Here is a 64,413-nt window from a genome sequence, read left to right as displayed (position 1 = left end):
CCCCACCCAACACTGTAAACAATACTTGTCCACCTTGAAAAATCAATCGATAATTTATCCTTCTCTAAAAATACTCTTTATCCATTTATTGGCCTAAAAATATCACCAATTTATTTATTTTTGTCCCAAAACTACCTTTCTAACTAGTACATTTTTCCTACTTTGAAAAAATCACATGACTTATTATACTTTATCCGTTCATTTTTCCTATTTTGAAAAAATCACGTCACTTATTATACTTTATCCGTTCGATTCTACTCATCGTTTTTGGATATGATACACTCATTAAGAAAACAATGATTGTACAGTGACTTTACCATATCCCCTATTAATGGTTTGGAGAATAAGTGGGCGTTTGACTATGAAAACTAGAATTTTTGAAGTTGAAGTTAGAGTTTGAGTTGAAGTTGAAGTCAAAATTGAAGTTAGAGTTGCGTTTCTCTTGAATATAATTGGAGTTATTTTTGAATTTTTGTTACAAAAGAAAGGTGAAAAAAGTGAAAATAACTTTTTCTTGTTTTTTCACTTTTTCAAAACAACTCCAAATTGTACTTGAAATTCTAATGGCCAAACATCAACTTGAAGTTATATTTGACATAAAGTGAAAAGTTTTTTTGAAAATTTGAGAAAAATCTCATAGGCAAACGGGGCCCAAGTAATTAATACGAAAGATAAAATATGATATTTTTTTTGGCTAAACAACATATATACCGCAAAAGTGAAACTATTTACATAATTTTCCATTGAGGTTTTCTCTCTCTCTTGTATCCAAAATATTGTCATACATTCGGTTGATTGTTATACATTCGCTGAATGTATGATAAATCTGATTTACCTAAAATTAAGGGATAAGGAATCACTAAATGTATCCCTATTCCTTAAATTACGTTATTTAATTACCTGATGTTAATTATTGTATGAGTTAAAATAGTAACTGAAATTTGAATTTCAAAAACAAAATCTTAAACATTACATTTAATTGTCTTCTTTTCTGATTTACTTTTCTGTGTAAAAATTTTTTTACTCGTACGTTCTTGTGAGAAAAAATATGAACATCCCAATATTGTTGCGTCATTCAGGTGTATGGGAGACAGAAATAAGTTTTAAAGCATACAAAAGTGATGTTATTGTTGTTTCTGAAAGTATTAACTTTGCGAAATTGGTTGCGACAATCACGATGGAATTGGGTATTGATGATGTTCGAAAAAAATTGAAGTAAAATATATTGTTGATGGTAATTCTTCACCAATTATCATAAGAAATGATAATGGAGTCAAGGTTTATATTGAGTTGAAGAAACAATGTCCTGGGCTTATAAGTTTTCCACTATGTATAACTGTAACGGCCCGATTTTCTGAACCGAAATGCTACACGGTGCTCATGACCCCGAAGGACCACAAGCTAACTCATGACTGATATCTGTACCTGTAAACTGCATAATATCTTATAAAATATGTGGAAACATGAACTGTAAGGCCATAAGGTTCAATACTAATATATATCTGAAAAACATGGTATAACAATACCAAAAAGAAACATAAATACTGAAGTCTGAACATCTAATCTGACATCTAGTCTGAAAGCCTCTAACTGAACTGAATAAGGAGTTGAAGGAACATGTCTCCAACTAACTCCATGAACTGAAAAACTAATCTGAAATACTGTAATAAAGTAATAATAATATTGTCCTCGAATGAAGAGGAGCACTGACTGCTGAAATCTGCAATGCTACTGCTGCTCTAAAACTCGTGCCTCTGTACCTATGGTGTCAAATAAAACACCATAGCGCGAATGCATCAGTACGACTGAATGTACTGAGTATACGAGTGAGGTAGGCTAAATGCAAAGGGTTTTATATGCATGAACAATGCTGATTGATATGAACGTGAGAATACATACATACACACATACATACATACATACATACATACATACATACATACATACATACGTAACTGCAACTAAACTCATGGTGATACTGACTACTAAGTCTGAATACTGACAACATGAGTTTACTGATGCTGAGATACTGAATGACTGAGTTGACTGATATTGAGATACTGAATGACTGAGTTTACTGATATTGAAATGTAATTCACTAATAAGTGAGGAACTGATACTGTATTACTAAATACTGCGAGACTGATACTATATTACTGATAAATGAATGATTGTTTCTGATAGTTCTGATTATGAAGAACTGATTTGATTAACCGTATATAACAGTCTTGAAACTGAGCTCGTGATAACATAATTACTGAGTATGAATACTGATGACATGTATTTACTGATAACATATCATGAATGATAACTGAATTCTGATAACTGATATATCTGATAATATGAGTTCTGATAACTGATAGCATGAATAACTATATCTGACAGTCCTAAATCTGATGGAACTAGCTGAGTTCCGTACTGTATCTGAGTTGACTGTACTAACAGTCCTGATATCCTGAAGAACTATCTGAGTTCTTTTACTGAGACTGAAACTGAAACTGTGGGAAATAGTTATCTAACCGACATGCCTCAAATACGCTATAATAGCTAAGTTGGGGTCCAATCTCTGCCCTGATTGGAAGGGTGTCAATACCGCGCCACTGGTAAGGACAAGCAGTGAGTGACCCTCATCTGGCAGGTACTCTAATGAGAACAGTGGGAACCCTCATCTGACAGGTTAAGCCACCTCATCTACCCTCAACTGACAGGTATTGATGTCTCAACCTATGCTGGCTACATAGTTTTGGAACACAAGGACTGCTTCTAAGAATCACTCCCTCTACTGGCAGGTGAGTTCCCATCCTTGGGTTCGCTCGGTGCTGAATCCTACTCCCAATTGAATGACACTGAACTGACTATACTGAACTGATTTCCTAGTTCATATTAGAATTAACTAGACTGTTACTGATTGTTCTGTTTAACTGAACTGAACATGGACTGAGTTTATTGAGTTCCGATGACTAGCGGAACACTACTGAATTCTGTTAACTGACTAAATGCTACTGAGTTCTGTTAGCTAACTGAGTTTACTGATGTATGAACTGAATACTGAACTAAATTGTACTGATACTGAGATTTACTGAATTCCATAGACTGACGGAATATTACTGAGATTACGTAGATTACTGAGTATTGAGTAAAACTGAACTGATACTACCTTTGCATAAGTTTTCCTGAGTCATGAGACTGACTGAAGTCTACTGAACATGGCTTGACTGAGAGTATCGTGAAAACATGACATGACTCTAGGCACACAACTATATTTTTCGGGTACAAGTACCCCCAGGACTCGATAAAAGTAAACTGACACTTCTTGACATTCTCGAATACATGATCAATATCAACCATTCATAATAAAATAAGTTCGGGATTTCATGAAATACATGGTTAACATAATTTTGTTCATGGTAGGAATGTATATAATCAAGATCATAATTTCATACTCTAACATCATGACATTCCAACAACATATTCGTTGTACAACAATAGCATGTAAGCCATTCAAGCATGAGGTCAATGGCATGAACTCACCTTTTAGGCCATATTAATCCATACTACATGTTTCTTGTTTCTCTTAAACATTTAATCAAACACCTTTCATGCACAATTTAGGCATAGGTGAAATCATAAATTTTTCACAAAGTATAAATCACCAAATTCATGGACTTCAACTTATCTTTCAACATAGTTTCATGATTTCACATAAAGATCCCAACTTGGGAATCATTCAACACCAACAACAAAATCATAAACGTCCAACTTATAATTTCAGGAACTCAACATAAAGTTCATATGAATAATATTATAAAATAAATTATTTTTCATGATTCTTGAGATAACTCATGGAATTAAAAACTCAATTTAACATCATCAACATGAACATAATCATCCCACCACAAAATATGCATGATACATAACTTAAAACTTGATTCTTGAGCTCCATGGATGAAAGGAATCCATTGATGAACACTATGCATACCTTAGTTCTTCATTTTACGAAGATCGACGGAGAGAATTTCTTGAAATTAAATCCCCAATTACAAACCCTCTTCTTGTTCTTGATGAATTTTGAGAGAAATCAAGCATATGTTGCTAAATTATGTTGAATCTCGTGTTTGTATATATATATATATAGAGAGAGAGAGAGGTAGGAAAGACTAAAATACCCTTGGAAGAAGAGAGAAAGACGCAGCTGTCCTCTGTTGTTTTCAGGCTGATAGGCTAAAGTAAATTGATCATAACTTCTTACTCTAATGTTCAAATTAGATGAAACCAATTGCATTGGAAAGAAGACTCAAAGATATTTCTATTGATATATAGCATCTCTCACAGTTCATTATATGTAGGAAGTTATGATAGTTTGAAGTTGACTAAAATTTTTGACCTGAAATGCGCCCGAAATGCGGGAGCATTTCAAACCAGTGAGTTAGCCACTGAAATGCACCCAAAATGCGCCCGGAATGTGTCCAATACGTACTAGGGACTTTCCCCATCGCAATGCTACTTGAAAATCTAAAAACGGAGGTCGGAAAGGTCATCAAATAAATCCCTGAAGTTAGGAGGTCTAAAATGAGAGTAAGTGTTGAACTTGAACACTTAGCAAAAAATTTTCTAAATGTTGGAATCTCTCATGGAGCTTTACGAGCTGAATTTGACATGCGATTTTTACGGGGTCTTACAATAACAACTTCCAATGAATCGATTAAGGATATCGAGTTTGATAGCAAAACTGGGGCTGTAATGTGTATTGAAGGTAGTGAATCTGATTTGGTTGCGTTAACTGTTGTTGAAACGCAGACTCAGTATTCATTATACGTTCCAAAATTTGAAGTTAATAATTTCATTACTGATTGCAAGAACACTGAAATAAAAGTGAATCAACTTTATAAGGATAAGCAAATTTTGATATCGGTTATGGCGAAATATGCGATATCGAATGGATTTAACACATTTACTAAACAATCTGATAAACAAAGGTATGAAATAAATTACTAATTTTTATTTGTAAATATTGTGAAGGATGTTGTTGTGTTGTAATAGCATTTGTTAAACGAGTTTTATTATTGACTGTAATTTCTGGCTTTGCTGTTTGCATAAAAAAGAGTTACATTTATTATGTATAATATTCCATCATACATGCATGCGAATGTATAATAAAACTGTAACAATTTAGTTATGATTTTCTTATTTAAATTAAAGATTTTATATGTATGTGATTAAATGGATAACATGTTTTAAAATGTATTTACAGCTATGTGTTACATTGTCGTGTCAAAGATTGTAAATTGGTCCTGAATGCGTATTCGATGAATCATTTGGAAATCTTTGTTATAAAGACATTTGATTTGGAACATAGTTGCAGCTTGAGTGATAGAGTTCTGAATAATTTGGTTGCGACAACTACTTTTGTCAGTGAGTTTACTGCACCAAAGTTAATTAATTACAAGATAATAAACACACCGGCGGACATAATTGAAGAGATGAAGGCCGTATACGGTGTTGATATCAACTACATAATGGCTTGGCGGGCAAAAGAAAAGGCAATTGCGATGCTTAGAGGTGGACCAGCTGATGGATATCAAAAAATGCCCCGTTATATATATATATATTGAACCAGATATATCCTGGATCATACATTCGGATGCATAAGGCATTAGATAACGAGTTTAAATACTTGTTTATTGCCTTACATCCCATGATAAGGGAGTTCAAAGTTTGTCGTCCAGTAGTAGTTGTAGATGGTGCACATTTAAGCGGGTCATATCAAGGAACGTTTGTATCGGCGAGCACTCTTGATGGTGCAGGTATTATACTTTGATGTATTTACATTTGGTATTTCAGAATTATGCATGCGTCCTAGCAGATTATATGTTGCTCTAGTATGTATAATAAAAATTGGACTTGCTTAATGAGTATATAAAATACCAATATTTACCTTTTATTTTGTGTTTTTGATGTTTTCTATAAAGTAGATGCTAGTTTCTGTTTAAACAACGTTAGAAATTTCATTTTCATTTTAAAATTGAACGAGTAAAATGTAAGTAGATTTTATTTTTTGTGCTATGTGTATGATTATCTATTATACTCAATGGTGTATGTATGATGTTGTAAAATATTCATACTTTGTTATATATTTTACATTTAGTATATAATTCCCTAACAGTATGTTTACGATGTATGACGTACTGTTATACGTTATTAAAATGTGTGGAGTTATATATTTTATTTGATTTCAACATAGTGATACTGGTGGGACAACATGTATGATGTCATGTAATAGCTAAGTGTAAAATAATTACAGACCTGTGCAATGGTGTACATATATTATAGAACTGTTTTTTTATTAGGATGTATTCTTTCATTAGCTTATGGTATAGTGGATTCCGAAAATGACAATTCGTGGACTTGATTTTTTCATCAATTTAGAGAAGCATTCGGAGAACGGGACAACTTGTGTTTTGTATCGAATCGTAACGAAAGTATCATTAAAAGTGTGAGCATTGTTTATCCTAATGTCCACCATCTTGCTTGTATTTGGCATTTATGAAAAAATATTTGTAAATATTTTAGAAAAAGCAAAGACAGACTTAGTGACCTTTATTATTCCATGGCTAAAGCGTATAGAAAAGAAGATTTTGATTACATTATGTCAAAGATTGGAAAGGTTGATCCAAGGGTTAAGGAATATTTGGAAGAAGCTGGCTATGAGAAATGGTCTCGATGTCACGCCCCTGTTAATAGAGGTAGAATGATGACCTCTAATATAGCTGAATGTATTAACGGTTGTTTGGCAGAGGCTAGAGTACTTCCTATTTTAGGTTTCCTTGAAGAAGTGAGGATTCTATTTGCTGCATGGAATTGTAAGAACAGTGAAATTGCATCTTATACAAACACAACGCTTGGGAGAAGATTTCAAGAAATACTAACTAATAATGGGGTTAAATCGTTGCGGATGACGGTATGTATTCTGATAGTTGAATCTATTTTTTATTTGTTATTAATTTTTATATTGTTAAATGTATAAAATTAATCATTGATGACAGGTTAAGGCAGCTGGTAGTTATTTGTACCGTGTGTATGAATCAGGAAGGAGGTACATTATTGATATTGAACGTGGCGCGTGTAGCTGTTGTCGGTATCAAATTGATGAAATTTCATGTGCACACGCAATTGCAGTTTTGAAGAGTATAAATATAGATGTAAAAGAGTATGGGCATTACTGTTCAGAACTGTACCATCCAAACACCATTGTCAAGACGTATGAACTCCCCATAATTCCTATTCCAGATATAAAAGATTGGATTGTACTAGATTTTGTTGATGCAGATGAAGTCTTGCCACCCAAATACAAAAGACCTTCCTGGAGGCCAAAAATAGGAAGACATTTGAAAGCTAGTGAATCACTTACAAGTTCAAACCATTGCGGTAAATGCGGGCGTACAGGCCACAACCGTAGGACGTGCGGTTTCTTCCCAAAAGAAAGTTGAAGATTTTAGTTTGTTGTTCTAAATGCTAAGTGATTGTTTGGATACAACTACAGAACATCAATTGTTTTTTATTTTTTGTTTATTTGCTTGCTGAAGTTTATTTTATATTTTTATTTGTTATGTACTTTTTAATTATGACTGAATGTTTGATATTTTGGAAACAATATCACACAGTTTTGAATTATTACAGTTTATGACTTTACTGCTTATTATTGCAGCGTAGTAATATGTAATCTTAATGTATAATATATTTAATATGTATGATATTATACGTTGACAACATGTATGACTTTTAAGTACATGTTTTTTAAAAGCATAACAACTAATAATAATATGAATCAAACGAATTTGTGTGAGGATTATGGATTATACATTAAGATCTATGTATGAGAGTAAAAAATATTTTTGTTTTGTTATTAGTATTATGTATTAAATGTTGATACATTAAGTTTGTTTACAATTTACGATGTATTGTTATTTTTCTTAAAAAAATTTGAATACGAAGCTGTTTTCAATTAAGCAATGAGACGTTTCAACATGTATGATGTTGTCTACTGAATTTCTTAAAAATAAATTGATACATGTTCAATGTATAATTAACTCATAATATAATATTTACTTCTTTAATGTCGGGAAAAAAATAATGTTTTACATATATTTAATTTATTATACGTATGTGACATTTTACATATGTAAAATGTTGTTATACAGTCTTTTTAATATGTAAGACTATATACAGTCTTTTTAATGTTGTTATATAGTCTTTTTAATATTAAGTTAGGTTAAATGAGTAATTAACAAACAAGATAAAATAAGTAGAAAAGAGTTTATGTAAATGTAAATGTATTAGAACCAACAACTGTCATCCATATAATGTTTCCTAAAAAACAACATTCCAAAAAACATTACTGTATATAACTATTTAGCAGAAACAACAAAAAAAGCAATTAGAATATTTTTTAGAATGAGCTACTCCAAAGTAACAAATGCACTTTCATCAGGTAATTGGAGAAAAGTATTCTTTGGACGAGGAGGATCATCATTATCACTCGTATAACCTTTTTCTGCCTTCTTCACTCCGTAGTGCCATAGTAACGAAGCATAACGTGTACATTGACTAGCAGCTTCAAACTCACAGGAAGGAACTTGCTGCCCTTCACTCAATATTTCTGCATATGCAGCCACAAATACCCCGCAGTCCTTGAATTTTTAATAAAATAAAAGATCGATAAGTATAGTAATTTACCATGATTATACATGTGAAAATTTTAAAAGTAAGAGACACTTACAAACTATCAGACGCTTGCTGTGGAATGTTTTGGACGTATTCAACATCAAATGAGTTGTGACTTATCTCACCAGTTTGCAGATCAAGCTTCCCTTCATACTCTTTAAGTGTTGACTAGTCAAATCTTTTAGTCTTTTCAAAAAAACCACTGTCCGACAAGTAAGTAGGCAGCATGGCTGCTAACTTTCTTATTTCAATTGGTGGTTCACTTTTCTTTCGCTTGACAATGAGTCATACATGTTTTGCAGAAATTTTTGACTTTGGAAAGAGAGTCGCCACTTAAGTTTGAAAAGGAATTAAGAAACCTTTATAAAGGTTACTTCAAATGATTCAAAATAGGAAAATCATTTTAAGTTAGAAATTCTAGATAAGCGGTTCCTATTAATGTTTTAGGAAGGTGTTAGGCACCTAAAACGTCCGCTAACTTGCGGTTATCTGGACTGTTTGAAAATCGTCTTTTGATTAACTTCGAAAAGATTAATTTGTTGAAATAGTGATTTGATTTTTCAAAAAAAAACTTGTGTAAAATAGATTTAGGCGACTTAGTAGGGATTTTAACTAAGTCTAAACAAAACTAATAAACAAATAAACACATAAAAGGGGAAGGAAGGAGAAAGTAAAGGATTTAGGCCATTAGGCCCAAATCAACGAGCCCTGTCCTAGTCTAGTTGGGCTTCCGACCCATTTCACCTGTCCTAAACTATTTTTTGAGCCTTTGGCTCGAGTCTTGCTCCACCTGTATTAAATACAACTTTGGCTTCGAGGCCGAAATGAATGAATGAATAAATGACTAAATGAATAAATTTAAAGAAGACAATAATAAAAATTGAGACTTTTCAAGTCTCTTAGTGACCTCATCAATAGGTTTTGACCCATTTTCCTTCTTCGTCTATCTTCTAGCACCCGTACGCCATGTAGTGGACCTTGGGTTTAAACTTCGAACTTGACTCGAAGGGGTGAGCCTCATTTACCCATTATGAAATGCAAGAGGAGAGAAATCCATTTGAACTCGAGATATTTTTTGCATGCAAAGAAAAGATAAAGAAATTAATATACGTTCAAGGCATAAAAGTGACATATTTCAAAGCAAAAGAAAATATCAAGAACCAATTTTTGAATGACAATGATAAGCACACTTGCACAAAAATGAGAGTCAACAAATAAAATGCAAAGCAAAGACACCCACTTACATGCCTCATGATTTATGTTCATACAAGAATGAATAAAGGTAAAAGAAAGAAGGTCATATTCAATGAATTAATACAAGAAACAAACAACGTAAGCTTGCGAAAGTAAAGAGATGAGGCAACAAGGAAAATACTCATGACTTTTAAAATTGAACAAACATAGATACTAATGCATATAACAAAAGAAAATAAAGCTTAACTTTTCAAGCAAGAGAATCCTAAATCTCAATTAAGGCGACATTAACGAAAATTCATACATCTAGATCACAATCAACATTTTATGGAAAAACGCGTTATGACCTATGATTTATATTTTTAAGATATCGTTGATTCTCTTTTGAAATTATGAATAAAAGAGAGACATGAATCAAGTTTTTACACACACAAAGAGCACATATAACAATCCGGAGTAAGAAAATAAGAATAAAAGTTTAGCATTTCTAAAAGTGAAATATCGTTTCACAATCATACTATGCATGAGTCAAAAATATCCAAATAATTTTATTTAGCCGCGAAAGTTTAAACTTTCTTATCATTTTGAAAAGACAACATGCGAACAAAAAGGAATAAAATCTTGGATGAAAAATAAAGCTAACACTTCATATCTTATATGAGGATTTTGAAATCCATTAAAATAATTAGTAAGCAAATGACAAATTCTTGACTTAACTAATTACTATTTTTATTAAGGCGCAACAAATAATAATAATTATTCTTCCAACATAAAATAAATAACTTTACATGCTAAAAAAAACATATCTACCAACAATAAGTTTAAACAAGACATGGGTATTGTTTTTCAAGTAAAGATCTAAACTTTATCCAAAATAATCAAAGAATAAAGTAAAAAAAAAAAAGAAACAATCAACATTATCTATTCTTTTCAACATAAAGGAAACAACTTTACATGTTAAAAACAAATATATCTACCAACAATGAGTTTAAACAAGACATGAGTATATTTTTTCAAGTAAGCATCTAAACTTTATCCAAAATAATCAAAGAATAAGGCGAAAAGACAAAACATTCAACATTAACTATTCTTTTAAACATAAAGAAAATAAATTTACATACTAAAAACAAATATATCCAACAACAATGAGTTTAAACAAAGCATAAATACATCTTTTAAGCAAAGATTGAAACTTTATCCAAAATAATTAAAGAATAAAGTCAAAAAAGGCACATACAACTATTGCTAGCTCATTTTTATATCATGAACATAAAAATAATTAGAATATCGATACCACAACGTCCTAGGACCTTCAAGGCCATCTACAACATACAATCCCAGCAAACAAAATTATATCTACGAACTACGAAGAAGAAAAAAAGATGAAGAAGAAAACAATAATAAAAACTAAAATAAAAAAAAGGTGTGTTTACCTTTTGGGGGGCAGCAAACGAAACTACGAGCTTCGTTGGAATCAACCACCTCCAAAAAACGTCGCCGGCAACTCAAAAATTTTGATTAGCCGATCAACTTTATGAAATAAAAATTTTTACTAAATAAACATAACTATTTTTGCCCAAAGAATTTTTTCCCCTTTCTAGCCTTTTTTTTTTCTTCCTTCTCCCTCCTCTCTCTACCAAAGTAGTGGTACTATTTATAGGAGAGAATGAGTATTTTTTTTTCCACCAATGTGGAAGAAAAGTATTTATAGGAAAGGATAGAGATTTATTTCTAGTCATCTACCAATGTGGGAGAAAAAGCATTTAGGGGGGTTTTTGGAATGTAAAAATTAAAGTAAGGTGAGGTGAAAAATAATGTGGGGGAAATAGTACAATGTAGTACAATCTTTGAATTTCAAAATTGGAAAAGGACAAAGTTGGGGGGAATAGTACAATTTGAATTTATTTTTTGGTGGGAATTGGGTAAAAGTTATGAGAGTTCTTGAGAATTTTGTGGTTATTTAAAATATAACCCCAATTGAAATTTAAAAGTTAGCCATATTTATTTATTTTGATCAAATTAAAAATTAATTGACGAATTACATTGCAATTATGACCAATTTTTAGTTATGATCAAATCTAATAGATTGGCTAAATTAAATTAAAATTCGATACGAATTAATACCTTTTTTTTAATCCCGAGCTTCTTGATTTAATAAAATGAATGCATATTTATCCAAATAAATTATTTTTGAGAATAAATTATATTTAAATTAAGATTTTAATCATTTAAATTTATTTTCAAGATAAGCCTTACTTAAATCCGATATTTTGTAAAATAAATAGTTAAGTAACAAATTATATAATCTCGTATAACTGAATACGATAGTATATAATCGCTACTTAAAATGACAAAATCACGTACAAAAAATACTTTAAGTTTTTTTTTCATTTGAATAAAATAATTATTTTGGTTTATTAAAAACTGAAGAAACTCAAGATTAAATTTGGTCGTGGAGGGCAAAAATTAGGTGTCAATAATACACGCGTATTGTTCTCTCCTTTAACACAATTACAGCCAATACTCAGTGATATTCGTTTCCACAGTTAACAGGAACATATACCTTATCAACCAAATGCCATGGTAAACCTGCAGGAATACAAAATCCATTAATTATATTTGTTATAGCGATTTCGTTAGAAGCACAAGCAATAGATTCTGCATAGTCTTCTTGCGTGAATATGTGATCTGTTTTAACTTCTGGAAAATAACGTTCGTATATTTTTTCCATATATGTTTTGAAGAAGCAGCTGGTTGTTGTATATCTATATGGATCACACTGCTGCAACTTTGATTTTTTCTCAAATGGTAGAATATCACATCTAAGTGTTGCATGTAGAAATGGTTAGGTTATATTAAGCACCGAAAGAAAACTGCATATTAAAACGTTATTACTATGTATTGCGTAAGAAGTTGAATGAATGACATGTTTCCATTACATCTATAATGTGATTATACAGTCCATAACATGTATGATATTTACTCATACAACTGATGCTAATGTATATGTTTTAGTTATTAGTATGTATTGGGAATGTAAATTAGTGTATGATATATTAACAAAACATGTATAAAATCTGATTATATGTAATACTACATGTATAATCAGTAGTCATAAAATTAAATCGTAGTAAAATATTTTAGTTATTATTATTTTGCAACAAAGAACAGGAATGTATGATATGTTACAAGTCATTATTTTAAATGTGATTATACATTACACCACATGTATGATATGTAACTATACAATAGATTATATGTATTATGTATTTTAATTGTACAACAGATACTAATGCATAATTTTTAGTTGTTATTATGTATTGATAAATGACAATAATGTATGATGTATTAACATAACATGTACTAAATGTGATTATATGTCTTACCACATGTATTAAATTGTGTCATAAAACAAATTTAAAGTCATATAATTTCGTTATTATTATGTTTTCAACAAAGTACATCAATGTATGAGCTATTATAATTAAACGTATAATAATTGATTGTACATAACACCATATGTATGATATGTAATAATACAATAGATTTTATGTATTTTGTAACAATTAGAATATTTTTAGTAAAAGTTTAAAGAATCATGATATAGTTGAGTTTAATTTACCTCATCATTCCAACACATTTTGGGTTGCGTCATCAAGTAGAACCAATTCTTTGAGAGTGCTTGTGCAACAATAAAGTTCAATAGAGGATAACCTAATCCTGGAGCATTTTTTAGATAGTGATTGTTTGTTTGTTTTCTGTAACATAAACAAGCATTAGACTTCACTAAGGTTTATTCTTATGTACTAAATTCAGTAATTTAGAAAGCTTTCTCAATAACTTACTTTGATGCATCATATTTCAGTAACCCAAGTTCAAGCCACTGTGAATAATTGCTGATCAATTGATTAGGCATGTCTTCGTAAATGGTACAACCATCAAAAGCATACCTCCGCTTCTCTTCATTATCAGAACTACCCTCATCTTTAGAGCTCGATCCAAATTTTATGATGTATGGTGACCTGAAAATCTTTGACTTTTTTCTGTCTCTTTTAACAGGTGATTTATGTTTTACTTCACGAGCTTTTGCTGCTTCAAGCTCCCTTACTTGTGTATCAGGAAAGTATGGTGGAAACTGACTATCTGGAAGTGACCACTAGCTTTCCGTCACTAAATTTGGTGTAACAACATCGATTTTTTTGTATTCGAAGGTGTTGACAACCCAAATATTAGTGTGTCTAAAGCATCTTGATCAGACTCCATTAGTGTGGCATTCATATCATCCTACAGATTAAAGATTGATGTGTTATGTGTAAAATCAAACATATTAATGTTTAAATTTAGTGATACCTAAACAACAACGACATTTATGTGGATTTTTTTGTTTGTTTAAAAATAAAATTTGAACTGTAAAAAAAATACCTGCAAATCTGTCACATCAGTACTATGATGTTTGTTCAATTCGTTAGCACAAAATGATTCTTTTGTGGCAATATGCTCATCCTATTTTAAGTAAAATCATTATGTAATAAAATAAATATGTCATATATCTATATGTATCACAAATGTATAAAGGACTGTACTATGTCATAAGTTTATGTTTTTAGACTTGAAGTGTTAAATCAGCAGTATTAAAACAAACAAAAAAATTAAAAAGTACCATCACAGAGTATGCTGTTTTCCCAAATCTTTGATAGTAGCTTCCTCTTTATCGTAAATAAGTGAATCCTAAATTAAGAGGTAAGTCGCATGCCGGAACAAATTTATTAAAAGTAAGACATAGTTCTAAAGGATAAAAATTTGTAAAAGTTATTTTAAAAGCCATACAATGATGAACGAAAAGATGTTTACATAATTTGATATGTATTAGGGATGGATGTGAATGTATAAGATGTAAGTTTTGAGTTGATAAATGTAATACCCCACAAAATCGCATGTCAAATTCAGCTCGTAAAGCTCCATGAAAGATTCCGATACTTATAAAATTTTTGCTAAATGTTCAAGTTCAACACTTAATCTCATTTTAGACCTCTTAACTTCGGAAATTTATTTGACAACCTTCTCGACCTCCGTTTTTAGATTTTCAAGTTGCGTTGCAATGGGGAAAGCCCCTAGTACGCATTGGACACATTCCGGGTGCATTTTGGGCGCATTTCAATGGCTAAATCACTGGTTTGAAATGCTCCCGCATTCAGGGCGTATTTCAGGTCAAAATTTCAGTCAAATTTAAATGATCATAACTTCCTGTATATAATTAACTGTGAGAGGTGCTATATATAAATGGAAAGATCTTTGAGTCTTCTTTCCAATGCAATTGGTTTCATCCAATTTGAACATCGAAGTAAAAAAGTTATGATCAATTTACTTCATCCTGTCATACAGTCAACAGAGGGACAACTGCGTCTTTCTCTCTTTCTTTAGGGGCATTTTGGTCATCTTCCACCCTATATATACTCAATAACACGAGATTAATGACATTTGAGACCAGAATATACTCCTTTTGCTCAATTTCTCTCCAAGATTATCAAGAACAAGTAAGGGTTCAATTGGGGATTTCAAGATTCAAGCCAATTTCACCGTAAACTTTCACGGAGTCTTAATCTAAGGTATGCGTAGTATTCATCCATGGATCCCTTTCATTCATGGAGCTCAAGAATCAAGTTTCAAATTATATATTGTGAATATTTTGTTGTGGTATGATTATGTTCATGTTGATGGTTGTTGTATGGTTTCAAGTTGGGATCTTTATGTATTTTCATGAAGTTATGTTAGTATGTAAGTTGAAATCTATGAACTTAGTTGTTTATGATGTCTATATTTTTGAATGTTGATAATCAAGTTGTTGATGATGAATGATTCCCAAGTTGGAATGATAATCAAGTTGTTGATGATGAATGATTCCCAAGTTGGAATCTTTATGTGTTTATATGAATCTATGATATTATATGAGTTGGAAACATGTAAACTTGGTTGTTCATGATGTAAAATTTTATGATTTCACCTATGCCTAAATTGTGCATGTAAGGTGTTTGATTAAATGTTTAAGAGAAACAAGAAACAAGTATTATGTATTATTATGGTCTAAAATATGAATTTATGCCATTAACCTTATGCTTGAATGGTTTCCATGCTATTATTGTACAATGAATATGTTGTTGGAATGCCATGATGTTAGAGTATGAAATCACGATCTTGATTATATGTATTCCTACCATGTGCAAGTTTATGATATCCATGCACTTCATGAAATTCCCCCCTACTTATTTTATTATGAATGGTTGATATTGATCATGTATTCAAGATTGTCAAGAAGTGTCAGTTTCCTTCTATCGAGTCTTCGGGGTACTTGTACCCAAAAAATATAGCTGTGTGCCTAGGGCCATGTCATATTTTTACGATATCCACAGTCAAGCCATGTTCCATAGAACTCAGTCAGTTATGTGACTCAGGAAAAATGCAGTAACTCAGTATTCTCAGAAATCTCATGAACTCAGTCAGTCGTAAGTAGTATTTCGTCAGTCAACGGAACTCAGCAACTCAGCTCAGTATTCATGTTCAGTGTCTATTCAAATGGGAGTAGGATTCAGCACCGAGCGAACCCAAGGATGGGAATCCACACTGCCAGATTGAGGATGAGATTCCTAAAAGTAATCTTTGCGTTCCAGAACTATGTAGCCAGCATAGGTTGAGACATCAACACTACTAACTTTAGAGTTGATGTGGCGGATACCCACCGTTCTCTTATGGGGACACTGCCAGATTTGAGGGTCATTCACAGCTTGTCTTTACCCGTGGCACGGTATTGGCACCCTTCCAATCAGGGTACAGATTGGACCCCGATTTAGCTATTGAAGCACATTCGGGGCATGTTGGTTAGATGAATTCTCCCATAGTTTTAGTTACAGAATCAGGACTGTCAGATACAGTCAACGCAGATACAGTACGAAACTCAAATAGTTCTATCAAATTCAGGACTGTCAGATATAGTCATTCATATTATCAGTTATATCAGTTATCAGAACTCACTTATCAGTCATGTTAGATATTGGTAAATCATGTTATTAGTATTCAGTTTCAAGACTATCAGATAAAGTCAATCAGACCAGTTTTTCATAATCAGAACTGTCAGAAACAATCATTCACTTATCAGTAATATAATATCAGTCTCTTAGTATTCCATAATACAGTATCAGTTCCTCACTTATTAGTGACCCAGATATCAATATCAATAACCTTAATCATTCAATATCTCAGTATCAGTAAACTCATGTGTCAGCATTCAAACTCAGTAGTCAGTATCACTACGAGTTCAGTTACAGTTATCTGTGCATGTATGTATTTTCACGTTCATATCAGTCAGCATTGTTCATGCATATAAACCCTTTGCATATGGCCTACCTCACTCGTATACTCAGTACATTCAGTCGTACTGACGCATTTGCGCTATGGTGCTTTCTTTTAATGTTACACCATAGGTTCAGAGGCACGAGTTTTAGAACAACAGTAGTATTGTAGATTTCAGCAGTGAGTGTCAGCAGTGAGTCCTCTTCATTCGAGGATGATATGATTATTACTTTATTTATCATTTCAGTTTAGTTTTCAATTGATGGAGTTAGTTGGAGACATGTTCTTTCAACTCCTTTTTCAGTGCAGGTAGAGGTTTTCAGACAACAGCATGTCATACAGTTATTTCAGATTTGTGTTGATATTTTTATACTATTTTCAGATATTATTTTATCAGATGTTTATTTAGATTTGAACCTTATGGCCTTACAGTATTATGTTTCCGCATATTTTACAGTATGGTTATTCAGTGCTCAGGTACAGATATCAGTCATGGGTTAGCTTGTGGTCCTTCGGGGTCATGGGCACCGTGTAGCGTTCTAGTTCAGAAAATTGGGGTGTTACAATAAACAATATGAAAAACTAATAATGTACCTCTAAATGTTTCATATGAGCGTTATGCTCTCTGCTCAGTTTTTCATTACAATCTATTTTTTTTTTTGCATCATTATGCTCATCCTACATTCAGTCACAATCATCATGTATAAAAGTCATGTTAATGTATAACGTAATGTTATACATTCAGCTGAATATATAATGAATCTGAGACAGTATCTCAATATGATAGTATTACAATGCAAATTATTCAAAGTAAGACAGTGCTAGAGAAAATAAATTTGTAATACTAATTTGAAAAGTTATATAATAGTGAATGAAAACTTCTTTATAGAGTTTGTTATCTAGTTGGCATGGATGTGAATGTAGAAGCATGTAAGTTTTGAGTTAATAAACAATATGAACAACCAAAAAATACCTCTAAATGCTTCATGTGAGGGCTTTGATGTATGGTCAGATCTTCAGTACAACTTGCTTCTATTGCGTCATTATGCTCATCCTACATTCAGTAACAAGTTTCATTTATAAAAAATTTAGTCAAAGTGATATGTTGTTGAACGGAAAAAATATGGATTAGTGATTTTGAATTGATATGTATAACAAATGCATATGTATTTGTTATATGAGGATTTAATGTATAACATAATTTTATACATTTAAATGAATGTATAACAAAGCTCACACATTATTTAAATAAAAACATTCATTTTATGTAATGTACTACTAGTATTAATAATGTATAACACATCAATATACATTTAAATGTATGTGTAGTAATACTGTAACATCCTATAAGAAAATCAATTTAAAATATTGTTATGGATCCAAAAACAAAACAACATGATAGACAAAAAATGTACCAATATATCTTCCATTTCAGCAATGTGCATGTTTTTCGATTCTTCTTCATGTCCCTCTTCTTGATCATTCATATGCTCATTCTACAAAAAATCTACAAGTAGATGTCTGTACATTTAATCAAATTTATATAATGACGAATGAAAATTTTTTAATGGTTTCATATCTATACATATCATATAAATAACTTCTGATCGAATTGAACCTCAGCTATTGTTGGACATTCAGTATGAATGTGGACACAATCTTGGATCTCTGTTTCCAAAGGTTCAAGTATTGTTGGTTCATCATTTGTTATGTGAATGACTGGTCCCGTGTACTCATCTTCATGCTGTATAAGAACCCAACAAAAATAGGTTAAGATGTTGGAGATATTCAGATTTATCGTAACATGCCAATTTAATTTAGATTAACATTACCGGCAAATCAGTCTTATGAACACTGTCATTTATTTTTGATCCTTCTTCTGCACCTTCTTGTTGATGAACAATTTTCTCATCCTATATTTTATGAATAATACTAATGTATGAGTATTTATTCAAAGTATTAAAAATTTGAAGGAAAAATTATTTTATACTAGAGATTCTTTATTCTCTTCTTTCTTCAATGCTTTAACAACCTCAGTAGGTATATTGGAGATTAGTGTTTTCAGCTAAGCAATTTGTTCATTCACCTTATAACGTACAGATAAATAATAAGATATTAGAAAAAAATAATATTTTTCTTAAAATTAAAATTTCTGAATAAGAAAATTAACTTACATATGTTTTGATGTAACTCTTTATCTGCTCCATATCTAAATTAGACTTAGAAGTCCCTTCAGGCGTTGAAGAAGACGAAGGAACAGACTTGAGTTGTTCGCGCCCAGGAAAAACACCAATTTCTACTTGATAACAATGATCAAAACCCGACACACGAATTTGTAGTTTATCTATTAATTGTTATTATTTTTTAGAAAACATACCCGACACACGACATACTGAATGAGAACTTGTTGATTTCTGTCCATCTGTCGCAACTGGACTAACTTCCTGAAACATAACTATTTTTCTTCTTTTGGATGGTTGTTCAGTTGATACAGGTTTAGCCAAATGAGCCTTTCTTAGAAATTCCTGAGTAGGTCCAGTGGTGAAATCATCATAGTCGTCATCTCCAGTGACCACATGCGATTGATCTTCATCGCCTGCCATTTGCATTTTTACAGCAACAGAAGTAGAAGCAACAGATATTGGATCAAAAACCACAAAATCCTCAGAGAAAGACAAATCTAAAGTACGAACTTCTTCGTGTGTAGGCTGTAAATTCTTGAAAGAACACTGAAAAAAATTATTTTAAAATAAAATATTAGAACTTCAAAAAAGTGAGTATAAAATAAAAATATTTAACATGTTATACAATTACCTTACTGGACATGCCAGACATAAAAGATTCGTACTTAGGCCTTGTACACTCAACAGACCAGTTAAGTATTCTTGGGATGATGTTTCCATGTCGCAAAGCAGTTTTTTTATCTAACGCAGAGCAACATTCAAAAATCCAGACATTTAAAGCGTGGGGAATTCCACCCAAATAATATAACTGCTTTGCGACTCTGAAATCCTGCCGCCATAAGTTGATTAACTTTTTAAAAGTTATCTTTCCCCATGGAAAGTGTATGTAGCGACCATCCTCGACCATTTGGAAGTAAGTTACACTGTTTGGTGCTTCTTTATGCTAAGATAACATGAATGTATGAATAAAATATAATATCGCAAGGTTCAAAGCATCTTCAAAGTTCTCGAAATTTTCCATCTTCACACATGTTATCAGTTTTGACCTAATTATACCACCTCCAGATTCAGGAAAATACTTCGACATCAAAGGAGATTTTGATGATGAAGTATACATAAACTTATCAATATCACTAGTGCATTTCGGGGCGGTGATAATGGTAAATTCAAGCATGGTAAATTTCAAAATCTTCCCCTGCACACACACATGTATCTCGTCCTTAATATCTTGTTGGATTTCTAGCATAAGGAGACATTTTGAAATCTGCCCAATCCAGTTGCACTGCGAAAGGTCAAGAAAAAATTTAAATAACGTATTTCTAAATGCCCCCAAAACATCTTCTCCAAAATAAGACTTTATGTCTCCAGCAAAACCACGGTTGCATAAGCTCAAAATATGCAAAGAGTGCTCCGAGACTTTATCTATACGATATTTCATGCCCTGAAAAAAAATACAATAATTGCATAAAAATTTACACATTTTTTAGATGCAATAATGTATAATGTTGCATACTAAAAATAGTTCACATTAAAAACATGTATCACATATCAGTTATTCAGATGTATAATGTCACTTTATACATTATGAAAACCTCACTAAATTCAATCTCACTTCATAAATTCAATGTCATCAGCAGATGTATGTTGTCACTTTATACATTATGAAACCTCAATAAATGTATAACATTAACTAAACCATAAAATGCCTGATATGTATAACAAGAGTATGGAAAGTAATGTATAATGGAATGTATAATCAATGTATAATACTATAATAGTTCACATTATATACATGAATGACATATCAGTTATTCAGGTGTATAATGTCACTTTATACATTATGAAAACCTCACTAAATTCAATGTCACTTCATAAATTCAATGTCATTAGCAGATGTATAATGTCACTTTATACATTAAGAAAACCTCACTAAACATATATGTATAATGTACAATGTATAATGTCAGATTAAACATGCATTCACCTTAAACAATGTATAATGTCAGATTATACATTGTATACATTAATAATCAAGTATATAAAATGTATAATGTCAGATTAAACAATTCACCTTAAACATATATGACATGAAATATTGTCAGAATGTATAATGCAGAATAATACATAACAAAAACTTCATAAATGTATAATAACACACCCAGATTCAAATGCCTCTTATACGTAATAAAAACATCCAATGTATAAGTAAAGTATAATGTTTTATCAATATCTTCAGAAGACGTGGTCTACCGGAATCATCAAACTTCTTCTTACTTGCCGTTTTTGAAGTTGATTTCTTTGATTTGGAAGTGTCCGCTTCCTTCAATTTCTTCATTGTTGTGGGATTGTTTCGATACTTTGAACGATTCTTTGCGAAATCGGATTCTTCAAAATCAAATGTACCAGGAACAAACCCAACAAGTATATCTAACTGACTAAGTCCTAAACTAAAAATAGGACAAGAATCCATTAGCAAATTTTTTCAGTAATTTGATTAACCCGAATCAACTACGAAACTTGAAAAAACTTGCCAAAATGTGGTAAATCCTTAAAAATAAACATGCATTCATAAAATAAACTGGAAAAAACAAAAAAAAGTAATTTTAAAAAAAAAAAAAAAAAAAAAAAAAACAAGAATCGAAAATGTATTAAATGAAGAAAACATAAAAATCGAACTACTAAACTTGAAAATACTTGAAAAATATAGTAAAAACAAACATGCAACCACAACAAATATACGGTCAATTTCAAAAATTGAAAAAGTTGAAAAAAAAAAAGAGAAAAAAAACTCTTCAAACTTACAAATTGTAACCCCCAGAAACACAATTCTTCAATTTTGCCGAGAATAAGGGGATTCAATTATGGAGTAATTATTGAGTGTTGTGGGAGGATATGGGGGAGTAAAATACGGAAGAGAAAACCTCTTTAGATATGTATAATGTTTTAAGAGAGAGAAAATTGAAAATAAAGAAATTTTTGTAAATATTTTGGTATATGTGTAAATATTTTGTCAAATTGGTATATTATGTAATAAGGAAATTTTAATTGGTGCATATATGTAAATTTTAGATTTTTTTTTTTTTCTTGATTTGTTAAGGAGGCGCAAAAATGAAAATGAAATTAGAAAAATAATTACATATAAAACCGGACAAATAGTTGCTAATTGATTGCATGCATACCTTGAATTTTAAAAGTGTTGTATCCACTTTAAAACGACACCGTACCATCTGACGTGCGAAAATTGGCGCAAATTTCTAAAGTTTGGAGCCACTCCTTTCAAACTTCCCGCTAAACTAAAAGTCTTAAAACTACAAAAGTTCAAAATCAATTCAACAAATCCACAAATTCCCAAAAACTCAAACAAAATTCAGCTAAATTCTTCCCGGCATTTTCCTCCCCAAAATTTCCCTACTTTAATCTTCCCTTCTCCCCCTCTTCTTCCTCATCCCATTCACACATACAAAAAACCCGCACCTTCTGGTACGACTATCTTGTTACGACTTCACTCCGGTCACAAAATCAATGGGTGGCAAACTTCAGTTCTTACCTCCAGCCAAAAGATTCATGTTGATGCAACAACAACAATATCATCGCAATGATAACGAAAACTTGTCAATTTCGTCATCAAATCTCCCTGCTAAGAAGCGAAAATTTTCACCAGAATCTGTTACTACTCTTTGCTTACCTGCGAAAAAGCGCGTTTGTGCTTTTCCTTTTCATCCATTTGATCTCAACGAGGAGTATAATCCAATCAAGGAGGAAAAATTACTTGACGATAATGAACAAACTGATGTAGCTGATGATGATGATGATGATGGGATTGTCTGTGCTATTTGTAACAGCACAGACGGAGAACCATCAGATCCAATCGTCTTATGTGACGGTTGTGATTTAATGGTTCATACATCTTGCTACGGTCATCCATTAGCAAACGAAATCCCAGAAGGCGATTGGTTTTGCTCCGTCTGTTCAACAGAGACCGCAAAGTCTTGTTGTCTTTGTCCTGAATCAGGCGGAGCGATGAAATCAACGGTGAATGATGAATGGGCACATATTGTTTGTTCACTCTTCGTGCCTGAAGTGTTCTTCGTTGATCCAGAAGGCCGCGAAGGTGTTGATTTAAGCAAAGTTCCTAAAAGGAGATGGGAAACAAAGTGTTACATTTGTAAATCAAAGAATGGATGTGCTATTGATTGTTCTGAACCCAAATGTCCTTTGTCTTTCCATGTTACTTGTGGGTTGAAAGATGAACTTTGTATTGAGTATACTGAAGGAAGGAGAAATGGTGGTGTGGTTGCTGGATTTTGCAGTAGGCATACTGAACTATGGAAAAAGGTTCAATCTTTTTACCCTTTTTTCAAGTTTTTTATATGATCAGATTTAACTTATATACGTTGATTTGCATATTGTTGTTGTTCGGATTCAACTTATATATGTCGATTTGCATATTGTTAGGATTCAACTTATTTACCTTGATTTGCATATTGTTAGTTGTTATCTTAGGCAGTGGCGGAGCCACATTGAATTTGGGGGTTTCATCTGGACCTCCTTCAAAAATTATTCTATTTTTACATGTCAAAAATATTTTTATGTGTATATAGTAGATGTTGAACTCCTTTTGACTAGTCCGTATATTTACTTCTGAATCTTCTCAATGAAAATTTTAGTTCTGCTACTGATCTTAGGTATAAGGTGAATTCAAAATGTATACTTCATAGGTTCAATCTTCAACGTCCTATTTTGTCAAGTTGTAGGTTTAGATGTACTACTAGTTGCAATTTTAGTGTTTTTTTCCACATAGATTTGTGCTACATGTCGAAAATATTGGGTTCGGATGAATCCATTGCTACAATGTTGCATTTGCTTGTGCTGTCTAGTAGTAGTATAATTATGAGTTGATCTGAACTTATAGTTTTTATTTGTATAACTTTTAGCCTGCGATTTGAATTTATGTGTGACATCCACTGAAACTATTAAGTTATGAATCCATAATTCAAACACTGTGATGAGTTTAGTTGTATCTCTATTGTTATATTGTTTTGTTGTAGTTCCCGTATATGCTTTTTTCGTTAATGTTGGCTGTTTCGTGTACTTAGGTAGGGGTAAGGTGTGCTTTCACTCTACCTTTTCCACACACTACTTCATCGACTACACGGAATATGTTACAATTATTGTTGATTTGGTTTCTGTACATGACCTTATATTGACTGTCATTGTTTATAAGTTAAATTTTGCCGTATCTACTTTTGTGTTAACGATAATTTTTTGGGTCTGTGACTACTGCAGCAACAACAAACTGGGAAGTTCAAGATTGTGCCAAGAGAGGAAATTGACAAATAGATAAACATCTATTATTATGACTCAGCAGGGTTTCAAATATACAAGGGCAACATCAAAATTCAATAATTTTCACTTTCTCATGGCCAAACAGCCTCGTTGTAATGAGTATATTAGTTTAGTTAGTAGTTGATGGATAATAGTAGTACTCGCTGATTATTAAATCTTGTACTATTATTATTATTATTGTTATCTTTCTTCGTAGTTATCATGATTTGAAATCTTACTAATCTTCTTTGTTTCACAAAATTATCAAATATTTTCACTTATGTAATATAGGAGTATGTTTAAGAAAAAGTAGTTGTGTTATTAGCAATTTATAATGCCATTAAAAATTTAAAGCGAAAATAAAAGAAAGCTGAAAATTAGTGTGGTAAATTTTTTATGGAAGTTTTTTGTCAAGTCTAATGGATAGAGTTAGATAAATATTTTACCTGATCTTGCTAGTAAAAATACCTGATTATATAAAAATAAAACTATATCCGTTAATGTATATTAATTTCCTTAATTAGACGGTGAAATTCTGATTTCTCACTATTACAATGTGAATCTATAAAGGACTCTTTAACATTTATAAAATCTAATTTGGATAAAACACCTAAAGTTTTGTTCATATCCTAACACACTAACAATCTTATATAAAGGGGTTAGAATTTTTTATTTTAACAATTGTAAGTGTCATGAAGATGTTAAACAACAACATGACTTCTTCATATTTGAGATTTAGGGTGTTTTTTCAAATAATTTTAGTAATATATTTAGGTTCATTATTATCATGTAATAGTGAGAAATCAGCAATTGGAGATCCAGGAATGAAAAGGGATAATTTAAGAGTAGCAATAGAGGCATGGAATCAATGCAATGAAGTTTATGAAGAAGCTCCTAATATGGGAAGTCCTAGACATGCTGATTGTTTTGATCTCCAAAAATCTAATCATAGGAGTAAGTTAAATATATACTTTTTAACTCTTTTTTTTTAAATTCTCATTGTGGTTTGATTAAATTTAATGTGGAGAAGTCATACTTGAATCTGAGACGACTCTAGTTAAGGATGCCGCAACCCTTGTTGAATCAGATGAGCACGCGTCGCTTATAGAAACCTCTTATCTTTTGTTGTCTGTTGCAAGTGTTTTATGCTTTTGGTTTTCTGACAGTAAAACTAATGTTGTTGCAGCAAAGCTGGTTCACTTGGTGAATGAGCTTGATAACAAGCTGAGCATAAATGATGCCAAAAGCTTAGGACAAGAGAACCTGAATGTGGATACATATGCAGCCTGGAAAGAGTTGTTCTTAGGATACAAATGCCAAGTTCAAGATGAACCAAATCCATGGAACTTTTGGATGATCATGCTCAAGAGTGGCAACATGGACAGTACAGCTGCTATTTGTCCCAAAAATGGCAAACCATCTCAACCATTCCCGCAAGATTCGCGATTTCCATGTTTTGGAAAAGGTTGCATGAACATGCCTAGAATATACCATGATTATAGCACATTACATAGCCACAAAGAACATCCAAAGATGAGTAAATTGAAGGGTGGTTTTCATGGGACTTGGGATTTGGATGCTGATATGAGTAAGGCAAAGACTCAGAATGATACCTCATTTTTCTCTGTCACTTGGCATAAGACTCTTGGAAAAGGAAGTTGGAAATTTCATCATGTGTTGAAGACTTCAACAAAGTACCCTTGGTTGATGCTTTACTTGAGGTCTGATGCAACTACTGGAGTTTCTGGTGGATATCATTATGAAACAAGAGGCATGTCAAAAATGGTAAGATTCTCTTCCAAATCTTTCATGTCTGTTATTATTCTTGAGAATTTCGTTACCGTATTCTTGTTATACAATGTCTTCAGAGACCTACAGTCTCTTGGAATCCATTGCAGACCTAGGGAAAAATCGAACATAATGGTAGGAAAAGATGTATATATGCCAATATTGAACTTAGTTGGAGTGACATGTATAATGAGATTCATATAGCCGATCTCAGCGGACCTCAACTTGATTGGCAGTGAGTCATATTGTTGTTGTAGTAGTTTTTTGGTTATACAATCTAATATTCTGTCTGCTGCTATGGAATTAGGTCCCAAAGTCACCAAATTTCAAAGTGAGGTTCACACTGGATGTGAGGAAAGGTGGTGGTCCAAACAGCCAATTCTATCTAATGGACATAGGTAGCTGCTGGAAGAACAATGGTCAGCCTTGTGATGGAGATGTCACCACAGACGTAACGCGTTACAGTGAGATGATCATAAATCCTGATACTGAGTCATGGTGCAACCCAAAAGGGAATTTGAAGCTGTGTCCACCTTACCATACTTTTGCAAATGGAACTCGTGTTCATCGGACTGATGAGGCGAGATTTCCCTATGATGCTTATCATTTGCATTGCGCCCCGGGCAATGCAAAGTATCTTGAGGAACCATTCACTATCTGTGATGAATATAGCAACCCTCAAGCTCAAGAAATACTGCAGATCTTGCCTCACCCTGTTTGGGGTGAATATGGATATCCAACTAAGAAAGGGGAGGGATGGATAAGTGATCCAAGAACCTGGGAACTTGATGTTGGTAGACTCTCAGAGTCACTTTACTTCTATCAGGTACTTGACTACATTTTGATGCGTTTAACTTCTCCCCAACACTATTAGATCACCTAAAAGATAACTAGACGACTATATTTTGAGGCATTAGCCCCCCAGATGAATCGTAACGTTGTTTCTTGGGTAATATTTGCAGGATCCAGGCAGTAAACCAGTTGAGAGGCATTGGCCATCTATTGATCTGGGAACTGAGATATATGTTAGCAGCAATCAACTTGCTGAGTGGGTCGTTAGCGATTTTGATATCATAGTTACAGATGAATAGTTTCACTTTTTTATCAGGAATATAGTATAGTTTTTTTTTTTTTTTTTTTTTAAATTTTTGTGCTAGTTTCACTTAATATATTAGTAGAACTCTCAAGGCTTGGACATTCTGTCTATGTTTATATCACTCAGTTAAGAGACATATGACCAAAGCTTGATTATCTATGAAGGGATCGTCCCATTGCCAGATCTAAAATTTTCTTTTCATGCAGAATAGTTTCAAAATCTAAACAGTAAAATCAAACACTATATGATTAGATGTTCTTATTCCATTATCTTTAATCATTTGATTCATTTACCTATTCATAAAGTCACATATTAAGGTTGTAAGGCAGTAAAAATTTTCCTCATGCAAAGGTGATATTCAGAGTTTTCATCTGCTAATCATCACACCTTAAAGTCACCTAAAAGAAGCATCTTGGCAAGCAAACATCAAGTGCAGGATGAGCCAAATTCTTGGATGATATCTCTAGCTGCAACAATCGTGTAATCCAGAATGTTCCAATGCCTCAACTGTTCTTATGATTGAGTCGAGGTGTACATAAACTTACCTGGACACAGTTCTACACCAGCAAGAAATATCGGTCATCCATCAGTTTAGGTACAAATACTTTCATTACATCTCGAGAATTGAATATACATACAATTCTCTGTTGATCAGTCTTTCAGTAAACAAATGTACTCTTCTGATCAGCCTTCAAAGTAGCATTAGTTAATTTATATTAGCCTTGTGATGCTCAAAGTCAAATGAGTTCCTTCTCTCTTTAGGATCTTTCTTCTATACGCGTGAAATAGGAAGAAAGGAAAACAGAATTTTTTTCTTCATTAATATCAATGATGCAGCGCCTATATATATACAACGACATAAATACTAACTCAACAGGACTAACTAAAAGCTAAAGAATGCGCCTATTTAGAGACTCTGACGACTAATGCCAGATAAATGGTTTTCTTCTACTGCGTTAACAGATACCTCTTTAAATCACCCATGCTGCTTGGGGTTTGAGGAAAATGCACTCCTTCAACTGTCTCAACTACAAGGTGGATGCTTTACTTGATTCAAAGAAACATCAGCGATAGTCTCTGCTAGGTTAGACCATACTGAACGGTGCCAACCTCACGGTGAGCGGCAACGGCGACAGCTGCAGCACCGACTGCACCAAACTGTGTTTGCGCCTGTATTAGTTTTGCATCTATGGGGATTTGACCTCCCAAATGTGATACCCTCGCCTGTGTATTGTAATAAGGGTTAGTGTTCATCTCAAAACTCATACTAGCGGTTGACTTGGCAACCATGCACTGCCCAGGTTGCGGTTTAACTTGAGACCGGTCCTTATCTTCTACTGTCCCACACTTCTCTAGATGTGGAGAGTTGCTTCTGTACAAATAATGCGGAGACATGCCATAAGGTGGGACGGCTGAGTTCTGTGGATATACTCTTCCATCAGTAACTTCTTTGATGCTTCTGTCACCATCATATGATAAAACTCTTCCAGGTTTAGCTGAAAATCATAGAAATGAATATTGAAGAGAATCCATCAAACATGCACAACCCACCATTAATAATATATACTCATTAGAGCATTAAATATTTGAGTTCACTTTGAAGACTACAGGTAAAAGGTACATTATCACTATAAGTGCCAGCACAGACAATGTTAACCATACCTGTGGGTACTCGAGGTGGTGGTCGTGAAGGCAAAACCTTCTGGTCTGAGACTCTGACGCCAGCAGTTACCTTTTCAGTTACTTGCCTATGATCAAACATGGGATTCTGCTGTGTTCTGGGGGGGATGGTACTGGAATTTACAGTAGATCTGCAACACATGTAAAAAAGTACATGATGAAGACTCAAATACCCAGACGGAAAAAGAGAGGGGAGAGGTAAAGGGAAAAAAGCAGGAGGGCATGTTCTCAGAAAACAGCTTTCCCAATTTGATGCAAAAGTTGATATTCTAAATCCGAACTTCCACAGTAGCATGCATGCAAGTACTTCTTCTTTTCAGTCAGGGCACTTTCCAGCAAATACAAGGAGCAAAAAAAAGGTCCATTGTTGGGAGATAAAGCGAACAGATGCATAAACGGAAATGACATATTCATGGAAAACAATACAAACAAGACAAAATCCTCGTGGAATCTTACCGTGGGAGAGAGACGTGCTTTCGACCAGGAGGAATTACTGGGGCACTTCTACCACTATTTTCTTCAAGATAAGCAAATTGCCTTCTGAAATTACCAATGGCACTGCATATTCAATGGTTGTCACACCATCAATCAGTAATTTAGATAAGATATAATGGTACAATAAAATAGAGACACGAAATAGTAGACAACTATATTACAACCTAGGATAAAGGAAATTTGCACCACTATTTCCAGCCATGTAGTCCTTCAGAAGTTGAGGATGAAACTCTAGTATCTCCCTAAATATTAGTTCTCGGATGTCATCCTTTGTGACCCTTCGTCGCTCAAACTCGAACTCCATCTTCGAGATTGGTTGACTAGAAGGTTCCCTCTCAATCTTGGCCAGTCCTTTGAAGTACGGATCAGCCAAAGCCTATAAGATGGGAGGAAAAAACACAAGAAATGAAAATGAAAATGAAAATGAAATTAGAAAGGGACAAGCAAGATGCCATTCATGTATATCAGGAATATATGTGTGTGTGTACCTCTTCAGCAGTTGGGCGATCCTTTGGATCAAATGCTAACAACCTCTGCAACAGTCGAAGTGCCAAAGGATCTGCTTTTGGAAATTTCTCAGTAAAAGGAACTGGGCTCTTTTTCTTCATGTCTGTCAAATACTTCCTTGCCTTCTCATTACGAACCTGCACTCAAGAGGAGAGTACTCTCTATCAGTATGCTGCCGGATAATGCTAGCATCAACAAAAACAAATCAATAAATGGCTCTTACCCCAGATATGATATCAGCTGGTGGCGTTCCAAGAAGATCAGTAATCAAATCCAACTGGTGAACAACACTTTTGCCCGGAAATAATGGTTTCCCTGTCAGGACCTCCGCAAAAATACATCCGATACTCCAGATATCAATAGCAGGTGTATACTGCAGGGAATTTCATACACAAATTAGCAGACAAATCAGCAAAAACATCAGTACTGCCTTACTGAGAAATTCACCCAAGACCTAACACAGTTACCTGAAGAATAGAAAAATCAACTTCCAGGAGAGTTCAATAGTCCTCCCTGAACAAGAATGATTTTAACCTACATCACTATTTAATACACTCAGAACTGAACAAAAATCTCTACTCTACCAGAAAGCCCTTCCTTTTAACACTATCAGTACAGGAAACATGGCAACAGTAGCGAACAGTCGAACATGACAAGCGCCTTTTCAGCTTTCTAAAGCATGGGAAAGGAGAGGCTTTACATGATGCCAGAACAGGCATGAAGATGTTCTGTGACTACACATGGGCTAGCAACGAAGTGGCTAACGAATAGATAACTATAAATATGCTAAATTTGTATGAGAGATAAATGGAGCATAAACTCAATTTTGCCAAGTACCAACTATTTTATTTAAAACAACACCTTTGCAACTGAGCTGGTTTTCTCTTTCCCTTTTTACTGATATGACTGCCCGAGGGAGAGTGTTGGGAAAATTGAGAAGTATTTTGACACGTCTTTTGACAAAAAAGAGCTTTGATAATTAAAAACCACCTAAAACGATGTTCTAGAATGGAATTCATACATAAGGTTCAAAACAAAAAGGATCTTTTATAGGTAGCTAAAACAAGCTGCACATTATTCACATAAATTACCTTGGAGAAGAAAGACCCACATAGCTCTGGTGCACGGTACCACCTTGTAGCAACATAATCCTGCATGACATACCAGAAGAAGACAAAAATCAAGAAAGTTCCAGTCAAAATCAAATATTAAAATGATTGAAAATATCCATCTTAGTAAGGCCTTATAAGTTTACAACTATAAATCTAAGTAGATCTCATAGATGAAATTTGACACAGAGCTAACATGAAAGCTTACCGTCCAAAATATAGTGGTTGGCGTATCACTGAATGCAACCCTTGCCAATCCAAAATCACATATTTTGAGTTTACAATTTGCATTTGCCAATATATTTTTTGGCTTAAGATCTCGATGGTACACATTAGCTGGAAATAAACATATATATATATCAGTGAAAACATGGGTGAAAACAGAACCTTCGCCCTTCCACCCACGGGCTGAAAATAAAAAACCTTGGGAGAAGTTAATGGCAGATGTCATAATACTAACAGTTGCCGAATTCACTAGACTTTTACCTGTGTGCATGAATTTCAACGCTCGCAGCATCTGATAGAGGAAAAACCGGTGGTGCTCCGATGTCAAGTCATCGTTGGCCTTAATGACGTGGTGAAGATCAGACTCCATAAGCTCAAAAACAACATAAATATCTCTGAACTCTCGTCTAGAAGGTGGTAAGATGATTCGCTTAATTTCAACAATATCGGGATGCCTTAGCAGTCTAAGCAATTTGACTTCACGTAGAATTCGAATTGCATCAGAGATGTGCTCGAAAATATCAGTTATTTTCTTTATAGCCACTTTCTCTCCTGTATGAGTGTCAAGTGCAGCACAAACTACTCCATAACTTCCCTTGCCTATAACTTCCAAAATTTTATACCTATTAGCATCGCCGTACTCGGTGAAGAACTCCATTTCTTTGGAACTCTGTACAATCAGTAACAGAAAATCAGACATGTCTACCATCGTCTACTATCTAATAGGCAAACTAAATAGAGGATAAAAATCTGTTCGTTGTTTCATATCCTCAAAGTATATGTTCATGCAATATCAAATTCATTCAGATCAACGGACTTTTGTCTCAACTATTTCTGACTTGAATACAGAATATGTTCCAATTTGATTAGACAATCATGAAACAACACAGCATATCGAACTAACACGGCAGATCGCATGAAGCAAAAATCCGGAATCTAGAAAAAGAACAGAGGGAAAATAAAGAACACTCCAAATTATGAGAGAAGTAACAAGAATGCTGTCGCACTACACACAAAACAACTAATTCCACAAGGGCATTTTCATAAGAACGTAATTGGCAATATGGTTTAGAGATTACTATAATTTTCTGATAAAATCAAATAACTTAAAAGTCCTCCATATGCAAAATTCTCCATCTCAGTTAAATGACTCACCTAAATATTCTAAATACATCAAAATAGCAGCTAAACTTAGTCCACAACCTCATATGGTTAGAGATTACTAAAATTTCTGATAATCAAATACTAATTTAGTCCTCCGTATGCAAATTCTCCACCTTTGTTTAATGAGTTACCTACATATTCTAAAATACATCAAATAACAGCTAAAATTAATCAACAACTTCATGCTTCCTCAAAATAAACAAACAACTATAATCCTCTATATCCATTTCCACTACTTCATCTAAATTTCAATTTCAATACCATAGGGCTCTCAAATCTTAAAATCGAGAACTAAGAAATCTCAATAGAGATCTCCCCTTCATTTAAACATTTTAAAATGGCAGCCCGACGCATTAAAACTCTCGTTACACACAGATCCCAAAAAAGCGTGTTATCCTGAGACTATTTCCACGACTTAAAACACGTGACCTAATCACATAACAACAACTCTACCAACAACATATTAAACGAACTTCAAAGAGAAATATAAAGAAAGAAAGAAAGAAAGAAACCTTCTTGCGCTGATCTTGCTGCATCTTTTTTCAAGACTTTAAAATTAAAAAAAAAAAAGATAATGATATCTTCGAACACCCTTTTCTTCTCTAAGTCACCGATCTTAAACACAGATCAAAAAAAAGAACCAAATTTCAAGAAAATCAAATCAGAAAAATCAACCGCAGTTACCCCACCGACACCAACTCCGAATAACCAAACGGTAATCCCACGTACTAACACCAAACCCCACCAACAACAATATACTCATTCACTTGTCAAGAATCCACTATGATTCTTCTTATACACAAAAAAAAACAATAATATTATGAGTTGAACTCAAGAATTCTACGAAAAAAATTAAAGGGAATATGAAGAAGGAAGTAACCCTTTATTGGGTTTTTATGGAAGATGGAGAAAGCAACAGAAACAAGAAGGGTAATAGAAGAGGAAGGAAGGAAGGAAGAAGAAAGGAGAAGTGAAATGGTGAACCTTTGGGTCTTTATAAAGGCAACAATTAAAGATTGTGGCTTTGCCTCTTTCTGCGGTTCTAATATTTCTTTGCTTTTTTTAATATATACTCCCTCCGATCCATTTTACCTGTTCATTATTAATTTGTCACATATTTTAAAAAATAATAAAATAAATTTTATTATATTACTTTTTAAATATAATAAAAAACAAAGATGGACGGACAAATATATGAGATAATTTTTTAAAATTGGAAACCAACTAATGTTATGATGAAATAGTAAGTATTCGTTCATTAATTTTGGGTTTGAGTCTTTATGGGTAAGGTGTTACTTTTGTTAGAGAGTGGTTTAACTATATGTATAATTTTTGATTGTAAACTTAAATTTAATCGAACTTTAATATGGATATAAAATATCAGATGAAAAATCAAAAGAAAAGAAAAAATTAGACAAAGAAGACAATTTAAAAAAAAGGAGAAATTACACCAAATTTAAATTTATCTAACTAGATAAATTTTCTAGTTAGAGAAATTTATAATTTTGTGACATACTAAAGATTGATTGAACCGTTTAGCATTCATCCACAATCATTAAAAGTGAAGTTATAAGTATGTTTTTATTATTAATTTATATTTCGAGTATAAGTTTTGAATATAAATTTTTTATTAGAGAACAATTTACTGTTGATATTAGACTTTTCATTTGTAAATTTGAATTTAATCAAGCCTAATACAAATACTTATTTAAAATGAGAAACAAAACAAGATATTACATTCAACTTTCAATTGAAAATGTAATCTCATATGACTTTTTATAAATAAACAAAATAATTTTACAAAAATCTTCTACTTACTATTTTTTATTTACTCAAGAGCTTTATACTAGGTATGAATTGACATATTGATTCACCTAAATTTACTCCTACACGAAAAAATTATAATTTACTGCAAGAAAGTATAGATTAGGTAAAAATATGTAATAAATACATCAAATCTGAATGGATTATTTTAATATTGTAATAAATTTAATGTTGAAAGTGGAACCCAAGTTGTACTCTTTTACTTTTCGAGATTGAGAGTATATAATTCCTTGTTTTATTCATCATATCTTATTAAAATTAAAGAATGTTTAGATAGCCGTTTATTTAAATGAATAAATGGATTTAGTCTCTTTGTTAATGGTTACATTGAATACTTTAATTTGGTAATAATCAGTCAATCATATTTTAAATTTATTTTTGCTCATTTATTAATCTCGTGACAATAACTTATCTTGCAAATGTAATGTGAGGTCATATTTAGCTCATCATCTTCGGTTACATCGAATAATTGTATTTTACATAAATAATGAAATATAGATTATTAAATAATATGATATAATTTGATTGTGTAAATATTAATGGAACTTCAACTTTAATTAGATATAAAGATTTCTAAAACTTAATTATAAGGATAAAAGTTAGATTACGTTGCTGATTACGATTTGGAATATCCTATAAAGATTATAGTAAGATATACTGAAAATCAAATTCATTAATGCACTTACCATAAGCTCAACTTGGTACAAAATATTTATTATCTATTTCCTTTTTCTGTTTTTACTATTTGCATTATCCAAGTCCATAATATAAAGCATTGTTGTATAGTCACTATTATGGAAAGTCAATTCCTTCGTAATTAACTTCTAAAATATAATTAAGCCAGCTGCTAAATTATTTTTGTCAAACCATGCAAGCGTTAATTAATTAAGAGTGAAGAAACAGTCAATTAAATTGTAACCATTCAACCACCATTAATTAACTAATTAAAAAGTATATAATTATGATTTAAAATAAAATACCAACATCATCATTTTTCACCTAAATTGTGTTTGAAAATTAACATCTCATTAATTATATTTATCAATTATTATTTTGATGGACAAAATATACAATATAAAACCCTTTTTAGCTTCGTATTATTTGATTGTAGTTTTGTTATTTATCTTCTTTTAACATATTAGAAAAATGTAAATAATAAAATTGATTTTAATTTCTCTATACTATATATAAGTCATCCTATCACATTAATGTAGATAAGGTTGCTTTCGTATCATTCATTGACCACATGTATATTATCACAATTACTATTATAAATCTTTCTTTTTTTCCTTGAAAATATTGGTTTCACAAGAAAATAAAAGGACAAACTCAACATTTGACCGGTCGACTTTATATCGTTGCATTTACTAGTTAAATACATATATAATATAATATTATTTATATTAAAAATTCATTTATTATACAATTATTTATGACAATTTCTTAAAAACACAGAGATAAGGGGCTGTTCTGTCGGTGATTGAAATAACTTTCGACAGGTGTCATAAATAAAGTTTTCTATTGTTGAATAATTAAGTTTATCCTTATAGTAATATTTAAGTTTGATATAAGAAAAATATCACGTGGCTCATTATGTTTGAGGTCCATTAGGTTAGGTGCCCTATCAAACACCCACTGGTGAGAGTTGTAGGGGGTTGGTGGGGTAGGTGTGAAAGAACAAACAAACAACAACAACAAATACAGTGTATTTCTACATAGTGAGATCTGGGGAGGATAAGATGTACGCAGCCCATACCTCTACCTCTTAAGAAGTAGAAAGGTTGTTTCCGATAGACCCTCGACTCGAGACACGGAATACTGCACAAATATATAGTAAAGCATGAAACAAGATGGCATAACATAAATACGACACCCACGAAGGTGTGAAAGAACAATTTGATTAAATACATCATGTTTTTAAAAAGAAAAAAAGTTTAAATTTATCTTTTTATTTTGAAAGATTTACTAAATATATAATTTGTCATATTTTTAGGTCATGAATTTATTCTCGTTTATAAAATTTGAGGTCAAATTTATTCTTGTCGTTAAGAAACTTTTCACATGTATTTTTTAATAATAAAAAACTAAAATTAATGTTAAATGCGCTATTTTAAAAAAATAAACATACAGTATAATAAATTCGTCCGACCCGATTCATAAAAAGACACAAACAAATATAGTCTTTGTGCATTTGTAAGAGTAGAGAAATGAACCTATCGGTGACCTGAATTTTGTTGATCCGGCCCTGAAAAGTTTGCGGTGTGATTCAAGTCTGTGATTTTTTGCGGGGTTTGTGATGGTAGCATAGGGTTTAGTGGGACCTGTATGTTTTTGTGCTTAGGATTTATTGTACGTACGTATTATATAAGTGCGTTTAGTGGACTGTTTCGGATAGTTTTATATATACGTAATTGAAACTATTGCCTATACCTTGTATTCCTCTTCTTCATAGTGAATTTTCTCTGCCTCTACTCGTGATTTTCCCCGTAAGGATTTCCACGTAAAATCTGTGTGTGTTGTTATTATTTTCTTTTATTTGTGATTTACTTATTCTGTCCGATCACAATATAAAGTAAATGCGAAAAAAAAAAGGAGAACAAAATATATAATACAACAACCCAATAAAAGGAGATAATTGATAATACCAAAAAAGAAATAGATATATAATGGGAGGGTAATAGTACTTATAAAAAATTGAACAGGAAATTATATATACTCGACTACCTACTAACCTTCTATTTTAATTCTATATCTCTATATATTCTTATCTAAAGTCACACATACTTGATAAATAACAAATGTGTCATGTTATATTTAATCACCTCTTTCTAAGATATTTTTGATCTACCTCTGCCTCAGTTTGTAATTAGTCTATCCAACTTCCTACACCTCCTTAATGAATTATTTGTGCACCTTATCCTTCCATGTCCGACCCTATCATCTTCAGTTTAACACAGAGGTCATTCTCATTTTATCTCGATTAGCTTTATTCTCAATTCTATCTCGCCTAATATATTCATACATCCATCTCAAATATTTGTAGTTTTGTTACTCTCATTTTCTGCAATGCAAGCGATCTTATATGATTTTTTTTAAAATTTATATTTGATTAATTTAAATTTACATTCGATAAAAATATTTTATATTTAAAATTTGAATAGAACTTGTCCCTCCTATGGTCTACCACAATCCCCTTGTCGGTAGGTTTAATATAATTTGTTAGAACTTGAAAATTATATATTTATATAAAGTAGTATCAATAATTCATTAAAAGTATTAATCAAAATTCATCCCCATCACACCTTTTAAAAAAATTAAAAAGTCACAAATATTTTAGAATAAATAATTATTCACTGACCTTCGTACTTCATCGAATTCATTGGACGGTGCTGGACTAAGTATATTATTTATAATTTAAGATAAAATTAAAACGTTTGACATGTAAATTAAATAAGTACTTTACAGAATATATCACATTCATTCCTATAGGAACATGACATTAAGCGTAGAGGATAATTTTAAAATTCTTAATTTTCTAATTATGAAAAGAAAGCTTAACGTTTTCTTCAAACTAATTTAAAAGATATGGTATAATTACATTTTGGTCCCTAAGTTATTGATGAATTATTCTAGTTTAAATCTTTACAAAAGTTGCTTATTAGTCTTTCCAATATTTGGTTAAACAAAGTGAACATTCTTAATTAAAATGTGTTTTGGGTCCCTTTTTAGAGGAGTATATGATATGCATACTATACTATTTAAGAATTATATTACCTTTAAATACGACACAACTATATAATTTAACATAATATAATTCAACACTTAATAATTTATTAAATTTGTGAAAATTCACATCCCAACGAATCAAAATTACATATGTATTAATTATTTAAATGCCGAATGTACATACATAACTATAAACCACGAGGATTAGAATAAAATTTATTAAAATCAAATACATTAATTTTTTAATTTTTTTTTTGAAATAATATAAACGACGCAAACTAATTTGGACGTCACCGTACAAAACAAGGAACAAGAACTACTTGAGTAGTCATGTTCATAGACATTGGTGGTTACAACTTGCGATGGACTATATATACCAACCACATAAAATATAAAATATGTATAAAATTTAGAATATGCTTTTATTAGTATTATATTTCTGTTGAGTCAATGGTGGTGGGAGTATCTTATTTTATATTCCAAAGGCATGGCTTTGGATGCTTCCCATCACTATTAAAACTTTTTAATTCTTTCTCTATGTGGTTCGTCCTTATTTGTATTTTTTTTTTTTCATTTTGAAATCATTATCATTATGATGCTAAATCCTTATTTGTTTCTTTCCTCTTGATTCATATGGAAAAGTATTATATTTTGAATAATATATGAGTAAAGTTGAGTCTATTTATTTTGAAGTAATTATTGATAAATTTTTTTTTTTGGAACTATTTTGTTAGCTGAAGGGTATATTTAAGCCAAAAACATAATAATAAGAGTGTTTTCTAATTTAAACTAAAAACATAATGAGAAGTAAAACTAATCCATTTTGAATGATTTAAAAGAAGCATTTTACCTTTTTTTTTTAAATAAACATGGTAAACAACTTCTCCTTTGTTATTTGTTTGACCTTTTTTCCTACTTAATTATTATATATTTATATTAATAATTAATTAATTAAAAATGAAGTTTCAAATCTCCGATTATCTCGCATTTGTTTGAAGAATTATATAGCTTGTTAAATCTTTTTTTTTCATCAGAGCTTTATTGATGCTGCCCTGTTTTTGGGACGCCGCTACCTTGTTTCTAAAGTTTATTCGAACCATCTTCAATTAGAAATTATATTATTTTTTATATAATTAAAATTATTTTTAAATATATATATATATATATAGTAGATATTATTGAACGTCTTTCAATTAATTCATATGTTTATACTTTTTCATATTTAGAACTTTTTTTTGGTGAAAATTTTGATTCCGTTGCTGTCATTCTTCCATCAAATATTTGGAAGCCAAATATATTTGGCAAGGAGTCAAAAAGGTGTTTGGCCTTATCTTGTGATTTGAACATTTCTTTTTCTTCGTGTGATTAAGAATGCTCAACAATAATCTTTCAATTGACACCACATTTATTTTTGTTGATCCCTAAGGTCCCAATCAATTTCTTGTTTCAATCATCAGACCTGAATTAATTCATTTTTATAATTTAATTTTGCTTGAAGCTATTCTTAATTTGGAATACCCTAAAATGAAAGACAACCTAGTTAAAATTGCTAGAAAACAACTAAAATGTCAAACGAAGGAAATTCAACTCAATAAAATCACTTGATAGATGGAAATACTTGCTGTGATTTAATCAATTAGTGATTTTTTATATGTGATAGTTAATTTCTTATCGAATTGAAACGCTACAATTAAATGATAGTAAATCAAAGTTGGAATTCTCAAACAATAACAAAAACAACAATAAAGTTGCAACCGACACTGATTGTTTGAAGTTGCGAAATCCTACGAGACAGGTCGTGATTTTTTTTGCATTGAACAAAGAGGGTTTCACGTAAATATAATGTGCAATTTACCTACCATTATTGTGTGTGGCCTTAATGTGCAATTTACCTACCATTGTTGTGTGTGGCCTTAGTGTTTTCCTAGTTTTACCAACCACAAACATATACTCCCTCCGTTTCTTCCGTTTCAGAATAAGTGAATTGTTGGGGTATTTATTGGTGTTTCAAAATAAGTAAATCATTCAATTTTTTTTAAAATTTACCCTTATGATTTGACAATCAATTAACTTTTAAAAAGATATTATAAGGTCAACTTTTTTTTTTTTAAGACAAAAATAAAAAATTATATTTTTTTTATGTGCTAAAATTAAATAATTAATTTATTATGAGACGAAGGAAGTACTAAATAATTGCATAAAACGTGACTAAAGATGACTACGTACTTTATTTATTTACTGACAAAAAAAGAGACACGGAGTATTAACTTTCTTTTATCTCTTTTGTTTTATTTTGATTTGACTGCAAGGATTTTAGACCCACACATATTAAATAAGGAAATTATATCTACTCCTTTCATGTTACACACATTTTTTAGGTGGTTAAAAATGAGACCTTTTTTTTTTTTTTTTTAGGAAGTATAGTGTGAGGTGATTAGATAGAATATAACGTAACTTTTAGTTTATCGAAGACGTGACTTTAGATAAGAGGATGTGGAGGATGTGGATTAGAGCTGAAGATTAATCGGTGATAGTGTGTTGTCTTGATGTCCATTTGTATATATTAGTAGTTGTAATATTTCTTTAGCAGTTTCTACTCCTTTGATTGATGTTACTATCTATTTTGTCTTGTACCTCGATTATTATATTATTTTATTGTAGTTTCTATTATGTTCCTATGTTATTTTTGTTATATTACTCATGTAATTTCTCCTCCTTCGATTTAGGTTACTATCTAATCTTCCATATACCTCGATTATTATATTTTTTATCGTAGTTTCTGTTATGTTCCTATGCTATTTTTGTTACTGTTTGTTGTTTAATTTCTTGTATTTTCATTACTTTATTTACGAGACTATTTTTTCTTGAGCTACGAGCTTATTAGAAAAACAACCTCTTTATCTCTGAGGTAGAGATAAAGCATGGGTACAACTCTATCCTTTTCGGACACTACTAGATATGTTATTATTGTTAAATTATCTTCTCTTTTGTTGGTAAAACATCATAGGTTTAGTTGAACCTTGTTCGATATCTCTGTTGTTTCTTTTTTTTCAATTATTTATAATATGTTATCGTATGCTAGTTAACTCACAAAGTATTTGCAAAAATAAATATATTTAGTCATATGTCATAAAGTTTCATTAATAATTTATAATTTCTTTACCTGTCTTACTTAGGAAACAACAGAAATACTTGAAAAAGGATATACCATTTCATCTGCCCAACCTGAGAGGTAGACATTTTCAATGAAATTTTCCCTTTGAGGATTTGATTATTATAAAGTCCAAATTAGTGTTCATATAATTCCAACCAAAAGGTCATTATATCCTTTGCATGGGATGGGAGTTATTATAGTATTGGACTTTTTAAAGCTTTTGAGACTAATATTTTGGACTTTTTTTCATTCAATTCCAAAGTTTGACATCCTTGCTTTGAAGTTTTGGCATCCTTCGCCAGAGGGTTCATCCGAACCATTTTTGGTGAAAAATATTTGTATATAGTTCACATTATTTTTTAGTAGATGTTGAACCCCCTTTAATTAGCTCATTTGGTTAGTTTGTATGTTTACTTCTTAACCCCTTAATAAAAATTGCGGCTCCATCATTGATAGGAATAAGTTATTTCTCATAAGACGTAACTTTGTGGATTCTAAAACAATTTTATGCAAATTTTTCTTGTATTTGTATTACTTTTTTTTCATGGCTGCTTTGGACTATTTTTCTGTTGAGTATTGGAAACGATTTCTCTACCTCTAATACAGGAGTTAGGTCGTTTGTGTATACTCTATCCTCTTCAGATTCCATTTTTTAAGATTATATTGGATAATGATTGGTGTTTATTGTTAATAATACTTAAGAATGAAGATTAAAAATCACAAATTTAGGGAAAAAAAATAATTAAAAATCACCTCAAAATCAGACATTCAAGCTCATGATCCCTTTTTTTCACCGTTCATAATAAAAAAAACAAAAAGCCACGTTATTCGCATTGACGTGAAAAGTATTCTATTAACCAAATCATTGCATTTGTCTTAGATATTCAATTGAGTGGTTTTGGTATGTTTCATATGCTTTAAATAAATATCTCTCTGCAATTTAAAAAGTTAAAAAGGTGTTGAAATTTCAACACATATACAGAGCCAATACTGCTAGTTTACACGACCTAATATATTAGCGACTTTAACATAAGACCTAATGTATTAGTGATTTTAACGTAAGAGTTTCTTATGGATGAAACAGGTTATCTAACATGTTTCAGTGAAAGTAGTAAAGAGAGTAAGTAGAGAACGCAATCGTTTTTATGTGAAAAACACCCGGCTCAATAGGTGTTAAAAATCACGACATGTACCTCTAAAAGATATAACCCCAACTCCACTAAACAACAATGAGCCTCAACAACAACTGATTACAACTCTGTAACCTAGGAATTATAAACTCTAATTCCTAACTACACACACCATCCAAGGTATGTCTTTTTAAAGTCTTTAAGTTTTCCCCAATTCGAAGACTAACCCCTAGTTCAATTTATAACACACTGAAACTAACATTACATCAATAGTTCAACACAATGAACAACTCCTAACAATCAACGCTAAAACTCTTTCTATACTAGGAATAGGTTCTTCAATGTGTTTCTTCAGTAATTGAGTAGCACTTAGTGAAGTCAATCTGTCAATTAACCTTTTCTGTCAATTGCCCTTTTCTGCGTTGTAAGTGCATGAATCACTCTGAATGATACATCTTCTATTTAAGCATAGCTGTCCAAAGAGTCATTCTTTATTTCAAACTATCTCCCTTCAATCAAAACTCTCATTACCTAGAGTTTTACTTCAAGTAAGACTCGTTCTTCAATTTCAACTCTTGCCTCCTTAGTATTGTAGTCAAATTTCAACACTTCAAATTAGCACATGTTTATTTCCTTGAGTTTATCAAAATCAACCACATATTTGATTCGTGATTTTTACACCCTTGTATTTAATCATCGATGATTTTGCTATAAATCCAATTACATGAGATAGTGTGTCTATGAACCAGCTTGACTGACATGTTTCATATCACGTTGTCAATCATCAAAACTACATAATACTCAATAAATGCGCAGCGAAAAAATAAATAAAAACGTACCTTCAGCCATTATTGTTTAAGTGATGTGAAAAATCACCTTTGTTAAAACCTTAAAAAGAAAAGATGTAAAGAGACACCTAAAAATCTTCGAGCCTAGACCTATCAAAGGTATGCCAGACTGATGGAGTCACAGACGTATTTATAGATAGGCTAGGGACTCTTAGACAAATAATTTTAACCCTAGGGACTTTCATAGTTATTTCTTGCCATCAAAGATATACCATATATGCATAACTTAGAGGAAAAAGTAATTGACTGATTTAATACTTTACTTGAAAGACGAGGTAAATTTCTTATAAAAAATATGTGGGTCATTAATACGTTATATTATACGTAACATTCTTGCATTCTCCCACTTACCCCACATATCAAAATCAGACAATCCTTTATGAGTGAAAATAAACAGTATGACCATAAACACATATTCACTCAACTTAATACTTATGCAAAACTCACTTTTATCAAGAATATATTAATACAAGAACCATGGTGGTTATGCTCTTAATCAAACACTTCATTCAATGTATTACGATGTACACTATGTTCTAAATAAAGTGTCCAACAACTATATAAATGAGCTTAATATAAGTCATTCAGAGTCCAACTTTATTTGATCCAATGATTACTTTATAATACATGAAAATCAAAATGTGCACGTTCATGTATATAAAAACGATGATGTCTAGACAAATTGTTAGAGAATATAGAAAGATTACAATGAGTTACTAAGTCTCATACGGGTCACAAGATCCTTAAAAACATTAGCATGGTAAACCTTTAGTCATAGGATCAACAATCATCAAAGCAGTACTAACATGTTCAAAACTCACATCTTGTTTCTTGACATGATCTCTAACCATCAAATATTTTATGTCGATATGCTTAATTCAGCTGCCACTCTTATTATTCTTCGAAAAGAATACCGCAACTGAATAATCATAAAATAATTTTAATGATCTTGCAATAGAATCGATAACTTTAAATCCTGAAGTAAAATTCGTCAATCATAACTCCTGTGATATAGCTTCATAACATGCTATAAATTCAACTTTCACTGTGGATATTGCTACAATGGTTTGCTTAACACTTCTCCAAGACACATCACCTCCAGCAAGAAGAAAAATGTATCCAAAAGTAGATTTAGCATTGTCTTTACCATCTAAATCAAAGTCTGAATATCCAGTGACTTTCAATGAGTCAGAATATCTGTATGTAAACTTAAGATCCTTGGTTCCTTATAAATATCTCAAAACTCCTTTGCCAGCTTTCCAATGATCAAGACCAGGGTTCCTTTGATATCTGTCAAGCATTCCTATTACAAAGGCAATATCAGGTCTAGTGTAGACCTGTGCATACATAAAGCTCCCAACAAGTGAAACATATGGAATGCCTTTTATTTGCTCTTATTCCAATGCATTTGTGGGCATTGATTCAACGAAAATTTTTCACCTTTAATCATAGGTGCTGCTATAGGTGAACAGTTTTTCATTTCGTATCTTTCCAATATTCTTTCAATGTAGGCTCTTTGAGATAGTCCAAGCAACCGCTGAGATCTATCTCTGTGAATCTCTATGTCATTTCATTTCAAAATTTTGGATAAGAAACTATTTCGTCTCAAGAAACAACCCCAAATCATTACTAGCAAGTAAAATGTCATCCACATATAAGACTAAAAAAATATATTTACTCCCACTTATCTTAAGGTATATACATTGATCAATGATGTTCTCCGTAAATCTGAATGAAGAAACAACATTATGAAATTTAATATACCATTGGCGAAAAGCTTGTTTTAGTCCATAAATAAATTTATTCAACTTGCAAACAAGGTGACTTTCATTCTTATCACTAAATCCTTCAGGATGATGCTTGTATACCTCTTCTTCAAGATCTCCTTTCAAGAAAGTTGTTTTCACATTCATTTGATGTAACTCTAAATCAAAATGAGTTACCAATGCCATGATTATTCTAATGAATCTTTCTTTGACATAGGAGAGAAGATTTCATGGTAATCGATACCTTCTTTTTGAGTGAAACCCTTAGTTACAAGTCTAGCTTTATATCGCTCAACATTATCAGATGAGTCTCTTTTGATTTTATAAACCCATTTAGATCATATAGTAAAGATTACTCTTGGTAATTCAATGAGATTCCAGATTTTATTTTTAGCCATAGATTCTACCTCTTCTTTCATGGCGTTATACCAAAGTGTGGAGTTTTCTCCACTCGTGAAAATGAACATGGATCATCTTTTAGTCCAATATCATAATCAGACTCTTGAAGATATACAACATATTCACTAGATATTGTTGATCTATGAACTCTTGAGGATCTTCTTACTTTCACTGGTTCAGATGATCTTTCAACAATGGATTCAGGCAAAGCGGGTTGTTCTTCATATGGCTCATCAAGTGGTGGTGGCTATTTATTTTGAAGTAATTATTAATAAATAAATATTTTGAAGTTGTTTTGTTAGCTGACGGGTATGTTTAAGCTAAAAAACATAATAACGATAGTGTTTTTAATTTGAATTAAAAACGGAACAAAAGGTAAAACTAATCCATTTTGAATAATTTAAAAGCGAAGATTTTACCCTTTTTCTTAATAAACAACCTCTCCTTTCGTATTTGTTTGACCCTTTTTCCTAATTAATTATTATATACTTATATTATTAGAAACGAAGTTTCAAATCTTCGATTATCTCGCATTTGTTTGAAGAATTATATAGCTTGTTAAATCTTTTCTTTTCATAAGAGCTTTTCATTGAGGTTGCCCCATTCTCAGGTGCGGAGCTAGCTTGTTCTAAGGATTCGTCTGTACTTTCGTCAGCTGAAAATTACGCTATTTATATATACTTAAAATTATTTTATATATATATATATTGCGCTATTTATATATATTTAAAATTAATTGGAGATGTGTGTATGTATGTATGTATGTATATATATATGTGTATATATATATAATTAATTAATTTGTGTGTTAATTTTTTTATATTTTGAAACTTTTAGCGAAAATTTTAGTTCAGCCTAGTGTTTAGAAAGGAGACAGAAAGGTGCTTGGTCTTATCTTGTGATTGACCTCTTAATGTTTATTGAGCAAATTCAGCTCCAATAAAATCACTTGATAGATGGAAATACTTACTCTGATTCAACCAATTAGTGAATTTTAACTTAATAGTGAGTATCACATAGCAAAATTTGGAGAAACTATTTGTACGCAAATCTTATTCTTACCTTAATTATTACGGATGGAAAGTGGAACTAACTATACTTATTTTTATTTTTTGGGGTCCAATTTCCAAGTGAATTTAACTTGATCTATTGTGTCTAGCCTTTGTGTTTTTTCTATTTTTACCAACCACAACATATAATTGTTAAAACTTACACGCACCCGGTGTATACGTCAAATCAATACATGCATGATATGTGTTTGAATTTAGAGTTTATGTTACTTAATCATGATTAATTATCAAGTATTTTACTTAATTTAATCACTTAATCATGATAAAAAACATTAGTTTGATGTATATATCGGGTGCGTGTAAATTTTTACCATATAAAAATGCATGTGGAATCAATACGTAGAATTTTAGCAAGCTCAAAAATCCAAGTGTACGTTGTTAACGAGCACTACAACTGTGAGATGAGATGGGTGAAATTTTGATTTTTTTATTTTTTTTTTCAGTTTTGCTTATTTTTTTGAGTTTCATTAATCATGTAAGTTCGAAATATATAAAAGACCATATTGTAATTAGTGATGAAATCAGATATTTCATTAAAAGAAATTAATTTTTATAAAAGTAAACTATACCAAACTCGTTATCTAAATCAAATGAATTCAACCCTTATATTTATAAGTATAAATCCCTATAGGCTTAGCAATATTTGTGTATCTTCTTTTTCTAGTTATTTATATGTGATTGTATGCTAGTTAACTCACAATTTAATCGCAATATATTTGTAGTATGCCGTTTGACATGTCTTACCTACAACCTGAGACTGAGAGGTAGACATTTTCATTTTTCAATGAAATTTTCCTGTTGAGGATTAGCTGATTATTATAAAGTCCAAATAAGTATTCATATAATTCCAACAAAAAGGTCATTATCTTATTGCATGGGATGGGAGTTATTATAGTATTGGACTTTTCCCAAAACTTGGAGACTGATATTTTGGACTTCTATTCCAAAGTTTGACATCCTTTGTTTAATGTTTTTGCTTAATTTTTGTTCTTACTTTTCATTTGATGAAAATTTGTTGGACAAAGTACTTTAACTATGACCTAATAATTTCGCAAGAATTTTTCTTATTAGGGATAAGTTGTATAATATTTAATTCGTAAGAGATAAGTTTAGAGAACTTTTTGCCTTGTCAGACATAAGTTCGTAAGAATAAGTTATCTCTCATAAGTGATAAGACATAACTTTGTGAATTCATAAACTAAATTTATGCAATTTTTTCTTGTATTTCTATTACTTCTTTTCCTAGACTGCTTTGGACTATCTTTCTCCTGCATTTAGCTCGTAGTTTCACTCTTGCTTTTGCCTTATCTTCTATTATATTAGTAAAGGGCGAAAAGGGGGGGGAGGCGTGCGCAATAGTTATCTTACTTTCTCTTGATTGCTTCATTGCCTATAATTTGAGAGATAAGAGGAAAGCCCTCTCTTAAATCCGAAGATGTAACACAAATAATGACTCTCTTCGCCGGGATGTCAGTGAGCCGAGGGTCTATCGGAAACTATTTCTCTGTCACTAATATATAAGTTAGGTCTGCGTATACTCCACCCTTTCCGAATTTCATTTTTTGGGATTATATTGGATAATGATTGCTGTTAATTGTTAAAAATGCTTAAGAATAAATATTAAAGATCACAAATTTAGAGAAGAAAAAAAGATTAAAAATCAACTCAAAATAAGACATATTCATGCTCATGGTCACTTTTTTTTTTTCACCGTTCATAATAACAAACGAAAAAGCTAAGCCACGTTATTCCCATTGATGTGAAAAGTGTTGTATAAACCAAATCATTGCATTTAATTTGTCTCATATATTCAATTGAGTGGTTTTGGTATGTTTCATATGCTTTAAATTTAAATAAATATCTCTCTGCAATTTAAAAGTTTTTAGGTTAGGTATGAAATATCACTATAGCTTTTAAGTTTTGGTAACCGAAAAGTGTACATCTTGTGTGTGGATATAAGATAGTACGAATTCAAAAATATCTGCACCTAATGTTGTAATAAAAAATTATCCGCGCAGTATATTTACATTAAATTAATAGATGCATGATATGCGTCTAGCATAACTATTACTTAACTATGGTCAATTAGTTTATACTTTCACTTCATGAAATCACCTTAGTGTTAAAACCACACGATATATAAGATATTCGGTTAAAATTTATCCATTCTAAACTAATGATTTCGATATATATTTCTGTCATCTCATATATATTTACCAAGTAATCATGGTTAAGTGATATATATATAGTTAAGGTGTGTAATAGGTCACTTATATAGTTTAGGTGTGGATTCGACTTTTTGACTATAGTTTGGGGTGGTTCCCTTAATGTTTTTAGCCGTTTACTTTTGTTATTTAATAGGCTGGACGCGCCTAAAATAAGTGTAACACACGCGCCTTAGAATGGGGGTCGCGGGGAGGTAATAATATCACTTTTATATAGTTAAGGTGTGTAATAGGTCACTTATATAATTTAGTGTGGCTTAGACTTTTCTTGTATAGTATGGGGTGGAAATGATATATATATATATATATATATATACTAGTTTAGGTGTACGCACATTGCGCGTGTACCTTTAATGAGTTCAGACATTACATTAAATAGGATATTTGTTTAAATCACTTTTCTAAGGGCCTTCACACTTTTAATAGATTATAAATTATATATTATAGATATAGATATATAGATTATATATTATAGATATATATTATATATATATATATATATATATATATATATATATATATATATATTCTTATTTTGATTTCTAGTTGCTAAAGTTAAATTATTTAATTTGATGCAAACGCCAATTTTTATCTTATACCTCATAAGTTAATGCATACTACACCACTATGGAAGTGGAACATTATAACTGCAAGCCACATTTTCCATGGGGAGAATTAGTCTTAATATTAAGGGAACACCATAAATCAGACAGTTTCAAGTTTAATTACAGAAAAAGTTTAATTACAGAAAATTTCGATATTTTGTATAATTACTAAGAATCCTAATTTTGGGTCTATCGAGATACATAATTATCTCCCAGTATATCTAACAAAGATACATTTTTTTCTTTCTAAAGATACATAATTAGCTCCCGATATATTTTTTTTGATTTTGGGTTTGCTGAGATACATAATTAGCTCCTGATACATTCAACGAAGATGCATAATTAGTTGAGATTTTTATAATTAAATTATAAGGGTGAAAATTTGTATGAATATGATAAATTAAGGTGTATGTATATGTTATTTTTCCTAATATCAACTTCTTTATTGCATGGCTTATTTTTTCTGACCAAGCTCCTTTTGAGATGGGCCAACAGAGTATATTGATGAAGTCCACTAAGGATGAGTTTGGCTAAATTCATAAATAGCATACTTAAGTCCGAGACAAGCAGACCAACAATTGAGCCCTTTTTTTAACCTACAGTGACAAGGGAAGGCGAGTGTCTATCGGGAACAATCTGTATACCTTCATAAGGTAAGGGTAAGGTTTGCATACACACTACCTTCCCCAGATCCCATTTGCGGGACTACACTAGTATTTTGTTGTTGCTATTGGCAATCCACAGCCAATTATTTAAAGGAACCCTCCTGATGAAATCAAACTTAAAAGTAGCTAGCAAAACAAAAAAGAAAGCACAAGAACAGTAGCAAAACCAGTAAAAGTAAATGAGTCAGGAACAAGAGACTTATTTCACCCTCAAAAACAATCAAATGTGACTCAAATTTTCCAAAGCTGGCATTCTTTCCAGCAACAATCAGTAACGAAAGTTCAAGAATAAAATGCTGCATCTCTGCTTCGTTAGTTGTTCATCGGCTGAGATGACAGAAGCGCAATAAAAATAAATCATGGAAAAATCCCCTCTCGTTCACTTCCTCCCTGGAGATTGCCTTTTTGAACCATCTTTTCCGCTCCTATGATTAGGGTAACGCACCAACTAATATGATCCGAACATTTAGAATACTACCTCTTATTTTTTTTTTTGCACAAGAAGATGATTAGGGAAACTCAAAGTCTTCAAGCTGACTGAAGAAGATTGATCACTGCTCTCTTCTCGGGCATGCTTGGAATGGCTCCCTTCACTTGAACACATAGCGAGGCTGCTGCAGCTGTAAATGCAGAAGCCTTTGTTAGATAGGTAACTACAACGACGACATACCCAGTATATGATCCCAACGATTGGAGTCTGGGGAGGGTGTACGCAGACCTTACCCCTACCTTTGTGGGATAGAGAGGTTGTTTCCGTTAGAACCTCAGGTCAATAAAAACGTTATACAAAACAGGTTTGAAGAAAAAACAAGAGTATAAGAAGCTGAAACAAAAATTGGAAGAAAGCACCAGCATGCCTACCGGCAAATCTCAAACATTCCTCTTTAGATTTGTCCTCCATGAGGGCCACTGCAAAAGCAGTTGTAAAAGTGTCACCAGCTCCTGTTGTATCAACAACTTTCGCAGTTTTAATAATGGGTTGCCGCAAGGGTTCCACTCCTTTGGTGAAAAGAGCAGATCCATTGGCCCCAAGCTTAACAAGGACTTGGTTAACTCCCTAGGAAACAAAAGAGCGTGGAAACATCATTCCACAAAATCAAACTGATAATATCAGAAATATACAGATATCAATTATAACACCTTAAACATTGAGCTAACAATCAGGAAATGGAGCTAAATCTAACTAGGATTGTCCTACTAGGTCGGTGGACTAAACTGGAGCCCCACAAATAACGAAGTGCTAAGCCGTCATATTTACAAGTAGAAGCAAAGCCACTACCGGACACTTGGGACTGTAAGATTCAGACCCAGAAAACGTAACTCGAATAGTTATAGTCGAAATCAGCTGAACTGCTGCAAGAATATGTCCTGAATTTAGGATGCAAACTTTTGGAAAAATGAATAAAGGGGTATGTGAAAACAGACCAGAGCATAGCACTGCTCCACCGCTTTGCTGATTTGTTCGAAACTTCCTGTTGGCATTTTTGTTATGCGAGCCAGCTCAGATTCATTTGGGCTGAAAATGTCAACACATCGAAGAAGCTCGGAAGGGATTGGAGAATCCACGCCACCCGCATCTAGAATAACTGGAACACCTGCGTTCCTGGCAGCCTGGAGATACCAAGACATTTAAAGAAGCATATCAGCCAAAGACTCTTGACTTCTTCATGACACAGATCGGCACACACATGCAAAAAAAAAACACATAAAGGAAAAACACACACGTACATTACTTACTTCATTCAATAAATGACGACATTTGATTAGACATGGAGATGAAGCTAGTAATTGCCTTGTGTATCATATTAGTAGTAGTGGAAGAAATATTAAAGCTATTTTTGAAAAGTCAGTTTGATAAAGAAAATACCACATTGGAGATAGAAATTTGAACAGCTAGATGAATTTGAATCCCTAAAAGTATTATATTATACATCAATGGATAGTATTTGGAATGTCCCAAAATGAAAAGAGAGTCATAGAGAATGAATGAAAGTAAGTTCTCTCCAATTTTATGTAAAAGAAGGATAACTTCCTTCTCAGGGCGCGATACTCACAGTGAACAACAGGGTAAGCTGATCTGACAGTGACCTTAACCATCCAAGTAAACATTAGAAAAGATATCCAAGGCCAATTTAATTACCACACACAAAATAAGGTAGGTGGGGAAAATGCATTATTATGATCTACCTTCTTCTTTTTTTTTGCATCACCACCTCCTTTCATGCTTAGTATACTAGCGGAAGACATCTTAGGACCCCATATTAGTAGACTAGTAACTCACTCGAGTCCCCTGTTAAAACAATAGGGTACAATACAATATAATACATTATGAAACAATACGTAACAACCAGTTAGAAGCATTTTTTTGTATAGGTCCCTTATCCCCGCTTTGTAACGACTCCTTAATGAATCGCCCCCTAATCACTCCTACTGTAAGTAACTACTGTAATGATGCTGGACTAAGCCAGCAGAATGATCCTTGTACTGCTTCACAGTTTAGTTAATACAACAACATCTCCTCAGCAAGAGAACCTTAATTTCAGCAAAAACATACAAACAATATAGTTCAAGAGAATTAGTAAAGAAATATAAATTCAACCCTTAGTTTGACAATACACAAGAATTGAATGACGCCAAAAAGCTCAAAACCTTTGCAACTTGGATGTAAACAAAATCTGGAATTTCTCTCTGGAGCAACACAATCCCTGCACTTCTCACAATCTCCAAATCCTCATATGAAAAATTTTCAGGCCAACAAGACATGTTAGCACCACCAACAATGATAATAGAATTCTTCCCATCAGACTGAAGCATCACCACAGCTTGTCCAGTTGGAGCATTACAAACAGTGGTAAGGTAATCCAAAAAAAACCCACCACTCTCTAATGCTTTAGTAACCAATTTCCCATGAGCATCTTCACCAACTTGTCCAACAAAGAAAGTTGGATATCCCAACTTTGCACCACAAACAGCTTGATTAGCCCCTTTTCCACCAGGCAATGTTTGACCTGTTTTGGCTGAAATTGTTTCCCCCTCTTTTGGTAACCTATCAATTTCCACATAGATATCTGCACCGGCTGATCCAACTCCTACCAATGGAGTCTTTGATTCTTTCAAGATTGGTTGATTTGGGTTCTCTGATGCGAAACACGAGATGGGCTTCACTTTTCTTGAAAAATTATTGTTGTTTTTGCCATTAAAGTGAACTTGGTGACTGTAAAAATTGTAACTTTCTGAGTTTTTGAGGTTGTTTTGGGATGTTGATTGCCAATGTTTTGATTGTACTGGTGTTGTTAGACCCGTCATGTTTTCTATACTGTCCTTCTATTCTTCTTCTTCTAAATTTTGGTTTTGTTTTTTGGTCATTCTTGATTGAAGTTATTGGTGGAGAGAGATGGAACATGTGACAACAATATTTTACTGTGGATTTTGAAACTTGTGGTCTAAAATAATCCTTAGATATCTGTGTGGTTGTAAATCATTTCATCAAGGATAATAAGAAAATTTTAAAGTTAAACTATTTCTAATTCGAGTACAATACCATAAATACAACACTATACATTATGACACAATACAATAGAATACAATACCATACATTATGACACAATACCTAACAATCATTCAATGGAGGACCCAGGATTGAGGGGTTGTGGGTGCCCGGGAAGGTTTGAGTACATACATTGACGTCCAAAGCTTTAAGGTTCTGGAAACTAAAGCACCCAGCTATCTTCTTGATTTTAAGGGTGCTTCTAGATTTTATACAGGTTCTTATATATTCTTTTGTATAACTATACCTAGTCTACATCGTATTTAAGTTACACCTAGGTCCTCGCCTGCAACCATCTAAACAGAGTGTTAGAAACATCTTTTTGTATAGCATACTTCATCCCCTCTTTTTGTAATGACTCCCTAATGGTCAACCAAGCCAGCACAATGCTCTCCTTGTACTGCTTCACAGTTTAGATAATATAATAACATCTACTCAACAGGAGATAATCCACACAATAATTGAATGAAGCCTCAGATAACAACAACAACAGCATACCCCCACAAAGTGGGGTCTGGGGAGGGTAGAGTGTACACAATCCATACCTCTACCTCAGCAGTGAAGCAGTGAGGTAGAGAGGCTGTTTCTGATAGAACCTCGCTCAAGACAAAAACAGTCATAGGAGTACAAGAAACAATACATAGTAACAAAACAATACCTAGTAACAGAACAAAACTAGCACAAAATAATACTACAATCTCCAAAGCATAGATAAATCAAAGATAAATCCAAAAAGCTCAAACCTTTGCAACTTGGATGTTAACAAAATCTGGAATTTCCCTCTGAAGCAACACAATCCCTGCACTTCTCACAATCTCCAAATCCTCACTTGACAACTTTTCAGGCCAACAAGACATATTAGCACCACCAACAATGATAATTGAATTCTGCCCATCAGACTGAAGCATCACCACAGCATGTCCAGTTGGAGCATTAGATACAGTAGTAAGGTAATCCAAACAAACCCCACCATTCCCTAATGCCTCACTAATCAATTTCCCATTAGCATCTTCACCAACTTGACCAACAAAAAAAGTTGGATATCCCAACTTTCCACCACATACAGCTTGATTAGCCCCTTTACCACCAGCCAATGTTTCACCTGCTTTGGCTGAAATTGTTTCCCCTTCTTTTGGTAATCTATCAATTTCCACATAGATATCTGCATTGGCTGATCCAACAACTACTAATGGTGGCTTTGAATCTTTCAAGATTGGTTGATTTGGATTTTCTGAAGCAAGACAAGATATGGGTTTCACTTTTCTTGAAAAATTATTGCTATTTTTTCCATTAAATTGAACTTGAGGTGTGTAAAGATTGAAACTTTCCGAGTTTTTGAGGTTGTTTTGAAATGTTGGGTGCCAATGTATTTGTTGCAATGGTGTTGTTAGACCTCTCATGTTGTCTTCTACACTGTCCCTATTTTCTTGTTCTTGAAAATTTTGATTTTGTTTTTGAGTCATTCTCGTTTGAGTTTATTGATGGAGATGGGCAGATGGCACATGTGTGACAAACATATTAGTACAATTTCATTGTGGATTTTGATGAACTCACGCTAAGTTAACATGCGTGGATGACACTGTCTGTATTAATTGGCTAACTGTTACACGTTGGCTCCAGGTAAGTGCAGATATTAAGGACACTACTATAAGACTTATCCAGTTGTGACTGTGGTTTGATATACGAGATAAGGAGTTGTTTGAAAATTAAAAGTTTAAAATAAGTGCTTATAAATTAACTAAATAAGTATTTGAATAAAAATATTAAAATTGAAAAAAAATTATTGATGTATTTGATAAAAAAGTGATGTTAAGTACTTTTTTGTCGTTAAAATGACTTGAATATCTTTAAAATTATTAACACCATAACTAAGGTGAATTATTTATAATTTTTAATTTTAAAATAAAAATTTTGAATAATTATCTTGATGTAATGATAAATTCGATAAAAATAAAGAGGATAAAGAGGAAATTGGAGAAAAGAGATAAAGTGAAGCAGCAAAGAGAAAAAAAATATAATTAAGGGCTACAAGTTTAAGATATTATTGAAATTGGAGGAAAATATAAGAGATAAAAAGGTAAATATTTTGGTTAAACTTTAAAAAAAAAATAATCTAAAAAGCAAAAAAACTAGGGGTGGCTCTCACTTTTTTATTCTTTTAATCAATTTTTAACTTTTTCTTAAGTATTTTTTAATTTTACCAAACACCATAAAAACTAAAAAGAGATTAAAAGCTGATTTGATCAGATTTTAATCTTATTCAAACGGGCTCAATGTAGGATATCTTAATATTACTAGAAGTGCGAGGCCCGTGTCAGCACGTGCCCAACAGTAGAATATGTGCATTGCAATTTTTAAATTTTAGGATTTATCTTAGAGTAAAAAGTTTAAGCAGTAGAACATTTTTATTAGTATGATTAAGTTGAGGGGATCACAATTGAAACCCTTTTTTAACCTTCTTATTCAAACGGGCTCAATGTAGGATATCTTAATATTAAGTTTGAAATAAGATTTATATTGTATTTGCTAAAACTTATAGATTTGTCTTGGGATAAAATTATATTGTCCGATAAAGTCTATATAATTTTACCTTAGGAGTATTCGTGAAACATTTTACTTTATTTTAAAATAAAATTATGCCAATTTTTGGCAGATTGGGATTATTTTATTTCATCTACCGGCTTTTAAAAAGATATAACTTTGAATGGATGGAGGAAAATTGCATTTGTTATGATATATATTAATTATAGTGAATGTCTATCAAGATCTATTTGATGTCTATCAAGATCTATTTGATGTCTATCAGAATTTGATGTATTTGTCTTTTAGTGTGAAATTAGGGGCAAATTCCCCTATAAATAGAAGAGTTTCCTTCATTGTAAATCATCCCTCAAGAGAAGAAAGAAGAATCACTCTCTCTGTTCTCTTTATTCTTGTTCTTTATCCGTCTCAAATTTGAAGGCTAAGGCTAAGGTATTTTTATTTTTTTTTATTTTTTTTTATGGCTAACAATCTTACGAAATGTGAGTTCGTTGCCCTTCAAAGTTCGGGCAATAATGATATTTCATGGGTGTTGGATGCTGAAATTCACCTAGATGTTATGGGTCTTGGAGATGCCATAAAGAATGAAAATACAACATCTAGTCAAAATCGTGCTAAGACTATGATTTTCTTGAGTTGTCATCTTAATGAAGTTCTGAAAATTGAGTATCTTACTACTAAGGATCCACTCGTATTGTGGAATAACCTAAAAGAAAGGTTTGACCACTTAAAGATGGCCATCCTCCCGAAAGTACGCTATGAGTGAATGCATCTAAGATTTCAAGACTACAAGTCTGTTTATGAATACAATTCTGCTATGTTCAAAATTTCTTCTCAATTGAAACTATGTGGAGAGACGGTCAATGATGACGATATAATGAAAAAGATACTCTCTACTTTTCATGCCTCGAATGTGCTATTACAACAGCAATATCGAGAAAAAAGTTTCAAGAAGTATACTGAATTGAGTTCTCATCTTCTCGTGGCTGAACAAAATAATGATTTATTGATGAAAAATCACGAGAACCGACCAACTGGATTTGCACCATTCCTTGAGGTGAATGATATGCACGCTCACTATGCTAGGCGTGAAAAGGGTCACGGCCCGGATCGTGGAATTGGTCGTGGTCGTAGTCATGGTCATGATGACCAAGAAAGAAACCTTGTTCCGAGTGTTAATCATTCATCTAACAAAAAGAAAAAAGATGAGAAACGTGAAACAATTACTTGTTTCCGATGTGGTGGAAAAGGACACTATTCACGTGACTGTCGTGCTCTCAAGCACTTAGTGGACCTTTATCAAGCATCACTAAAGAAGAAAGAGAGAAATCCCGAGGCTAACTTTCTCTCTGAAAATAATGTTGACATCACATGCTTGGATGTAGCTGACTTTTACGAGTACCCTAAAGGAAAGATTGATCACTTGATTAGTGATGGTTCTGTAAACATGGAAGAATGAATGCTTTTAATATTTTTTTGGTTGATAAGAGTTAGAGAATAAAAATCACGTAAAAGTAGTTGTTTGCATGAGTATTGTTTTTTAATTCGTATTGATTAGTTTAATTATATTATTGTAATTTATTATTGAAGTGAATGGAATTTCAATTTCGTCATTCTTAAATAAAAAAAAGGAAAAAGACGACGACTATACATGCAACTTGCACGAACTTTTGTTGTGTTCATTATTGCATATTAATATTTTGCATGTTAATATTAATATTAGTTTTGCATGTTAATATTTTTAATATAATATTCACATATACTTATTCATATGTGTTCAGAAAATATAATATAATAATATTATATTTGAATATTAACGTACTGGATAAAATATAATATAACAATATTATATTATTATTGTATATATTGAATGATACTGTTACGTACTATTAATTATAAATAATATATTACGTATTAGATTCCTTATCAAATATTATATTGTTTCAATAGTTTTTTGACATATTTTTTTTAATTGCTTAGTAATGTTGGATTAATAATTTTTTATAGTATAAGATTTCACTTTGTATAAAAATTTAATATATATCTTATTTGGTGAATGTCATTTTACTTGAAGATATGGATAATTTTCAAAGTAAGCTGTCAAATTGTGATGATATATGTTTGATTAATTTTGGCACTACACATACGATATTCAAAGACGAGAAATATTTCTCTCATCTAAACATGGGCAAGATTAATGTCACAACAATTTCTGGTAGTGCTAATTTGATTGAAGGCTTTGGAAAAGCCATTATAATATTGCTCAAGGGAACTAAACTCATCATAAATAATGTCATGTTTTCTCCTAAGTCTCGGAGAAACTTGATGAGTTTTAAAGATATCCGTCAAAATGGTTATCATATCAAGACAATTGATGAGATGAATCTTGAATATCTTGATATCACTAAGAATGTCTTTGGGCAGACATGTGTTATTGAAAAGTTCCCTGCTTTATCTTCTGGCTTGTATTGGACAAAGATTTGTGCAATTGAGGCACATTTTATAGTAAACCGGAAGTTTACTGATTTCAATACTTTCGTACTTTGACATGATTGCCTGGGACATTCGAGATCAATAATGATAAGACGAATCATAAAAAATTCAAATAGGCATTCATTAAAGAACTTGATGGTTCTTTCGAATGGTGCGTTTTCATGCAATGCTTGTTATCAAGACAAGCTGATTGTGAGGCCATCACCAATGAAAGTTAGGATTGAGTCCCCCGCGTTCTTGAAACGCATACATGGGGATATTTGTGGACCCATTCACCCACCTACTGGGTCATTTAGATACTTTATGGTCCTAATAGATGTTTCATCTAGATGGTGTCATGTGTGCCTTTTGTCATCTCGCAACTTAGCATTTGCAAAATTATTGGCACAAATAATACGATTACGGGCACAATTTTCTAATAATCAAATTAAGTCTATTCGCCTTGATAATGCTGCAGAATTTTCATCGGAAACATTCAATGACTATTGCTTATCGATTGGGATAAGAATGGAACATCATGTACCCTATATTCACACTCAAAATAGCCTTACTGATTCATTAATTAAACGTCTGCAGTTGATAGCAAGACCATTGTTTATGAAAACTAAGTTGCCCACTTATGTTTGGGGTCATGCAATTTTGCATGCTCAACACTTGTTCGTCTTAGACCGACAAATTATTATAAATTTTCTCCGTTGCAATTGGTTTTGGGTCAAGAGCCTAATATATCTCATTTGATAATTTTTGGGTGCGGTGTATATGTGCCTATAGCACCACCAAACCGCACCAAGATGGGCCCCCAAAGAAGATTAGGAATTTATGTTGGGTTTGAATCACCCTCAATTATTCGCTATCTTAAACCATTAACGGGAGATATGTTCACTGCTTGATTTGCAGATTGTTAGTTTGATGAGATAGTTTTTCCAAAATTAGGGGGAGAAGATAGTGACATCAAAAGAGAAATTTTGTGGAAAAATTCATCACTATCTCATCTTGATCCACATGCTTTTATTTATGAGCAAGAAGTACAAAAGATTATTCATCTGCAGAAAATTGCAAATCAAATACCGGATGTATTTACTGATTTGAAAAGGATCACCAAATCACATATTACTGCAGAGAATGTCCCAATTCAAACTGATGTCTCTAAAGGACCATCCACTAGTGTTATAGCTAATGAATCTAAAGCACGCTTGAAGCGTGGCAGACCATTAGGTTCTAAGGATTGAAATCCTAGAAAAAGAAAAACAAATGGTCAAGATGACACTACGAAAAATCCTCATATGGAAGCTCAAGATTTGAGCAATGTTGATATTGCTGAAGGAATTAATGAGCCCAAGACTCAAGAAAATGAGGAACTATTTATAAATTTCAATGATGTTGAAACTAATTTGAATCGATTTGAAATAGTATTAGATTATGTCTTTGCATACAATGTTGCAACAAAAATCATGCAAGATCGAGGGGATCTTGAACCCCGATTTTTCGCAGAATGTTGACAAAGAAATGACTGCCCAAAATGGCAAGAAATAATTCAATCTGAATTGAATTCACTAGCCAAGCGTGAAGTTTTGGACCTATAACTCAAACACCTAATGGTGTTAAGCCTGTTGGCTATAAATGGGTCTTTGTGCAAAAAAGAAATGAGAATGAAATACAAAGATATAAAGCACGTCTTATTGCACAAAGATTTTCACAACGGCCTAGTGTCAATTATGATGAGACATATTCACCAGTTATGGACGCAATAACATTGCATTATCTTATTAGTTTCACTATCCATGAGAGATTTGAAATGTATTTGATGGATGTGGTAACAACCTATCTGTATGGATCACTTGATAATGAGATATACATGAAAATTTTAGAAGGATTTAAAATGCCGAAAGCATATAGTTCAAAGCCTCGAGAAATGTATTCCATCAGATTGCAAAGATCATTGTATGATTTGAAGCAATCCAGACGCATGTGGTATAACCGTCTTAGTGAATATTTATCTAAAGAAGGTTATACGAATGATGAAATTTGTTCATGTGTTTTCATAAAGAAAATAACGTCGGAGTTTGTTATACTTGCTGTCTATGTCGATGACATAAACCTTATTGGAACGCTAATAGAGCTTCAAAATACAATTGATTACCTAAAGAAAGAATTTGAGATAAAAGATCTCGGAAAGATAAAGCTATGCCTTGGTTTGCAAATTAAGCATTTGACAAACGATATCTTTATCCATCAATCTACCTAGACAGAAAAGGTGTTGAAACGATTTTATATGGATAGAACACATCCATTAAGTACTCTGATGGTTGTTCAATCACTTGATGTGAATAAGGATCCATTCCAACCTCAAGAAAAGAATGAGGAACTCCTTGGTCCTGAAATACCATATTTTAGTGCAATTGGTGCACTAATGTATCTTGCAAATACTACAAGGCTTGATATTGCCTTTTCAGTAAATTTGCTAGCAAGGTATAGTTCTGCTCCTGCTATGAGACATTGGAATGGGATCAAACACATATTACGGTATCTAAAGGAGACTACCGACATGAGCTTATTTTATTCTAAAGATTGTAGTTTAGATCATGTTGGTTATGCTGATGCTGGATACTTATCTGAACCGCATAAAGCTCGGTCTCAAACAGACTATGTATTCATATGTGGGGGTACTCTCATATCTTGGAAATCAACAAAGCAGTCTATCGTAGCCACTTCATCGAATCATATTGAGATTATAGCTATTCATGAAACAAGCGAGAGTGTGTGTGGTTGGGGTCCATAACACATCCCATTCCAGAAAAATGTGGCTTGAAATATGACAAAGTACCCACAATTTTATATGAAGATAATGCAGCATGCATAGCATAATTAAAAGGTGGATTCATAAAAGGAGATAGAACGAAACACATTTCGCCAAAGCTCTTCTATACACATGAGCTCTAAAAGTATGGTGATATTGATGTACAACAAATTCATTCAAGTGACAATGTGGCTGATTTATTCACCAAGTCTCTTCCAACTGAAACTTTCAAGAAGATGGTGTACAAGATCGGAATGCAAAGATTCAAGGATATTCTTATTAGGGGAGTTAATACGCGCTGTACTTTTTTTTCCTTACGAGGTTTTATCCCACTGGGTTTTCCTTGTAAGGTTTTTAAGGAGGCAACCTATATGTGTATTGTTAGACATTCAAGGGGAGTGTTATGATATATATCAATTATAGTGAATGTCTATCAAGATCTATTTGATGTTTATCAGGATTTGATGTATTTGTCTTTTAGTGTGAAACTAGGGGCAAATTCCCCCTATAAATAGAAGGGTTTCTTTTATAGTAAATCATCCCTCAAGAGAATAAAAATCACTCTCTCTATTCTCTTTACTCTTCTTCTTGTTCTTTATTATTTTATAACAACATTAAAATTTGTTTTAGACAAATGGCTGATAAGTGGCTACTTTTTCAAATGTTTAAACTCAACAAATGGTTGTACCATAGAACCTTGGGAACTTAAGGCCCAGTTATGTAGTAAAAAGTTTTCGGCCCAGTCCATGTAATACTTAGGCCTCGTTTACCCATGAAAATATTACTTTCTCCATCCCATTTTATGTGTCATCATTTCTTTTTTTTAATCCATTCCAAAAAGAATGTCATCTTTCCTTATTTGATAACAATTTAAAGACACAATTTCACTTTTACCCTTATTGATCTCACTTAATTAAAAAAGATAGAAGCATATTTTTTGATAAAGAATAATTTGGTAAACATTACTGAGTCTTTCCTTATTTCTTAAACTACGTGTCCGATTAAATTGCGACACATAAAATAAAACGGAGGAAGTAATCTTTTGAATTAGAGTTAGGGTTGATAATGTGTTTAATCATAAATATAAATTAGAGTTGTTTTTAAATTTTGTGAGAGAAATAAAAGGAAAAAAAATAAAAATAAACTTATTTTGTTATAAAAGAAGAAAGAATAAAAAAAAAAGAGTAGAGAGAATAGAGAGAGTAATTCTTATGTCTTCTCTTAAGGGATGAGAGATCATAAAATTGTCAATACAATGAACAAAACCCCTTTATTTATAAGAAAAATTTACTCCTAGTCTGAGTAAAAGACAGATGCTTCAAATCCTAATAGATATCAAAGTAGATCTTGATAGACATTCTATCACGACCCGAACCGAGGCCCTGGCCGTGACGAACATTCCCGAACCCGAAGGCCCAGAACGCCCTCTGTCTATCTGGTAATCATGCACATAATTCATATGATCAAAGTAATATGAAATAGACAAAATAATACGGAAACATGGTCAACAATTTAAAACAGTTAAAGGCCTAGAAACATGCCCAACAATATTTAATAAACATCTACAACAGTCTGCGAAATCTCTACTGACATACTCTCTGAATAACTGGGACAAGGCCCCCAGCAGACCAAAAACCATACTGAAATAAATACCTAAATGACTAGGCCTTTCGACGCAAAGAAGGCTCACCAACTGAACTCTAAGACAACCCTGTCTGTAGACTCTACTGAGGATCTGGACCCCTAGACTGCGCCTCAGTACTTGGGAGGAAGGGAGTCAGCACAATTGTACTGGCCTGCGAAGCAATCCAAAATAGAGTAATTGAACACACACACACATATATATATAATACGTGAGAGCAAATTTTCATCAAACATTATGCATAAAACAGTTTCTAAAAAACACATGGACACCTTCTGAAAACATGTAACCTGTCTGTAAATCTCAAACTCTAATCTGTGTATTACTTCTGAGTTAGGTGGTATCCCCTACAAGTCTAATATTCCACGGGCGATATGGAATCTGCCATTGACTCGGTAGGAAAGCCTCCAACCCGAGTATGCCGCAAGGGTTGGAGTTCCTGAATCTGATACGCCACACGACACTTAAGTCAGCGTATAATAATATACCCGGGTCGGCAAACCACAGTTTTAGGCAATGAGTTACTTGAACTCAAGCCCTCTTCAGGGAACCACCTAACATCTATGTATGCCCATTTTTAACCTTTTCTGTACATGCAACATTCTGAATGTCTAAAATCATGATAGTCTGAAATGTCTATTAGTCAGAGTCTGATATGGCATTGGTCTAAATTGGTATCGTCATACCGAGACTTGCAAGTCATATTTCTGAGCCATAATACATTAAGCTAAATCTTTCATTTAAAGCATAATTTAGACCACCAAAAACATGCAACTGATATAGAAGATTTCGTGTTTAGAAACTCAAGTCAAAATCATGCAAAAACTTCATTAACATATGGTGGTCTAGTGCCTTTAGTAAATCCATGCACTCTTTCATTACATGCATTATGAACATTAAACATTCATGCTAGATTCCCTCTTTAGTGATTTAAAACCACCTTTAAATCATAACAAGAGTTCAATCATTTCATATAGTGTTTTTTAGGGATGCATTGCAAAACAACTCATATGCTATGAGAAATCTGAAAAATTCACTAAAGAGGAAATTTACTGAAAATTATGCTCTTAACAAGAATTCATTCTTAAATACATGGTTTCATACATTCATATTCTCAAATCATTTTGGGGAAGGTCAAAAGACCAAAACA

The 64,413-nt window shown here is 32.3% G+C and overlaps 4 protein-coding genes across 5 annotated transcripts; 2 read left to right on the top strand and 2 right to left on the bottom strand.

The window, feature by feature from the left end:
• Positions 1-22,776: 22,776 nt before the first annotated feature.
• On the top strand, positions 22,777-25,009 carry LOC107878563 (protein Jade-1). Its single transcript, XM_016725586.2, has 2 exons — positions 22,777-23,777; positions 24,729-25,009. The coding sequence occupies exons 1-2, from the start codon at positions 22,965-22,967 to the stop codon at positions 24,780-24,782; spliced, it is 867 nt and encodes a 288-aa protein (XP_016581072.2). The 5' UTR covers positions 22,777-22,964; the 3' UTR covers positions 24,783-25,009.
• Positions 25,010-25,141: 132 nt separating this feature from the next.
• LOC107878562 lies at positions 25,142-27,660 on the top strand. Its single transcript, XM_016725585.2, has 4 exons — positions 25,142-25,721; positions 25,954-26,552; positions 26,863-27,381; positions 27,518-27,660. Exons 1-4 carry the CDS (start codon positions 25,460-25,462, stop codon positions 27,644-27,646), a joined length of 1,509 nt encoding a protein of 502 aa, XP_016581071.2. The 5' UTR covers positions 25,142-25,459; the 3' UTR covers positions 27,647-27,660.
• A 777-nt stretch (positions 27,661-28,437) lies between these two features.
• LOC107878561 (mitogen-activated protein kinase 19) lies at positions 28,438-33,864 on the bottom strand. The gene is made up of 10 exons (XM_016725584.2): positions 33,344-33,864; positions 31,929-32,337; positions 31,651-31,778; positions 31,425-31,484; positions 30,557-30,706; positions 30,315-30,470; positions 29,991-30,202; positions 29,788-29,889; positions 29,314-29,462; positions 28,438-29,147 (listed from the first exon to the last, which is right to left on the bottom strand). The coding sequence occupies exons 1-10, from the start codon at positions 33,365-33,367 to the stop codon at positions 28,732-28,734; spliced, it is 1,806 nt and encodes a 601-aa protein (XP_016581070.1). The 5' UTR covers positions 33,368-33,864; the 3' UTR covers positions 28,438-28,731.
• A 16,559-nt stretch (positions 33,865-50,423) lies between these two features.
• On the bottom strand, positions 50,424-55,404 carry LOC107878559 (ribokinase). 2 transcript variants are annotated; one of them, XM_016725582.2, is made up of 4 exons: positions 54,534-55,404; positions 51,669-51,854; positions 51,105-51,300; positions 50,424-50,863 (listed from the first exon to the last, which is right to left on the bottom strand). In XM_016725582.2, exons 1-4 carry the CDS (start codon positions 55,251-55,253, stop codon positions 50,772-50,774), a joined length of 1,194 nt encoding a protein of 397 aa, XP_016581068.2. In that variant the 5' UTR covers positions 55,254-55,404; the 3' UTR covers positions 50,424-50,771. The 2 variants fall into 2 exon arrangements, with proteins under 2 accessions (XP_016581068.2, XP_016581069.2); XM_016725583.2 differs by lacking the exon at positions 54,534-55,404 and adding an exon at positions 52,893-54,488.
• Between the last annotated feature and the right edge of the window lie 9,009 nt (positions 55,405-64,413).

Source organism: Capsicum annuum, chromosome 7 (genome assembly GCF_002878395.1).
Source record: "Capsicum annuum cultivar UCD-10X-F1 chromosome 7, UCD10Xv1.1, whole genome shotgun sequence".
Lineage (NCBI taxonomy): Eukaryota > Viridiplantae > Streptophyta > Magnoliopsida > Solanales > Solanaceae > Capsicum > Capsicum annuum.
Note: the sequence above shows the minus strand (reverse complement) of the source record. Positions and strands in the feature narration are given on the sequence as shown.

Bases quoted from the DNA above. Each gene is read 5' to 3' on its own strand.
- LOC107878559 (XM_016725582.2), bottom strand. From the start codon at position 55,253: ATGACTCAAAAACAAAATCAAAATTTTCAAGAACAAGAAAATAGGGAC. The intron at 51,301-51,668 runs GTCTGTTTTCAC...TTTGTTTCCTAG, and splicing joins TGGAGCAGTGCTATGCTCTG to GGAGTTAACCAAGTCCTTGT. The intron at 50,864-51,104 runs GTAGGCATGCTG...CTGCATTTACAG, and splicing joins GGAATGTTTGAGATTTGCCG to CTGCAGCAGCCTCGCTATGT.
- LOC107878563 (XM_016725586.2), top strand. From the start codon at position 22,965: ATGGGTGGCAAACTTCAGTTCTTACCTCCAGCCAAAAGATTCATGTTG. The intron at 23,778-24,728 runs GTTCAATCTTTT...TGACTACTGCAG, and splicing joins ATACTGAACTATGGAAAAAG to CAACAACAAACTGGGAAGTT.
- LOC107878561 (XM_016725584.2), bottom strand. From the start codon at position 33,367: ATGCAGCAAGATCAGCGCAAGAAG. The intron at 31,779-31,928 runs GTAAAAGTCTAG...GTTTATTTCCAG, and splicing joins GTTGAAATTCATGCACACAG to CTAATGTGTACCATCGAGAT. The intron at 31,485-31,650 runs GTAAGCTTTCAT...TATGTCATGCAG, and splicing joins CAACCACTATATTTTGGACG to GATTATGTTGCTACAAGGTG.
- LOC107878562 (XM_016725585.2), top strand. From the start codon at position 25,460: ATGAAGATGTTAAACAACAACATGACTTCTTCATATTTGAGATTTAGG. The intron at 25,722-25,953 runs GTAAGTTAAATA...ATGTTGTTGCAG, and splicing joins CCAAAAATCTAATCATAGGA to CAAAGCTGGTTCACTTGGTG. The intron at 26,553-26,862 runs GTAAGATTCTCT...CTATGGAATTAG, and splicing joins CAAGAGGCATGTCAAAAATG to GTCCCAAAGTCACCAAATTT.